This window comes from Nelumbo lutea, chromosome 1 (assembly GCF_056320005.1).
Source record: "Nelumbo lutea isolate HS-2025 chromosome 1, American lotus-T2T, whole genome shotgun sequence".
NCBI classification, from domain to species: Eukaryota; Viridiplantae; Streptophyta; class Magnoliopsida; order Proteales; family Nelumbonaceae; genus Nelumbo; species Nelumbo lutea.
In genome coordinates this window covers 218,113,417-218,178,329 of record NC_142684.1, presented here as the reverse complement: position 1 = coordinate 218,178,329, position 64,913 = coordinate 218,113,417, and the positions used below count along the sequence as shown (strand labels likewise).

Below are 64,913 nucleotides of genomic sequence, written 5' to 3'. Positions count from 1 at the left end.
TATATAATAATATTTTATATATAATTATGTATAATAGTAAACAATTTTTATAATTCTTAATTTTTTATGTCAAATAAAAACTATTTTTATATGTATACTTTTTATTTTTTAGAAAAAAGAACTTGGCTTGTAGTAGAGATCGAGCCAAGCCAAGCTTGAACTTGTAAGCTTTGAACCGAGCTGAGATCGAGCTCGAGCCTAACATAGTTTCAGCGAGCCGAGTTCAAATAGCTAAGTATTCAGCTTGGCTTGGCTCAAATCCACCCCTAGGGTGAGCAAATGGGTAGGTTCTGCTCAAAACCGAATGAAACCGACCTTGAACTAACCCTACCCAATCTGTTATAGGGTAGGGTCTGGTTCCAAATTCTTAGAACCGACCCCCCCCCCTAGGTTGGTTCTAGGGTCTAGGGGTTTACCCTACCCGAACCGACCCAATGAACCGGCCTTGGTTACCCTTGGTGGAACTAATATTGTTGGAACAAAACTTGCCTTGAAATAAACTCCATAATACTTTTAGGGGTTTGAAGATTTGAACCCAAACATTCAAATATTTGAATTTGAATGATCTCACTTGACCATTGAATTACTTAAGTGATTTGATCATTTGTTTTCATTTTAATATTTGAATGTGTACGTGTAAAAGATAATATTTATAAAATTTAAATTTAATTTATAAATTTTTAACCATATAATGATAATCTGCATATTAAGTTATCCAATTTAATCAATAAAGATAATATAAATTTTATACTATATTTTATATTTATTAAAAATAAAGTTTTAAAAAATATGTTTTTTTGTGAAGAGAGAGAATAAAGAAAGTATAGGTTCCATAGGTAGCCCTAAAACCGACCCCAGAACCACCAAGGCCAGAAACAACCCTGAAACCGACATTCACAAGATAGGTTCTGGTTCAAAAAATCAAGAACCGGCCCCTTTAGGGTAGGTTCCAGGTTCTAGTATGGAACTGAACCTAACTGGCCCATGCTCACCTCTATTGTCAAGTAAGCTTATAAAAGCTCTACCAGACATCAACCTGGTGCATCATCGCACACAATTCAATGGCATAAGATATGGAAACTTCAAGTTCCATATCAATATCAACTTTTCTTATGAAAGTCTACTAGGGTGGTTTATTAACAAAAAGTAGGCTTTATTTTTTGTCTGGTGAAGATAAATTGTGTACTTCATGCAATTCAATGACTGAAAGTATGAAGCATTTATTCTTTACATGCCTTTTGCCCCGACTGTATGGTTGGAGCTGCAACTTGGCTTAACCACAGCAAGTGTAAAACATTCGATGATTCATGAGTTAATGGAGATATGGCAACAACAAACACTTTCAGCAATTTCAATGCCCCAGAAGCAAGAATTGATAAAGCTTTCTTAGCAGCCATCGATTCTCATGATGAGCCAATCAGTTATGCACAGGCAGTCAAAGATGAACGATGGATTCGAGCAATGGACAAAGAGATTAAGGCCTTTGAAGAAAATAAAACATGGAAAATTATGAGTTTGCCCCCGGGAAAGAAAGTAGTAGGATGCAAATGGGTCTACAGAATTAAGTACAATTCGGATGGGAGTATTGAACGTTTCAAGGCCAGATTGGTTGTGCAAGGCTTTACTCAAAAATGGGGAGAATATTATACAGAGACTTTCGCTCCAATGACGAAGCATGCATCTATTCGTGTCTTTCTAGCAGTGGTAGTCATAAAAGGATGGGAACTTCATCAAATGGACGTGAATATTGCCTTTCTTCATGGTGACCTCAAGGAAGATATTTACATGAAGCTCCCACCGGGTTTCAGTTCCGAAAAACCAAATGCAATATGCAAGTTGCAAAAAGTCTCTGTACGGCCTAAAACAAGCCTCTAGAAACTGGTTTGCAAATTTGGCAGCATCCTTGCGTGAGTGTGGTTTCAAGCAATCCATTGCTGAGAGTACTCTTTTCATATACAGAAAAGGAAATATCTTCCTTGGTCTCTTAGTGTACGTTGATGATATTATACTAGCTGGGAACAATTCAGAAACTTGTGCAAAATTCAAGGCATATCTCAATAGTTGTTTCAAGATAAAGGACTTGGGAAATTTGAAATATTTCCTTGGAATAGAGGTGGCCAGGTCTACTATCGGACTGTTTTTGAATCAACGCAAGTTTATCCTAGACATTTTGAAAGAAACTGGACTGATTGGATGCAAACTCATAGACACCCCAATTGAGCAAAATCATCATTTGGGACACGCCAATGGCAGTTTTCACTATGATCCAAATCAATACTGAAGATTAGTAGGACGACTGTTATACTTAACAATTACGAGACCCGACATCACTTATGTTGTGAATGTACTTATTCAAATCGTTCAACAACCCCAAATTGAGCATAGGCTGCGATTGTCATCTGATTGATTTGAGAAGCTTGAGAGACGAAACTCCATTTGAAAACCCGCTACCTATATATTGCACAAACAGTACAAAATTACTTAGTAACACACCAACTCGAAAATCAGAGGGTCAACAAATTGTCAATTCCTGACTGTATTTTATTAACATATTTGTATGTGGATGGTTCGTATATGTTGATTATACAAAGAACTGCCAAAAGTTTTGTCATAATGAGAGATGGTTGCATAGAAGCTGGCCATTCAATACAAGTTACACTTAGAAAAAGATATTATACAGGACTGAGGTAAAGCAAACCTGGCTAGCTGGCCTCCAAATGGACGTTTCAAATTAGATTGTCCGGCCCTTGAACACTACTAAAGATGAAAATTAAAGCAAAACTGATCTGTACTCCACACTCTACGGTTCACAAATCAATTCCGGTCTCTCTCGTGGCGTGGGTATGACATCAAGTTCGTTTCTGCAATGGAAAGAGAAAATATAAAATATTTTGGAATATTTTTGTCTTCTTCAGGCTGTTGATGGGTTGGGTTGGGTAGGTTTACTAATGTTTTTCTCGTGGCGTGGGTATGACATCAAGTTCATTTGTTCAATGGAAAGAGAAAATATAAAATATTTTGGAATATTTTTTTCTTCTCATGTTTGATTTAGGCTGTTCATGGGTTGGGTTGGGTCGGTTTACTAATGTTTTTCCAATCGGTCTGACCTGATCGGGTTACCTAAAATTGAAATCGAAATCGATCTGATCGGTTTGAGACGGTTTAGGTCGGTTTTGGCTCTACTTAATGGTGACTTAGTTTCTGTTAGGTTGTAACTAGGATAGAGACAACTTAGTTAAGTAGGAACTAAGTAGGTTGTAACTACTAATTAGGAACTAACTGCTAACTCGGTTCCGTTCGATTCGGTTTCGGTTTTCACACATGAAAATCGAATCGAACCAAATCATCAGTTTATGATTTTCTATAACCCAAAACCGACCGGTGCTGAAGAAAACCCGGCCGATTCGGATTGGGTCGGTCTGAATTGATCGTTTTGATCGGGTTGGGTCTTCTTATTAACAACCCTATTTATGAGATATTATGAGATGGATTGAGGATAAGGTGGGATTATATATTCCATTTCTTGGGATGTGGAATCCCCACCAAGTGGAAACGAAGAGGGAAACTCGTTTAACAAAAAATAAACATCTTCCTTATATTAATAAATAAAAAATAACTTATTAATTTATTAATAAATAAATATTAAAATATAAAAATTATTCATTAAGTCCTAGGTATTAATATAAAATAATGAAAAGTAAAATATTAATTAATGAACTAATGATTAATTGTAAATAGTTAATAATAAGATCATAAAAAGTATTATTGATTAATTAATAAATAATGACAAAATAGTTAACAATCAATTAATTAAGTAACCTGTGAATAAATAAATAATTATTTTCTGATTAATTAGAATTAAATTATTAATAAAATATTAATTAATTCATAATAAATGTTTATAAAATACAATTATGCATTCTACATATTTGTATTTATACGCTTCCCAAACGGAGCCTTTTAAGGGCAATGTGATTTGATCCCGATGTCCTGCAATTAAAAAAACCCTATGGGGTCAATGACAATGGCCTTTATGTTCTTTTTTGTAAGAAAGATCTCCTGAACTTTGGCCATTACACTAAAACCCTTTATAAAATGCATTAGATTACCAAAATGTTCATCCGATATTTCTTTATTTTCTTTTTATTGCCCTTTTCTCTTGACGGAAATAATTCTAAGACTCGGTCTTCTTTTTTCGTTCTTTTTTTATGTAGAACATGAGATCAAATCAGTCCCTTACAGCACATCCCCATCATATATTGTGGGGGGGTTGATTTGAACTCGTAGAACATCATGGCTGGTCCTTCAAATAACCCAACATAGGACACCCAACTCAGAGCTGAGCCAAGTGAACTCTTGTAACAGGAAAATGAAAATCCTTGACGGAATGCTAACGGAAGAGGTCTTTGTCTAACGCCAAAGTCTAAGGACCCCCATAGTGTAGGGGGTCTTTGCTAATTTACCCTCCTAAATTTGTATTTGCAAATGAGGTCATCAGTGATCAGTGTGGTCAAAAACAATATTTTAAAAGGATAAATAGAACGTGTCATGCGCAGAACATTTTATGAGGCTGCTCGTGGCGTGGCGGTGACATTTCCTTGGAAGAAAGCCGAAAGCGCGCATTTCGGAAGATGTTCCGAAATCTCAATTCACGGGGGACGGGCTATGGGCGCGTGTGGGGCACGCTATGTGGGAAGCCCATCGGAATTCCACTTGTCGTCAATCCTCCCCAAAAGACAACACAAGTAGTAACGTACTGACGAGTAACGACTACTGGTTATTTGTTACTCCCGCACGGTCAAAACTCAAAAGCAAGAGACGACAGACGACGAGTGAAAGAAATCTCAAGTGAAACGAGATAAATATAAACCGGAGACCCACGACGTCAACAGTGGGAAACCGGGAAAAGCATCCGAAGAAAAGGACGAAAAAGTTTAATATTCCATTTTGTTTCTCCAAACTCTCTCTCTCTGGGCCGGCGGAGAATTCCATCAAGTCCTTCTCTTCGAAGAGTACTTCTTAAGCCTTAATTTTATCTGAAATTCCAGTTATATTTGTTGGAATTTCGGCCGAATCATTGCAGATGTTGTTGCTGTAAGCCTGTAACATATGGTGCAAATTTGCGGAGATCTCTGTCCATCTACCCTTTCAACTGGAACCCTCTTGGGGTTTCTTTCCACTTGCAGATTTTCATGGAAATTTTTACTTTAGCAGGTTAGTTTCTTTCTCCTTTTGAGCTGGAGCCAGGAAAAACTCTCTTCTATCCCTAAATTTCTGATCTCGTATTCGCCCCAGCTTTACTCGTCTCCTTGTGATTGATGATGACAGAACTAGTACAGACTACTGGAGATTAGTTGTAATCCGAGTCTGCTATCTCTGATATCCCCCGGATTGATCATTCTAATTCATTTCCCGTGAATGTACAGCTTTCTTCTTATCTGTACATCGTTTTCCTTCTTCTTTCTACCATCTGAGCTTCAGCTAGAAGAATTTGAAAGCCGAAATTTCTGGGTTTCTATTTCTGTTCATGATCACTGTAGTGTTTCTCCGAGAATTTGTTGAATCTATCTCTGCAGTATTTCTGAATTTTACGTTCATATCCCATGGTGATATCAATATTTCCTCTTATCCTGTTTCACCCAAATCATGCCATTTCATCCTGATTGCCACTTCTACGTGCAAATTTCTCCAAGAAAGAAATTGAATGTTGGTTCTTCCGTAGCTTTTTTTTCTGGTAGAGAGATAACGACAGATATGATTCTTAATGTTTCACTTGTTCCGGCCTCAGAAATACTTGCTCAGACGGTAGACACCATAGCAGAGACCGCTGAGGCTGCGAAGGATGTGCTTGTCGAGAAGGAGAGTTTTGCTGAACTCTCGTCTTACTTGGAAAAGATTATTCCTGTTCTAAAAGAGTTGACCAAGAAAAACATCAATAACCCTGAGATCCTGAATAATGCTGTGGAAACTCTGAATCGGGAAATTAAAGCTGCCAAGCAGCTAGTTCTTGAGTGCAAAAAGAGGAACAAGGTCTACCTCTTAGTCAATTGCCGGAGTATAGTTAAGCGCTTAGAAAAAAGTACAAGAGAGATCAGTCGGGCATTGGGCCTCATCCCTTTGGCCTCACTAGATCTCTCATCCAGGGTAAATGAAGAGATCAAGAAGCTATGTGACAAGATGCTTACAGCAGAATTTAGGGCAGCTGTGTCCGAGGAGGAAATTATGGAGAAAATTGAATCAGGAATACAAGAAAGGAATGTAGATCGCTCTTATGCAAATAACTTGATGATTCTCATTGCAAAAGCTCTTGGGATCTCAACTGAAACGTCAGCATTGAAGAAGGAATTTGAAGAATTCAAAACAGAAATAGAAGACACACAGGTAAGAAAGGACCAGGCTGAAGCCATACAAATGGATCAAATCATTGCTTTACTTGGAAGGGCTGATGCCACTTCGTCCCCTGGGGAGAAAGAGAGAAAGTACTTCACCAAGAGAAATTCTTTAGGCAATCAACCATTGGAACCTCTCCAGTCATTTTATTGCCCAATTACTCATGACGTAATGGTAGACCCCGTAGAGACCTCCTCTGGACAGACGTTTGAGAGAAGTGCAATAGAGAAATGGTTTGCAGATGGGAACACCCTCTGCCCCTTGAGTAGGATCCCATTAGACACATTAATTTTACGGCCTAATAAAACTCTACGGCAGTCAATTGAAGAATGGAAGGATCGGAATACCATGATCACAATTGCTTCCATGAAACCCAAACTCCAATCAGTTGATGAGCAAGAAGTGCTTCATTCCTTAGATCAGCTGCATGATCTCTGCAAGGAAAGAGACTTGCATCGAGAGTGGGTAACATTAGAGAACTACATTCCGATACTCATTGAACTTCTGCCTGCAAAAAATCGTGAGATAAGGGTTCATGTTCTAGTCATCCTTTGCATCTTAGCAAAGGATAGTGATGATACTAAGGTACCTTCTGTGTTGCCTCTTGCTTGACTAGATTATGTCTGTTTTTATTAATGTGGAAGAAGAGAAGATATAAACCTTCTATTTGTTAGCTTGACCTCTGCAGAATTCTTTATTTATTTATTTTTAATTAACATAAAGACACCAATATTTTGGTCTGTTGATCTTGGATACCCATTATTGTAGAACACAACATCCTTATTTATTTTCCAGAACTTAGGGGCCACTACTTAGTGAAATGGTAAAATCTTGGGCCAACAAGTGTGAGAATGGGGATTCAAGTATGAGAGTCGTCACTTTAGGTTTGCCTGTATCCTGCCAACTCCTCCCAACACTCTAGATAGTTGGGATCAACATTGGGTAGTGGCCCTTATAGGTTCTGGGTTATCATTAAGAAGAAAAATGCCCATTTTTCCTCATCTTTTCTTACAAGTTCTGTCCAAAATATGCATGTTGCAGGAAAGAATTGCTAAAGTTGAAAATGCAATTGAAGCTATTGTTCGATCCCTTGCACGCCATATGGATGAAAGTAAGATAGCAGTTGCATTGCTGTTGGAACTATCAAAAAGTGACATTGTATGCCACTGTATTGGGAAGGTCAAGGGCTGCATACTCCTTCTAGTCACTATGTTGAGCAGTGATGACACTCAAGCTGCCAAATATGCAAAGGAACTTCTGGAGGATCTCTCATTCCTTGACCAAAATGTCATACAAATGGCCAAGGCAAATCATTTCAAACCTTTATTGCAGCGCCTTTCTTCAGGTACTATAACTTATCATTCTGTCCCTTGAAAAATTTAATAAAATTATAGAATATTATCAGTACTCTAGTGTGCTCTGGTGGCCATTGTATGGATCTAGAATCATTTTGAACTTGTTCTGATCTAGATCCTATGACGTTTAGTGCAATTCTTTATGAAAGCAGGCAAGTTATAAATACCTACTTGAAATTTAGGGCTTGTTGATATGATTTTCTTTTCTTTTCTTTTTGCTGTTCTTCCTCTTTCTTGGGGGCAATAACCAACCATCTTCTTTCAGTAGTCGTAGTTTGAGTTTATAACTAGGCCTGTTAATAATAGATAAAGAGAATAACAATTTATGATATATGATGGATATGCTCCCTAAGCACATTTTCATCTCTCTCTCTCACCCCCTTTCACTCCCCCCACCCCCTCCCCCCAAGGTTTTGTTTGTCTGATAGCAGAATGGCCAAAAGCCTTTATCATTGTCCAAGCTGTGATAGGCTCTCTCTCTCTCTTTCTCTCTCTCTCTCTCTCTCTCTCCAGCTCTTGCTCACTCGAGGGAAGCCCAGTGAAGTCCATTTTTATCATCCCTGACCTTTGGAGGAGAGTAGGTAGGGTATAAAAACCCAGTTGTGATAGGCTCTCTCTCTCTCTCTCTCTCTCTCTCTCTCTCTCTCCCTCAGCTCTTGCTCACTCGAGGGAAGCCCAGTGAAGTCCATTCTTATCATCCCTGACCTTTGGAGGAGAGTAGGTAGGGTATAAAAACCCAGTTGTTAACTTGTAATAGAAACCCCCAATGAATGTGCATATAATAAAATGAGAGAAAGTAGACTAAAATAGTTTGGTAATGTGCATTGGAAACCATCAAGCACTTGGAAGAAGTGATTTGTTACAAGTTGAAGGGGCTAGAAGGGCAAGGGGTAGACCTAAAAGGACATGGATAAAAGTAGTAATAAATGATTCAAGCGCCAATAGTTTAAAAGGACATGGCATTAAAAAGAACGGACTGGCGAAACAAGATTCATGTAGGATATAGCCGACCCCATATAGTTGGGATAAGGTTTGGATGATGATGATGATGGTATGGTATAAAGACCCTCCCAAAAAATGCCTTGCCACCTAAGTGTTACCTTGTTTTCAAAGATAGTCTGTATGGTCAATAATGATTAAGGGAAGAAAGAACAAATCTACATAGACAATAGGAACATCACTACATATTTGTTCTTAATTAATACAGTGTTCTCAGAACCAGAACCCTATTGTACTTTTTCTCCAAATTCTGGTCCATGTACACACTCAGCTGATTGATACTAAATTAGCACCATGGTTTAAAAACACTGATGAACCCGTTGATGCAGGACCAGAAAATGTCAAGACAATCATGGCAACCACTTTGGCAGAAATGGAGTTGAGTGACCACAATAAGTTGACTCTGTTTGAGGATGGGGTACTGAAACCACTTCTTCACTTGGTGTCATCTGGTGATGCTGAGATGAAGAAAGTAGCTGTTAAGGCTCTTAAAAACCTCTCAACCTTGCCAAGGAATGGCTTCCAGATGATTCAAGAGGGTGCAGTGTGCCTGCTACTTGACCTGCTTTACTCTCATGGAACACCCCCAAGTTTACGAGAACAAGCAGCATCTACCATTATGAATATTGCAGTATCAACTACGGCACAAGAAGCCAGACAAACAGAAGTGCCACTTCTAGAATCTGACGAGGACATATTCAGGCTCTTGTCCTTGATCACCATGACAGCACCCAATATACAACAAAGTTTACTTAGGACCTTTAAGGCCATGTGCCAAGGCCCTTCTGCAAAGGACATAAGGTCTAAATTAAGACAGGTATGCCCCCTTGTCGGTGCCTCATAGGAAAGGTTATATTCTGCATATTTCTATTATAATCAAAGAAAAACATGAGCATGCATGTTTCTCTGAAAACCATGGGCGTTTTTAGGAACTAAAGCTGAACCTGACATGGATGACCCTTTAAACAGTGTGTGCTTATGCATGTATGCATACTTGTGCATATAATGCACATATATAGAAGTACACTAGACATGAAGATATGTACACATATGTTCTATTCAGCTCAACATCTATAACTATTGCCGATCAGTTGTGCATTCCCACTTTTACTCAAACATCTCCAAAACAGTAGTACTGGACCAATCTGAAAAAATGGAGATCTTGAAGCTGGTAAATTCCAGCAGCCTTGACCTAATACATTTGTTTATAGTGGGTTTAGCTTCGGTTGAAGCACACTTTGGTCAAACTGAACTAGTGAACTTTATGCATTATTCCTAGAAAACAGAAAATTAAGTCATGTACTTCACAATTTTATTTTGGATAGCATTTTATCATCTCTGAGTAATTTGGTGATTCTGATTGTTTTATTTTGTCTGTAACCTAACCCATAAAAAATTTGTCTATAATCTGCAGTGCTCAGCCATTCCGGTATTGGTTCAATTATGTGAGGTTGATAACATTGGTATACGAGCAGATGCTTTAAAGCTATTCTGCTGTTTGACAGAAGATGGAGATGATGGCTCATTGTCAGAGCATGTTGATCAGAGGTGCATTGGGACTTTAATCAGGAGAATCAAAGATTCGCATGACAAGGAAGAAATTACAGCCGCTATGGGAATCATCTCTAATCTCCCCATGGGACCTACCCAAATCACTCAGTGGCTTCTGGACGCTGATGCACTTGTAATCATTTCCAAGCTTCTCAACGTTGGAAATTCTAATAGCACCCATACGAACAATCTAATAGAGAATGCGGTTGGGGCTATGCGCCATTTCACCATTTCAACAAATATGGAATGGCAGAAGAGAGCAGCTGAAGCTGGAATTATCCCAGTGCTGGTACGGTTACTAGGCTCTGGAACTGCTTTGACAAAACAACATGCGGCCTTTTCACTTGCTCAGTTTTCAGAGAGTTCAGTCAGGTTGAGTAGACCAATACATAGACGTGGGGGGTTCCGGTGCTTCTCGCCACCCCCTGAAGCTGGATGCCCAGTGCACATGGGCATATGTACAGTGGAGTCATCGTTTTGCCTTGTGGAGGCTGAAGCTGTACAGCCCCTTGTGACTGTACTTGGAGAATCAAATTTTGGAGCCTCTAACGCTGCCTTGAATGCACTGTTGACATTGATTGATGGTGAAAGGCTGCAGAGTGGTAGTAAGGTGCTTGATGAAGCAAATGCCATTATACCAATCATAAATTTATTAAGCTCTCCGTATACTGAATTGCAGGAGAAGTCTCTTTGTGCTTTGGAAAGGATTTTCCGGTTAATGGAGTTCAAGCAAAAGTACGGAGCACTAGCGCATATGCATTTGGTTGACTTAACTCAGAGGGGTAACAGCACAATGAAATCTTTGGCGGCAAGGATTCTTGCTCATTTGAATGTGCTTCATGAGGCATCTTCTTATTTTTAGAGGAGAATTCAGTTTACTTTGGGCATTATTTTAGATAATGAATTGGTAAAATTTAGAATGAAAAAAAAAAAGCCTCTTAATGTCTCCAACTAGTTTCTAGATTGAACACCAAAATACTTGGTTCGAAATAAAAATGTGTAGGTCACTTCAATAAAAAGATCAAACTATTTTTGGGGGGGGATTAAAAAGTCGGTATCCTGCAAAGTAGTTCCAATTTGACATAGGCAACGCTCTGGTGGATGGCATAGCATCAAGAAAGGATTTCTAGAACTTAAAATGTTATAAGAGATAATCCAACACCTAAATTTCCAAAAGAAATCATTACCTATTTACAGTAATAAGAGAGTTGTTCCAAACTGATAAACTAGAAATCCAAAATCTATATTCAGAAATCTAACCGTTGAACTAGAAAACTGGGCAGTGATCAACAACCACCCCTTTGGCTGTTGGACAAGAAGCCAAGGGGCAACCGTCCGGGTTGGCTCCCCACCAATCAATGCTTATTTCTTTTGAGCCCAAGCATGCAAACAAGAGCACCCCCATGAAGGCAAGCCCTGCATCAAGAGCTCCAGAGAGGACATAGTTGTGGCGCTGCCACAAATCTTGTCGATATCTGTAAACAACGAAACCAGAGAGAAATCCGATGATGATCCAAGTGGTGAAGTTGACAGCGGTGGCTGGAGGCATCATTCCTGTTGCGCTTATCAACACAGGCATGTTGATCAGGCGAATCCATTTCTGGTTAGGGAAGGCCTTATGAGCAACCCAAACAAGGAGAGGAGCAATGGCGCCTCCTAGGAAGAACCAATTGACCGCAGCATAGGAACCCAGATCTCCAAATATTCTACGAGGGCCAATCAGCCCCCAGATGACGGAAGCATCGTAGAATACACGGTCCATCGGACAAGTCCATGGGCTGTTATCAGGCAGCACGGCCGTGTCGCAGAGGTTGGGAATGGTCATCATAAGCCACCATCCAGTTCCCAAGTATACCAATCCAGCTATAACGGTACCTATCATCTGAACATGAGTTTTATCATTAGAGATTCAGGATAAATAGCTAGTATTTCATATCAAATGGTTAGACTTTAGAGAATGGGTTTCATTAATAATGAACAATTCATATCTCAGAAATAATTGCAATCAGAATCGTACGTTCATATACGTTGGAGGAAGAAGACCAACCTGGACCATGAACATTGCTCTAGGAGGAATCTTCATGTAGTGACCAAGCTTGAAATCCTGTATAAAGGTGAGGGCCTGAGTCATACTTATGTAGCCATACACCTTGAAACATATGTTAGCAACTGGACGGCCAGGGTACAGGTAACCCAATATATACTCTGTGATGATGTTCAAACCTGGCGCCTGCATTGCATTTAAATTAATCATCAACAAAGGAGAAGCCCTCTCCGTTCAATTCAACAAACTCAAAAGAAAGAAAGAAAGAAATGGTTTGGTTACCTGGTTGGTGGTAGCAGCTATGACGCCGATGGGGAGAGTGAAGACATAGGCAACGAGGCACGCTAGCAAGACACCCCACCACCTCAACTGAAGTTGGTCGTTGTAATACTCGCAAGCGAAGATGGTGGCTGCCATGACCACCACCAGGATGAACATGAACCACCACTGTGGAACTTGCTTGTATTTCTTCATAAGCCTTGTATGCACGTCCATCCTTTTCTTATCCTTCAACGCTGATCTGCTTAGCTCCAATATTTCACTGCGTATATATAGTAATAATTAATATACTTAATCGGCAATTAATTAATTCATCAGTTGTTTAGACTTGGTACCTTCCATGAAAGAGGAGGACATGAACGATGGTAGCAGTAAGTGCAGCAAAGCCCACACCGTAGGTGAAGGCAAAGAAGGTGCTGAGGTGGAGAGGACCCTTACGCTCATAGCTGTCGAGGTCGATGTGGAACTTGGAGTTGACGATGCTTGAGATGTTGTATTTCTGACCCTTTGATGTAAAGAGTCCGGATGAGAATAAGGGGAAGGTCTTGGCCTTGTACACGTCCAACCAGTAGCTGATAGGGACTATGATATACATGATGATGACAAAGCCCACGGCTACGTTGGCAGTGGCGAACCAAGGACTAGCAAGTGGGCTGCCAAGGTAAGAGGACACGGTGGACCAGTCGAGACCGATGGCCCCAATTCCAAGTCCCTCCAGGCCCGACCCAATTTGTTGGGCCAGAATGGACTTGGGAAATATCCAACAGACCCATGACAGGCTTGTTAACATGGGGAAAATGTAGCCCGGAAGGACGTAGTAGGCGAAGCTGCATGTCAAGGCTATCAGGAAGAATTGGGTACGCGTAACCCCACCACGTGGCCTTTTCTCCTTCTCGTGTAAAGCCCTGTCAAAACAAAGCATGCAACCACTTTGAAACTTTTCTTGTTTGGGGGAACGGGAACAAGCTGACTACTTGTGCCACCAAGACCAACCCGACCGTTAGTTACTCAACTCTAGATCCTTTTAATTTCTGTTTGGCCTCTACGCAATCCACTTGAAAAATTAATTGATTTTTTTTTTTCTTATTGTTTACTAGGACGGTAAGATGGCACATGCGTTACATGTGGCTTTTAATAAAGATTAGGGATCCACTACTTTATAAGGGTTAAGGTTTCTTGCATGCCTTGCCCTCTCACAGATCACAGAGAGAGTTAGGCCGTTTAGGGATAAAACATATATAAAGTGTTTTTACTTTTTAGTGTTTGGGTAAGAGTTGTTTTTTAAAAACACTTTATATTGAACTCACACAAAACGGGGGTTTACGCCAGATTTAAGAGGGGACCTGTGAAAATCGGTGCAAATGGTATGATACTCTATCCTAAAGTTTTTTTTTTTTTTTTTTTACAAAAGAAAAACTATAGTTCAAAGATCCAAATTATATTATCTTATATTTAGTAGTAATTAGTAAATATAAAATCATATCAGTTGTTACAAAACAAGAAAGATAGTTATGTTATATCAAGTTGGGTGATAACTGGCAGTGCCGATGGGATCGGGATCCAGAATCTCGGAAGACTCTGCAATTAACTGGAATTTGTAAAAGACTACTAGAATCCCCTATTTTTATGGGATTCTTTATCCGGCGACGGACGTCGATGAATACTGAATAAGCCTAACAGAAATCGATACACAGCGGCAGCGGCGGGTCAAGGCCTTCTTCCATGGCCAGTCATGCTATTGTCGTGTTTACATTCTGCATGCATTATTATATATATATTCTCGTATTTACAGTGAAAACTGAAAACCGCTCAGTCAACACTCTTTAAAAGAGTTTCTTGCTCACCTGAATAACGAGACCTGAACAAGATTGCTGGGCCACCACATCTCCGCCGGTTCCACTAGATATCTCCGGAACATCCCAGCCCATCCAAAACCTAAAATCTGTAACAACCAACCCATCATCAGAATCGGCCAATCTATCTAATAGAAAAAAAAAAAAAAAAAGAAAGAAATATAGCAGGAAAACAGACCTGGGTTGTTAAAATAATAAGAAGCGCAGGAAAGAAGGTGAGTTTCCTCTTGTAATAGAGTTTAATGGCACTGAGGATGTGGGTGGCGTAAACAGTCCCTGCTCCCGCGTTGGCAAAAATGGTGATCAGAACGTGTTCTTTGACATTAAAGGGACCAGGATTCATAGTAAACTCCCATCGGCTACCCTTGAAGAACACACGTTTCGTGATCGTCGACGCCATTAAATGTCCCAGAGGAACCACAGCTATCTGAGCAGATAGCGCTGTGATTGAAATGGGTTCTGTTCGGTACCAGAAGAACTGGTTCAGGAAGGACAGCAGGACGCAAGACACTATTCCCAGCACCCACATTCTAAACGTCAGAACGGGGATGCTTGAATCATCGGTAGTCGGTACCGTCAGAGCCACCTGCTTGATCGTCGATATTCCAGATTCCGGCGATTCCATCTCCATCTCGGATGATAGGGGATTTCCGGTCATGGATACCACCAAATAGAAAGATCTTCTTTCTTCGGTCGTCGCTCCTACTCTAGTTTCTTTATATATAGAGAGAGAGAGAGAGAGTTGAAGGAAGTATTTGACTAGAACAGAAGCGCATGCAATGAAAAAGGGAAGTTCGGATTCCTAAAGCGGATTGGACTCCTTTTCCCACTCTAGCGCAGATTAGGGTGAGAGACGGTCCAGAGTCCGGAGTCCATAGACAAGCGTGGAGACATGTACCATAAAAACTTTATTTATTTTTTCTCCTTTTTTTCTTCTATAAACATTGAGTCATAAACAACCAGACGGAGAGAACTTCTCCACACTTTTCCGGTATCATAGACTATAGATATTGACTCCCTTTACATTATCTTTAATACCGTAAATGCCTGTTCATTAATCAACAAAAGAGGATTAATTATTCATATGATCCCCTGGAATTTTTGTCAAATTTTAAGACCTTTCATCCGGTTTACCTATAAAGTATAAACGTACTTTCCTTTTGTGATTGAATTACTAATTTTTGCCTCCTTTCAATTATAGTGACAGAAAGTGTTCACATGATATTAAAAAAAAAAAAAATCAAATATTCATTTTACCTTCACACCTTCCTCTACCTAAATAAAAAAAAAGAGCAAATTTTTTAAATTACATTTATGGTTTAGCTAATTGACTAAATCCACCCTTATCGATTATTGTCTAGTTTGTCTTAAAGCATTCTTATTGTTTTTTTGACAATTGATATCGTCAATAAGTACCGATGAAAAAACAAAATGTCAAATTTGTCCTCCACTATTCTTCAAAATTTCAAAATAAAACCCAACTAATAAAAATTTTCAACAAGATAGGAATCTGATTGCCCCTCTGTTTCCGCTTTTTGTCTCCATCTCCATTTCCATTTTCGGTCTTTGTCTCCCCCTCCACTTCCGTCTATGTCTACGTCTGCATCCTTCTTGTGGAGGAAGCACTGCCTTCATGTTTTGCCATCTTCTATTGTGTCTTGAAACATATTTAAAGAAACATTCATGAGTGTAGAGGGTCAGTCCACCTTTGGTCTGCTGGTCGTCCTTAAACTACAGCTATTGTTATTGTTTATATGACATTGCCTCTTGCTGCTTATGAAGCCAGCTAACTTGGTTTTCATCACTGCTCTGTGCTTCAACCCTACTTATTTGTGTAAGGTCATTGGGGTTGACCTCTGAAGATATGTTTAAATCGCCACTCAACCATGGAGATCCTTAGTAGCCAATTCCTGCATTGGAGTAGGCTGGCTCATGTCCAACGGACGAAAGCATTTGTTGGCAAGCGGCTTACACAGAATAGAGAACCCGCCATGTGTGCTTTGTTAAGGAAAAGAAGTTGGATAGAGATCCAACTCCAAGGAATAAGGACTAACCCAAACTAATCTAGAGAAGGCTCTAGGATTTGTATTATCTCAAATTAATGTTTAGTGATTAGGAGTGTGCAATCATTCTCCTAATCGAACTCTAACTCATGTACTATGAATACATGCACTAATGAGAAGCTCGACATCCACAAATCAACTCGTCATTCTCTTCTTTTTATTTCTTCTTGCGCTTTACTATTATCAGTCCTTTTTCATGGTATCAAAGCGGCAGAGCCAATGGCTTCATTGTCCAGCATCAGTTCAGCTCTTCCCTCTCTCGGTTCTACTTCACCTTCGGCATCGAGCCTTGGGGCAATTACAATGCCGAACATCTCTCACTCTCTTCCAATCAAACTGACCGGCGGTGACAACTATTTCTCATGGAATGCACAATTCCTTCCCATATTCAGTCTACATAGGGGACTAAATACTTCTCCAACAGTATAGAAAGCATTAGAGAATGCTTATGCATCTCCTTCCCCAGCTAGAATTCTTCAGTTGAGATTTCAATTAATGACATTAAAGAAAGGTGACTCCTCTGTCATCAAATATATACAAAAGGCAAAGTGTCTATCTGATCAACTTGCTGCAGCATCAGAACCCATAACCACCCATGATCTGTTACTTCACATATTGGGCGGACTAGGTGCGGATTTTGATTCATTCATCACCTCTCTTACCACTCATCTAGGTTTTATCTCTCTCACCGTGGACGATCTGCAAGGTTTTCTTTCCAACCATGAGGTCTGGCTTCAACGAAGACATTTTCCCTCTCCGTCTCAACCCTTGGCTAATCTTGCTAACTCTCAGTCTCGTCCCTCCAACAACAATTACAATAACTTCGGCCAACAAGGTAACACTTCTCAATTCAAGAATCAAAATAATTCCAACTATTCTAATAATTATAGAGGACGAGGAAGAGGCAATGGGGGTCGAGGCAGAGGCAATGACAACTATCAAAATTTCAAACCTCCTAATTCCAATGGTGAATTGAGATGCCGACTGTGTAATAAACCTAATCATCACGTACTCAACTACAACAAACGATTTGATATCTCATACACCGGTGAGCAAAGTCAGCCTTTCTATAATGCATATCAAGTAGGGGGTGTGCCTAGTACCTTCAATCCAGCCTGGTATCCAGATACTTGCGCGGAAAATCATCTCACGCCAGATATGAATAATCTGCAAACTCGTTTAGAGTACAATGGCTCCCCCACAAGCATTCTCATATCCCCTCACAACAACCATTAGATTTAATTTACTCAGATATTTGGGGATCTTCCCCTGAACCTTCTGTAATGGCTATAGATATTATATTTTATTCATGGATGAATACAGTAAGTTCATTTGTCTTTTTCCTATTGTTAATAAGTCTGATGCATTGCCAACATTTATTCAATTTCAGTTACATGTTGAATGATTGTTTTCTTCTAAAATCAAACAATTTCAATTTGACTGGGGTGGTGAGTATCATCCCTCTCATCCTATCTAGCACAACACGGTATAACTCATCATGTTTCTAGCTCCCATTTGCATGCACAAAATGGGGATTCTGAGAGGAAACATCATCACATCATTGAGATTACTCTTGCTCTACTGTCTCATGCTTCTATGCCTCTCTCCTATTGGGATGATGTTGCCTAGATTACTGCTTTCCTTATCAACAGGATGCCTACACTAGTACTTTATAATGTCTCCCCTTACGCCAAATTATTTGGAGGATCCCCTGACTACTCTCATTTAAAAGTTTTTGGGTGTGGTTGTTATCCGTTTTTACTGAAAACCAAAAATGCTTTAACATAAATCAATATGGTAATGAAAGGGTATTATTGTTATTTTTCAAAATATAACAGTCACGTAGTGTTGGCATGTGAGCAGATTGTGACGGAACCCTAACGGCGATAGGGGATTAATTAGTCAAAAAACTTAGGGGTACTTTAAGACAATATATAAACAGTAAAGGTAGTAAAGGTAGAGTTAGTCAATTAAATAAACCAGGTAGTTTAAGAAATTTAATCTCCCTTTGTATTTCTTGTAAGTTGAAAGATTAAAAAGAAAATAAAATAAAATAGTATTCGAGATGTATTATAAAACAGAAGAATTTGAAATGATAAAATACTAAAATTGATCTTAATTTTTGTCAGTAACCCACCACCACCGCCACCAATAGTTTCATCGGTATTAATTGGCTAACCCATAAAATCGTGACCCAATGAGTATTTTGGTTTTATTTCTGATCCAAGCTCTCTCTTCATTTGAGATGTCACGCACTGCCTCTAATATTATCATGAAACTTATTTTCTTTAATTTGGTAAGTCGGGTGAAAGCGAAACTGCCATTATAATTTATACATAAAGGTGGTTACAGAAAGGGCCAAAAAATTACCATAAGTACTTGATGTGAATACATGCATATAATTAAAACTAAGTCATTTATATTATTTATTCTTTTTCCTTTTGGTGGTATTGTGAAGAAGGTAGGTAACGGCATTTCCTCTTGAACCAAATAATACACCGACCCATGACACATTTATAGGAGAAATTTGGCATTGCCAACCCAGAAATAAATAACCAAACTTTGGATGCCACTGTCACCCTCTTTTGCTGACCTTTTACCCTTCTAAAACATCATCAGTTCCATTTGAGAAAATCAAAACCACTGTACAATTTTACAGAAAGAATATTTATTACTATTACGTACTGGTCTCTATATTATTGGCAATCGCTGAAAACCATTACCACCGCACCCAAAAAATTGCTTCCTACAATACTCTCTTCATTCATAAATGTCTTTTTTTGCCGGCCGCTTCATTAAATTCACCGGTACCGACAATAAACAAACCTTTTTTTTTCGAAACCCGGAAGGCAAAATGCATTCAACAAACTGATTTACTGGATTTAGAACGATTCATTTTCTAACTGATCCAAATAGAAAGAAAATAATCTCATTTTGATTTGGAACATTCATTAAGCTTTTGCCACCAAAATTCAAACTGTTTCTTCGGAGAATTTTTAATGAGGCGCTCTGTGTGGGGAAGAAGTTGAAACTTTGTATAATTTATTCTGTGATTGTGAATACGTTAAAGCAGTTTGGTTTGCTTTTTGCCTCTCTACTATTGCTTTTCTCCCTAGCATGTGTTCCAGATTAAAGGATCTACTGTAGTCTTTAATTTTGTGTTTTATGCTTATTAATTAATCTTAATTGAAAAAATTAAATTTTGGTTCAAACTTCAAATTTTCTTAAAATGGTCTGCGCGCTCTTGGCCGTTAATTTATCTGGTATGCTAGAAACAGGAAAACTTTTGAAAATTCATTGATCTCTCTGTTCATTGGATTATCAGTCAGGTTTCCTTGATTATGACTCAAATTAAATGACTAGGCAGTCTCATTCTACTGGGTCTTCTCCCTGTTCACAATCTCTTTCTCGTTCCAACAATCTTTCCCCTTGTGAGATCAGCTGATGTTTATATGTTTTGTGATGGTGGTATTGTTAATTCGATCGAAGAAGCTGAATTGCAGGCAGCGGTTCACCAATCTCGCTCTTTTGATGTCCAAAGATTAAAATTGGTCTAACATTATTCCCTTGGCCATAGTTTCTCCTCTGAGTTCCGCTTCTTGTATATACCTCTAAAGGTTTGTAGTCAGAATAGGAATTGGAATAATCCATTTCCATAGTCTGTTTGATTCAGACAGGAATGAGAATGAAGATGGGAATCAGCAGGAATGGGATTTTATTCCCAAGGGAGAAATAGCCATTCCAGCGGAAACGGAAATAGGATTCTATAGCCCACTCTGATTCCAATTCCAGACCCCTATTTCTACGATCCTAAGGGGGCCTAATTTCTAAACTGCTTGGACCTACAAGTTTTGTGTGTACATATTAATACTCAAGTCACAGAACTCAATTGTTAGCTTTGATACTCCACCTGTTTGGTTGGAGGAATCTTTGTACAGTTATTTATTTTGGTAATCTATTATAATATAATTTTTTTATGCATCCAAAAAAAAGAAATATAGAATTCTAGATTAAAAGTCCTTTTCTTTCAAACAAATTTCAAATTGAGATTTAGGAGAGCCATCAAGGATTTTGAAATAAGGGTAGATTCGAACAGAGTCGAGCCGAATACTTGGTTATTTGAGCTCGGCTCGCTGAAATTGTGTTAGGCTCGAGCTCGATTTGAGCTTGAGCTCAGCTCGGTTCAAAGCCTGCAAGTTCGAGCTCAACTCGGCTCGAGCTAGACTGCAAGCCAAGTTTTTTTCTAAAAAAATAAAATGTATACATATAAAAATATTTTTTTATTTTACGTACAAAAAATTAAGAATTATAAAAATTATTTATTATTATATATATAAAAAATAAAAAATATACATATAAATAATGTTTTTATTTTACATACAAAAAATAAAAATTATTTACCATTATACATAAAAAATAAAAATATTATTATATAATAAAAATTATTTATTATATATATATATATATATATATATAATTATATATGTATGTATGTATGTATATAATAAAAAATTATTTATTTATTATACTAGGCTCGCGAGCCTCACGAGCCGAGCTTCATTGGGCTCGAGCTCGACTCGATTAGAAAATGAGCCTATATATCAGAATCAAGCTCGGCTTGAAGCTCGGTTTAAATCAAGCCAAACTAAACTCGCATAGCTTGTAAGAAACTCGGCTCGTGGCCACCCCTATTTTGAAATAGAAGGTTTGTGTTGCAATAAAGATTTATACCCAGAGTTTACTATATATTACCCATGGGGTAAGGCCGGAGGGGGTTCATCTCAATATATATATCCAGTTAGGGCTGTAACCGGATTCAGCAAAACCCGAATCCAATTTATCCAGTTAGGGCTGTAACAGAATTCAGAAAAACCCAAATCCCATCGGATTTGAAGGATTAGATTCCGATTTAATCTCACTCCACTTTAATCTTTTAAAATATAAAAAAGGTTAATTACTTTTTTATTTTATATATATTAATATAAATATAACATACGGAATTTATTATATATAAATTCATATATAATATAATACATAAATATATTTTTTATAATATTAATATAATTATATAAATTTTATATAAAAAATAAAAAATATTATAATATAATCAATTTCAAATTTTAATCAAATCGAACATAGTCAATTATGGATCTGATCCGATTATTAATCGGATGAAGATTCCAAAATTCGATTCCAATCCAATAACATAAATACACCATCTAAATCATTCGGACCTTGAATTTTTGGGTATAATTGACAAACTCATATCCAACGTCGCTTGTCCTCGCATCAAAGATGTTTCTAACCGGTTCAACATTCCAGGATAAAGAGTCAAAATTAATAGCCATACTCATGCATCCGAAATCATTGGAAAAAGTGCTTTGGCTTTATTTTTTGGATAAATTTTTGAAACCTCTTTTGAATTTTAGTAATTACAATCAACCTTTTTGGACTTTTTGACATAATTATAAGTAGACTCCTTGGTTAGAATTCTTTAATAAGAGGCATAAATATACCACATCTAAATTTTCATAAGGCTTAATTTGAAAAGAATACATGCAAATACATGCAAAACAATATAAAATACAAACTTTTACACTCTACATATTTATATTTGTATCCAAATTGAGCCTAAATAATCCAAACTACGTGCCAATTAGAATAATCTATTAAGCATATAATACTAGACTTGTTCATGGGCCGGGTAGCTCGATGGCCCAGCCCGGCCCAGCTCGTACCTCGGTCGGGCTTGGTCATGTAATTAGGCTCTCGGGCCTGACATCGAGTCTAACACGGTAAATCCGACTATGTTTCGGGCCAGGTTCGGATTTGTCAAAAAAGCCCGGCCCGGCCCGATTCAGCATTATATATTTTATAAAATATATAATATGTATTTTATATATTATATAAAATATATAAATAATATAATATATATTAAAATATATATTTATAATTTAATATATACTTTTTTTATTCTTTTCTTTATAATCTCTCTCTCTATTCAGCTGCTAACAGTATGGGCTAAATTTCAAGCTTGGGCCCAGGCCCAGGCTTCAAGCTTTTTATGAGGGACGGGCTCAAGCCCAAGTTGTAGGCTCGATGGTCAGGCCGGGCTTAGGCTCGGGCCTTAAAAAATTCTGTTAATACAGAGTGAAAGCCCGACCCAACCCATAACAGATGAACGAATCTATATAATACTATGAAGGGTTATACTAGTCTGTAAAAATGATTGGGTATAGGGATACCTCAGCCCTCTCATTTCATCGGATTGGGAGCTAAACAGCGGCATATAAGAAGAGTGGTTTGGGATTTAGGTGGAGGCATAAGTGTAGTTTTAGTTGCAGTTGCAGTGATTTTGTTATCTGATTTGAGATTGTCTTGAAAATTGAATATACCATACCCTTGGAACATTGGACTGGTGGCAGGTTACGGGGCCATCTACAGCTATATTCCTTACTCCATGTTAATCAAGTTTTATATCAGCTTGAAAGAAAAAAAAAAATCAGGTATTAATACAATGTTGGGTGCATATATGTCTACGAGTACAGTGCTACAGTGATCATCGAAGAAAGCGAATTAAGTTTTTAATTTTTATCTATGCCATAAGTCTCTGGTATAATATGGAAATAAAGTATGTTTAAAGAAGATTCAAAGAAAAGAGTAAAAGCTGAAATAAATAGGAAGAATAATTTTTTAGGCTGAATTTGGAAGGGTATAAATGCAAATATGTAGAGTTCAAAACCTTATATTTTGTATGTATTTACGCTGTATATATTTGCATTTGTACTGCTTTCAAACTAAGCCTTACTGAATACTTGAGAAAAAATCAACAAAAAACTTCCTACCTTAATTTGCCCTAGCTACTCTTTATAGAGATTTCTTTACACCCTTATGATTCCTACAATAAAGTTTCCTAATTTATTATAATCATAGTAAATGTTTTTCAAAAAAAAAAAAAAAAGTCCTAATTGAATACAAATTCGAATCATACTATAAGCTAACTTAGTAATTACGAACTTATATAGAAATTGATACTAAATTTGCTAACTTGGTAAACACAAACTAATATAGAAATACAGATAATGTGCTATCTCAATAAATATTTATTAAGTTGGGTTGGTGGCATCATCTCTTCTTTTTACTTGTCTTGTTGTAGTCCTAACATGCATAGAACTTATTAGCTTACTTCTATATTACATCATCCTCCCTCTATATATACAAAGATGGGTCTTCAAAAACAAAATTTGTAAATGTTTACTAAATTGGTTTGAATCTGGTACTACATCAGTCTCTGAGTGTCACAGTGTCAGGTGAAAACGGGACAGCCTTCAACCACGACTCCTTTGGCAGTTGGGCAAGAAGCCAATGGACAGCCATCTAGATCGCTTCCCCACCAACTGAGGGTGATGCCTTCTAAGCCCAAGCACAAGTACAATAGAACAGCCATGAAAGCAAGGCCAGCATCAAGCGCCCCAGACAGTACATAGTTGTGACGCTGCCACCAGTCCTGCCGGTATCTATACAGAAGAAAGCCAGAGAGGAAGCCGACGATGACCCAACTGGTGTAATTGACGGCAGTAGCCGGGGGCATCATTCCTGTTGCGCCTATTAGGATAGGCATGTTAATGAGGCGGATCCAATTCTGCTCTGGGAAGGCCTTGTGGGCAAACCACACTAGCACAGGGGCGACGGCCCCTGCAAGGAAGAACCAATTGATGGCCTCGTAGGTGCCAAGGTCGCCAAAGATTCTGCGTGGCCCAATTAATCCCCAAATCACAGACGCATCATAGAACACATGGTCGCTTGGGCACGTCCATGGGCTGTCGGAGGGTAGCACTGATGTGTCACATATGTTTGGGATGCTTTCCATTAGCCACCACCCTGTCCCCAAGTATACTAGCCCTGCTATAAGTGTCCCCACCACCTGTGCCATAAACATTGTCCTAGGTGGAATTTTCATGTAGTGACCCAGCTTGAAGTCTTGTAGAAAGGTGACGGCCTGTGTCATACTGATATATCCATACACCTTAAAGCATATATTAGCAACGGGACGACCTGGATACAGGTATCCAATTATGTACTCTGTGATGATGTTCAAACCTGGTGTCTGCATATATATAATAATTACTTAAATACATCGATTATCACAATAAATTAAGACGAATGGTGAACAATGAGTCAGTGACCACGCATAAGCAATTTCACCTACCTGGTTGGTAGTAGCAGTGATGATACCGATGGGGAGAGTGAATAAAATAGCGAGGCCACATGCCAGCAACACACCCCACCATGGCAACTGAAGTTGATCATTGTAATACTCACAAGCAAAGATGGTAGCTGCAATGTTAGCCACGAGGATGCACACGAACCACCACTCGGGGACTTGATTGTACCTTCTCATTAGCCTTGTGTGTATATCCATCTTCTTCTCTTTGAAGGCTGACTTGCTCTGCTCCCATATTTCACTGAAGCAACCAAAGAACTAATTAGGATATATGTGTGTGTGTGTTTTGCATTTTTGTTACACTTTTCTTCTCTGAATTGAAATTTAAATATACCTGCCGTGAAAGAGGAGAACATGAACAATAGTCGCCGTCAGAGCTGCAAAGCCAACGCCGTAGGTCATGGCAAAGAAAGTGCTGAGGTAGAGAGGCCCATTCTTGTCGTACGCTTGGATGTCGAGATGGAAATTTGAGTCAATGATGCTGGAGATGTTGTAGGTCTGACCCGAGGATGTGAAGAGATCGTCAGAGAATATGGGGAATGTTTTGGCTTTGTACACATTCAGCCAGTACATGATGGGAGTGAGGATATACATAACGATGAAGAACCCAGCGCCAACATTAGCGGTGGCAAACCATGGGCTTGCAAGTGGGCTTCCAAGGTAGGACGAAATGGTTGACCAATCAACTCCAATGGCACCCAGCCCAAGCCCATATAGACCCGACCCTAGTTGTTGGGCTAGAATGGATTTTGTAAAAATCCAACATACCCAAGATAGGGAGGTTAACATTGGGAAGAGATAACCTGGGAAGATATAATAGGCAAAGCTGCAGATGAAGGCAATCAGGAAGAATTGAGTACGCGTCAGCCCACCTTTGCCTCTCTCTTCCTTTTCATGTAGGGCCCTGTAATTACCAAATAAATAGTTTACAAATCGGATTGCTAAACTAAACCACTCACTATCTAATATAGAGGCTAAATTGCTGAAACCTCGTTCAAGTTTGATAATTGTAAGCACCTCCCCAGAAATTTTTGACATAATCCTCTTAAAAGAGGCACTAAAATGTCCAAAATACCCATACAAACCCTTCAATCTCTCTTCTGAAATTGATTATTTTTCAACTTTGCCCTTCATATCAATTGCTCAAAGGTAAAGCTATATCAATTGCTCAAAGGTAAAGCTACAACATTATATTTTGTAGTTGCATGGGTATTCTGGACATTTTCATGCTTCTTTTTAGAGGATTCTAACAAAGGGGGTCTACTTGCAATGTCAAATTTTAGAGGAGGTTTTAGCAATGATCTAGAACTTCAAGAGAGGTTTCAGCAATTTACCCTAATATATCTATCTATATATATAAAGCAAGTTTGCCCACGTCACCTTGTCTCTTCTTACTCCATTACCCTAACCCTGCATTTTCCTAACTCTCCCTCATCTCCCCTTACCACCACTCCTATTAAGTCAACCCAGCACCCTCTATCCCCATTTCCTAATTATCTCAATAAATTTTACCTAAAATCTCTCTCTCTCTCTCTCTCTCTCTCTCGACAATTCACATTTCTCACTCTCTCTATCCACATAACTACTCTCTTTAATTAGCTAAACTCATCTCTTTCTCTCTCCCCCATAAGAGCATTCATATCCTATTGAGACATCTCCTTACTACAAACAAGATCGGGTTCAGTCAGTGCAAGGCCCATTCAAGCAACCTTTATAGCCTTGCATCAAGAACATCTCTGTACTTCTGTGCTTTATTTCATGGGAGATATTCCCATTGCAAGGCTATAATGGTTGTTCGAACAGACTTTTGCACTAATTGAATCCGATTTACATTCCTAAAATCTCTCTTTATCCCCTCTATCCTAAAACCTCTCCACACTTCTTTTTTATTTTTTACCCATTTACTTTGAATGGTATATTACCTATTGTTTATAATTAATAATTTCATTTTATTTTATTATAAATCATATCAAAATAAATTAATTATTTTTTTGATTAATTAAAAATTCCCAAACAATATTACTATTTTTAATAATTAATAATTTTTTATTTTTATTAATATTTTTAGGATTAATTACTAATTTTTTTGACAATTTACTATTAGTTTACTAAAATTCACTTAAAACTTATTATTTTTATCCATGATTTATTAAAAATTGCCAAAATTTAATGCCAAAATATATTTCAATTTTTAGTAATTAATATTAGTGATATATTAATAAATCATGATTAATTAATTAGTGATATAGTACCAACAATGAATTAATTCCAAATGATAATTAATTATTTTATTAATATTAAAATTTAAAAATTAATAATTATTTCATGAATAATTAAATTAAATATTACTAGTTATTACTACTAATAATAGTAATATTTTTATAAATTAAGAATTATAAAATTTATTAATTCATAATTATGAATTATAACTATAATTATAAATTTATTAATAATTTTTTAAATATTAATTATAAAATTTAAAAATATTTATTAACTATTTTTGTGAATAATTAAAAAATACCATTAAATATTAATATATTTAGTAATTAATATTACTATTAATAAATGTAAATTAAAATTAGTGCTATTAATTACTAGCGAGGACCCTACGATGCACAAGTTTTGTTAAAAGAATTTGAGGCAAAAGGAGCTAGGGGTGTACCTTGGGTAGGGTGGGCCTAACTCAAGCCCGACCCTAGTTCAACCCAAGCTTTTGCACAATTTGGGCTTGACTTTTTGAACTTCAAGCTGGGTTTAGGCCAAAAAAACTTAAAGCTAACCTAAACTCGGGCCACAGGTAGTTTGAGCTCGACCAAACCCAATTTGAGCCCATGCCAATATTTTATGATATGTATATATCTACATATTATCTATAATTCAATATGTTCTACCTAGAAATTGGGCTATAAAATATGCCCAAGCCCAAGTCCAACCCAAAATGTTAGGTTAAACTCGGATTGCGCCTGAGTTGGTAAACTTAGGCTTAACCTTGGGTTGGTAAACTCGGGCCTAGGTTAGTAAATTATTAGTGATTATTGTCATTCTATTTTTTGTTATATATTAGAAAATTATCAGTAATTATTGAAAATTACCAATAATTTTTCTCTTACCAACCTAGCCCTAACATGAGCTTTAACCTAACATCTTGGGTTGGGCTTGGGATTGGACGTTTTTAGCTTTGTAGCCAATTTCTAGGTAAAATATATTGATAATATGTAGACATACAAAATGTTGAGCGAGCTCAAATTGGTTGAATCGGGCTTAGACTACCCAAGACCTCAACCCAAGCTCAACCTAAATTTAAGTTAGACTTGAGTTTTTTTACTTAAACCCAACTTAAAATTTGAAAACTCAAGCCCATCTATAAAAAATCTTTGTTTGAGTTGGATTGGGCTTGGATTAGGCCTATTCAACCCATGCATAACACGGTCCCAGTAATATATATATATATATAGATAGATAGATAGATAGATAGATAGATAGATAGATAGATAGATAGATAGATAGATAGAGAGAGAGAAAGAGAGAGAGAGAGAGAGAGGGAAATTCCCGATCAGTATCCTGTACTTTGGCTCGAGCGGCAATTTGGTCCCCGAACTTTAAAATGCGACAATCTAGTATCCAAACTTTCAAAATGTTTGGATGGTTAATAATGAGAATTAGATGACATTCTTAAGACATTTTTTTTTAAATATCACTTAACGGATGATTAACGGACTGATTAATGGCAAATACTGGATTGTCACTTTTAAATTGTAGCATTTTAAAGTTTTGGAACCAAATTGTAACCGAGCCAAATTACAGAATAATAATCAGGAATTATATATATATATATATATATATATATATATATATATTTAGAAGCGGGTCAAGCGTTCCTCAACCCCACATAGTAATACTTGGACTCTTGGACCGGTAGATAGAACGTGGCAATTAGCTCGGTTGGTAAGGTCTTTGGCTAGTTGAGGAGCCTTTGGATCGAATCCTAATCTCACCGAGATGGGGTTTGCAGGGTTTATGGCCTTATGGGTGTTTCTATTGTAAGTTGTAACTAACAAATAACAATAAATGATAAAAACAAAAATGCCAGTCTACTTGTTATGTATTCTACTATTTAATTTATTGTTTTTTATAATGCAATCCAGGCCCCAGAGCCACAACTGCACAACACAGAGTCCGAATCCAAACCAACCACCCATCAGCCATCTCCATCAACCTTGCCGGACTTCATGGAGAGTCGTCGGCAAACTGAGGCACCGATCAACCAAAAAACTGAGGTACAAACAGATGCATACCTGAATAATGACACCTGAACGAGATTGGCAGGCCACCACATTGCTGCCGGTTCCACCAGGTACCGCCTGAAGATCCCAGCCCAACCAAACCCCAGCACCTACCATTCCATTCAAACTTTTCAAACACAATTAAAAATCTTTAATACCAAACCCCCCAAAATAAGCATTCATATAAGAAATACCTAGTCAGTAGCTACCTGGGTTGTTATAACAACGATAAGGGAGACAAAGAAGGTAATGTTCTTCTTGTAGAAGATCTTAACAGCGGTGACAATGTGTATGGCGTAAACCGTCCCGGCTCCGGAGTTGGCAAAGATGGTGATCAACACGTGCTCTTTGACATTAAAGGGCCCAGGATTCAGTGTGAATTCCCACCGGGAACCCTTGAAAAAGACACGATTGGTAATCATCGACGCCATTAGACGCCCAAGAGGGACCACAGCGATCTGAGCTGATATTGCAGTGATGGTTAGAGGCTCTGTCCGGTACCAGAAGAACTGGTTGAGGAAGGAGAGAAGAATGCATGAAACTGTTCCTAGAACCCACATCCGGAAGGTCAACACGGGGAGGGTGTGGTCGTCGGTTGTGGGTACCGTCAGAGCCACCTGTTTAATCGGAGAGATTTCGGATTCCGAAAAGTCATGAGCAGAAGATTGAGAACTCGATGCCAAAACCTGTGACAACGAATATGAAGTTGAGGGGCGGCTATGGTCTTCGGCGTCATCTCTGGTCTTCGAAACTGCATATAAGAAAATAAAAGAAATAAAATTAAAAAAAAATAGAGATTTTAGGAAGATCAAAAAGAGATATACAGAAATGGAATTATTAGGAGGAGGTGGGCAGACTCACTAAGCGGAATTGTGGAGAGGTCTTGAGATTCCATACCTCTCTCTCTCTCTCTCTCTCTCTCTCTCTCTCATTTCGAATTTTGTTTCTGAACCTCGATGTAGCTACGAATTGAAAGTGGAGAAATTTAGGTTGCCTTATGCTCTTATGGCTTAAAGAAAAAAAAAAAGAAAAAGGAAAGAAAATGGAATTTGTGTTTTGCTACTTAATTTTGTATTTTGTTAGTGATTTAGGCGAGTTGTTACAGCTGCGATCCCACGTATTCCATCCCACCACCACCTATATAAAGATAATGCATAATTTAACCTCGTTTTCACTTTTAGTAAGCTCTCAAAATCAGAGGAAACTAGTAAGCGGAAACGCAGGTGGCAACCTGCAAGAAAACAGGGTTATTGTCTTTTAATAATCATTTCACACGTGGCAAAGAAGCGGCATCACGATGTTTGATTTGAGCTCGTGAGCTCAGCAGCGTTGTTTCTCTCAATGTTTAGTTTTGGTAAATGCAGTTAATTACCCTTTTTTTCCCGCATTCTGTTACCTAACATATCTCCTGAATCCTGACCAACCGGTCTTAAATTCCGGGTATCCGTGGAATCTAAAACATGGCCTTTATTTTGCTATTTTACTGGGGAACTCAAAAATAGTCGGATTCCGAATTCTGAAATATAATTGGCGGGTAGGAATGACGAGTGACGACAAAGTAGCTATTAGGGATTAAGAAATTAGAGTTGCTCTTCTCAAAAAAAAAAATGTTGCAATTGGAGGGTTTTTTATTTATTTTAACAACTAATTAAATTATTTATAATGCATGAAAGCCGCAAGCGCAAGTTGCAATTATAGCTGTAATTCAACAATAACTTTAATGTCGTACGGCGGGTGGTTGGGTTCTTGATTTAATCTTTTATGGTTTTTTGCGATGTTTTTGGAATGGCTGTTGATGGCAACCGTTCCGTTTCACCCTTAACCCATTCTACATTCAAAACTAGTTAATTTTGTAGGAGTTCACATCTGATATTTATGGGATGTTTGGAATCATGGCCAGTTTGTTAGATCCATATAGGCATTTCAACAAATGTCCATATATGAATGTTTGGTTCAGGCATTTATTGAAAAACCGGGCATGTCTTGTAAATCAGGACCCGTCGATGCATGAAACGTTAAATTTGGTGTTTCATGCATCGGTGAACCGTTGCCCCCAATGGTTGACTGATGTGTATCCTATGTGGTGTTTACCTGTCAACATATACATGAAAAACGGTGATGAAAATCACCTTACCAAATAGCATAGTATTGCTCTTTGTGAAAAACGGGTCTTGGAAGCATGGACGTTTTTTCTTGAAAATCGGTCCCAATAAGCGCTCACACTTCCAAACACCTACTATGTTTCTATTGTTGCCATAGTAGCAGTAGCCATCGTTGTCACCATTGCCATCATAATCACCGTAAAGGTCGGATCCTCCTCTTCCTTCTTCCCTCCTCCTTTTTCCCTCCTTCCTTTCTTTTTTTCCTTTCTCTCCTTCCTTTCCTTTTTTCCTTTTCCTTTCATTCTTTCCTTCTTTTCTTCTTTCTTTCTTTCTCAACCCACAACCACATCCTCTTTCTCATAAAAAACTAAAAGTCTAGACTACTACCAATAGCTTCCCTAATAATGTAAACCATCCAAACCATTCGATCCGGATGATCAAACCGCTGACCCAAAAACTAGTGGTTACAGTGGTTTCGTTTCCGAGTTGATTTTTAAAAACTTTATTTTTTATTTTATTTTTTGCGAATTCAGACTAGCTAAATGCTATGGTTTTATAGTTGGAATTGGAATCTAACCAAAGTGCATCTCACAAGCACATCTCACCATGAATTGGAAACATCTCCTATAAATAATATCACTAAGTACGAAGATGTTGGATGTACATGTGAGGTTGGTATGGAGCATATCCAAACTTATATAGTTGGTGCATAACTAATGATAATGTACCACATTAGTGATAAAATGCATGAGATACAGGCCTATGGTGAGAGATTGAAAGGTTATGTGCCCTATGAATTTTCATGAGTTAAGCTCGACCCCAATGAAGTTGGATTAATGAGGTCTGCAAGCCTAATACATACATGCATGCATACTATGTATATAACAAATAACTTTTATTCTATATATGTTAATATTTTATATATAATATTTTTATATTTTATATATAATAAATAAATTTTATAATTCTTATTTTTGTATATAAAATAAAAAATATATTTTTATATGTATAATTTTTATTTTTTATAGAAAGCTTGGCTCACAATGTCAAGCTCAAATGTACAAACTTTTGACCCAAGTCAATTTGAGCTCCAGCCTTTGACTTAAGCTTGAGCCTAATATTTTTTGGCGAGCCAAGCTCGAATAGCCAGATATTCAGCTCAAGAAGGCTCAAATCCAACCCTAATTGTCAATGGTTGAGCTTCCATTCTATCTCTTCTTTCCCCTTTTTAGGCTATGTTTGGTGAATAAGAGGTTTGGAAAAAATTTTTAGAAGTACTTCTTTTAATAGGGCTTGAATGTTGTTTGGTAACCCAATTGCCAATCACTTATTGTGTTTTTTAAGCACTTATTAGGGTGGGGATGTTTGGTGACCTACTTTCCCCACAAGTGCTTATACTAGCTTAAATGATACTTTTAGCCTTCACTCCACACATACTTATAAACAATGCTTTCCATATCATTATAATATATACTTCAATGAAAAATTGTCACATCACTATATAATGACACATGAAAGCCCATGTGGGTCCACATATAGAGTGACACATGGATAATAATAATAATAATAATAATAATAATAATAATAATAAATACTTTCAAAAAACATTTTCAATGATCAATTTTCATCAAAGTACTTCTAGAAAGCACTTTCAAGGCACGATTTTCACAAAATACTTTCAAAAAGTTATTTTATGGTGCAGTTTTCACAAATTACTTTCAGAAAGCACTTTTAATGACCAATTTTCACAAAATACTTTCAGAAAGTATTTTTAGGGAGTAGTTTTCACAAATTTCTTCTAAAAAGTACTTTTAAGGACTAATTTTCACAAAATACTTCCAAAAAGTACTTTTAGGGAGTAATTTTCACAAATTATTTTCAAAAAACACTTTTAAGGACTAGTTTTCACAAATTCCTTCTAGAAAGCACTTTTAAGGCACAATTTTCACAAAATACTTCCAAAAAGTGCTTTTGATGACCAATTTTTTCATGATTTCTAACAAAAGAATGCCCAAAAGAATTTCAGATTTCTCATACGAACACATCAAAAAAACCGAATCAGAGAAATAATCATCCAAAAAACCAAAAAAAAAAAAACAAACATGGAGGGGAGGAGTTTTGGTAAACTCACCTTCTAGTAGTTGGAGGCTAGACGGTGGGATATTGTCATTGAATTCACCCAAACACAAATCTGCGACCATAGAGAAAATGGGAGTATCAGACTTCAGAAAAACACAAAAAAATAGCCTCAAATTGATGGAATACTATAGAAAAACAAAGATAAGAGCAAAACGATAGGTCCACCGGTCGTTTTTTGCTCACCGTCAAACATCGTCGATGGACCTGCAACTAACGCCATTGCTGCCTGGTATGTTGTAGGGTTTCAAGTGGAGGAGGAGGATGATAACCTCGCGTGGGGGTATTTTTATCATTAAAAAACCAGGGACAAGTTCATCCCATTCGAATGAAAAAGCACTTCTTCAAAAAGTGCTGAAGAAAAGCCACATCTAGGTCACTTTTTTAAGAAGTGCTTCTTTTAATAAGAAGTACTTCTCATACTTTTTTACCAAACACTTATAAGTACTTAAACATCACTTAATGTGTGGTCCCATGTCTTAAAAAAAATACTTTTTAAAAGTGAAATCAGACTGTGCCTTATTCTTTTTTAATTACTAGTAGGACCTATGCAATGCACAAGCTTTGTTAAGTGAAATTGAAACAATAGAAATACATAATAGTAAACATATTTTTTATATTTTTCATCACAACACTATAAACTAATACCATCATAGGCAAGGGTTATAATGTTTAAATTATATGATTTATAATCTATATGAAAAAAACAATTTATTTTAATTTATGTTCATTTTTACTAATAAATGACAATATTTTGTAATTGTCTACTATTTTTATTAGTTTCTCATAATTTTTTTTTTATTTTTTGAAGATTATTAATAATTAGTACAGATTTTCACAAAGTACCTTTAGTTTCACAAATAATTTCAGTAATTTATTGTTAATTTTTATTATTAATTTATTATAAAATAAGTATAAGAAATGGTAGCAATAATTTGAAATCTAATGGTAATTTATCAAATTTATTGGAAATAATGTTAATTCATTTTTGGTAAATTTTGGATTATTTTTGGTAACTATGACAATTTTTGTTAATTATTGGCAATTTTTTATTTTTCTACTAATTTATAGACATTATCATATTTTCTAAAATAATTGGTAATTTATTTTTGGTTATTTTCTTGATTAATTTCTGCTAGTCTATGATAGTTTTTGGTAATTATTTGCAATCCTTTGCTATTTAAGTATTTATAGCTTAAATTATATTTAAATATGTAATTAAATTACAATTTAAATATAATATAATTTTATATTTAAATATAATTTAAATACTTAAATCATACTATTAATTAAAGCATTGGATTCGAATCGGTTCTTGGTTATTTGGAAATTGCAGTTTAAACTATTAATTGATTATATTTGAATTAATTTAAAATATAATTACTATGAATTACAATTAAATATAATTTAATTTTATATTAAATATAATATAAATACTTAAATCATACTATTAATGAAAGTATTGGATTCGCATCGGACCTTGATGGGATATGGAAAACCCGATCCATATATCTCATCTTCTTATCCTGGGTCATACTACAGTGGTTGCTCAATACAGCGATCACATAGTGAAATAAGCTCTGTTTTTCACTTTATTCAGGCGTCTAAACCGAAGCAAAGACGTTGACGACCAGTCTTTGCATCAAAACCGGCAAAAAAAAGGCAGATTCGGTCAATAAACTCTTTATGAACTCTCCTGTTTCGTTGTAGACAAAAACTATGTTCCTAAATCGATCAAAAAACCAAACAGATGGTCGAAAAGGAGAAGGTTTAGATGGATTCTAATCATGAAATAGTGAGAAAGAAGAATTGGGATTGAAAAGAAAGTAAAGCAACCTGATTTCCTATTGAACACAATTTAGGAGAGGCCATTGAACGTGATATAGTTGGTTTCCTACAATCGTGATGCAGCAGGCTCTAGGAGACGACATCGGACGTGGCCATCAATAGATAAATTTGATTTGTAGAAAGAGATTGCAGTACTCAGAACGTGCGTTTAAATTAGTAATAAATATCTGAAACACAGATTTATCAGAAATAGTATTTGTTTATGGTTTTTTGGGTTTTCTTATTGTTTGGTTTATGATTGAGCTGGCCTTGGGTGCCACTTGTCACTTTTGTGGCCACTTTATCACTTCGTCCATGTTGGCATTATGTCATCGGATAAGCATGACTAAGACAGGAGAGCACCGTACGGATAAGGAGGACAAATCTGTTGGGGATCAGGTCTTATCTTGAAGACTTTAGCGGACAACCTCATCCCGATAACTTCAGAAGCCTCATCCGACCGAAACACGAATCTTCAGCTATAAAAAGGTAACTCCAGCTCAAGGTAAGGGACTTTTGAATTCCCGCATCCATACTGTTACTCTACTCGGACCGCCACTGCTCTCCCAACTGCTTGGCCTGACCACCCACACTAACTTGAGCATCGGAATACTTGATTACTCTTTATTTTGATGCCTTAGTTTAGACCTTAGACTGACTAATCTGTACCCTTTTCTAGTTAAATTCAATGTTGTGACCTCTAAGGGTCCCTATGCAAATTATGGGTAAAAACTATGACATTTATAGAGTTTTCTGTAAATTTCGGGAAGCTGGTGAGAATTCCAGCTGAGATGGGTGTTTCTGTGAAAAAATTAACACAGGAGGGCCCCTCCTATCTGCTAAACCCAGAAAGGAGTCTCTCCTACTGTATTAGCATACTCCCCTCTCCTTAGCAAACCCTAGAGCGCCTCCCCACTCATTCTTTTCACCTCTAACAAACCCTAGCTGCCCCTAACTGCTAAATCTTCACCTTCCACTCCTCCCTAACATCTAATCTCAACCATCCAAGCCTTAGCAACCTCTCATACCCTTAGATCTTCACCTTGCAATCTCCACCCTCCATTCCAGGGTGCCATCCCTTTAGCATTCTAACCCTAGGGCGCCACCTAACCCCTAATCTCCACCATTCAATCCTAGGAGCTTAAATCCCAACCCTCCATACTTATAGGCGCCCTCTCCTTTTCACTCTAGCCGTAGGATCCCTCTAATTTAATCCTAACCCTCCATTCCTAAACCCTAGGGGCGCCCATTTTCTACATAAACCCACTAGCCGCCCCTCTCTTTCTCTCTAATCCTAGTTTTGTTCACCCTTCTCTATAAAAAGGACCCCAAGGGCCTTGGAGAAGGAGTTGGTCAATTCACCCAGTTCACAAAACTAAGGTTTCTTGAAGAGTTCAAGGGTTGTAGAAGGGAAGAACGCCTAAATCTTGTCAGGAGGGGTTCCTGCAAGTAGTCCAGCCAATTTGCAACTACCACCACTGGATTTGATCAGCCATCCCTTTCGTTATCTTTATTTTCTTTAATTTTATTTTGGCAATCATTTAGATTTAATTTCTATTTGTTTATGTGTTTTGTAGATCTAAATTCTTCTGGTTCAAGGTTAAGGTGTCCCGAGGGGTTCGAGGGCTGAACAGAAGGAGAAAGCGTGTATTTCATCTTCCTAGACAGCTACCGCCACTGGATCCAAATTTTGGATCATTTTTATTTATTTATTTTGTTGATTTCAATGTTCTTTGACTTCTGAATTTTAATTATTGCCTTGTTCAATTCAGAACATTTAATTTCAGCATTAATAAATTTTATATTCTTATTTTCTACAAATCCCAAATCTATTTTCCTTTTATTTGTTCAGAGCGAAAATAATAATTTTTATTCTTGCTTCCCTATGGGTTCGATCCCTTCCTCACCACGTACTAAGTTGTTTAAGGTTACGTGAGGATTGGAAAAATTTACAAATCCCTAAACTGGTGCCACGAGTCTTTGACGATGCATTTCGGGTGCACCAAGTTTTTAGCGCCGTTGCCGGGGAAGCAACGGATTGAAAATTTGTATTTCTTTGTTTCGGATCCATTTACATTATTTTTTTATTTTGTTAGTTTTCTGATCTTTGAAAATAAAACTCTCAAAATTCTTCTTTGTTTTCGCAAGACGTAGCAACCAAAGGCAGGGTGTCGGAACACTTCCAAACTATGCAAAAAAAAAAAGAAAAATATTGGATAGCGATTTAGGTGTAGTCGTCCCAACTTATTTCTGATTTTTCTTTTTATTTTCAAATTTATCTTGGTAGATTAGTGTTTTCGAATCTTTGGCTATTTATTTTTATTTTCATTTCTTAATAGATTTGGTTATATTTTCTTTTCTTTTCTTTTGTCTTTAGATCTAGTTAGTTATCTGTTTATTTTTGTATTCACATAACTTTTTTTTTTTCTTTTGTTTCAAAATTAATTATTCCTGTATTTTTTGTATCTTTAGTTTTTCTTGCTTGGTGCGATTTTGGTTTTAAGAATAGTGATTTCTATTGTCTTTTATTTCTGATTTCAGCAGGTGCGATCTCATTTTTAGGATTAATAGCTATGTTTTTCCGTTAATCCATTTAAGGGCAATCTAATTTAAATAAGATATGGTGGGGATTTCATCACCCTTCCTTGGCCCAAAAACCACCACCCTTTCATGTGCGGTTCAATTTAACCTTAATTTAAAATTTGAATAGCAAGATCCTTTAGGAGGCCCTACACATTTGGTTTAAAAGTGTGCTGAATTTTAGGGAAGCTTGTAATTACTTTCCATAACCGACGGTTGGTGTCTAAGGAAAGAGGTTAACTGGCTAAGCCTAAGCGAGTTTTGTGGTTACTTAATTAGGTCATTGCGAGAGCAAGGGGAGCCTCCCACATTTCCACCTCTTATCTGGCTAACCAAAGGAAGTGGTGTAATTCTAAGTGAACCTAAGAGGATTCACATTGGTTGAACCACTAGTTTAGGAAACCTAGGTCAGCCCCTAGGCCGTGTGTGAAATGCTTACATTTTTTTAAATTTAAAAATTCAAATTTGAATTTGAATTTAAATTTCAAAATCTAAATTTGAATTTAAATTTCAACTTTCAAAAAAAAAGAAGAAAAAGGGATTTTTGAGTTGTATGTTGGGAAGGAGATCTCTAAAGAGAGAAATAGTAGAATCCATACCTAAGATAGAGAGATACCTCCATCACCAGCAATGCAACCAAATGGTCGGGATCAATGATGCGCAACCCAAAAAGTTGAAGGAGTATTTCACTCTGACCCAGTATAATCCTTCATCCTGCATACAGTTGCCGGATACCCAAGCCTTGCAGTATGAGATTAAATCAATCACAATCTAGATACTCCCCTCTTTCTATGGAAACCCGAGTGAGGACCCATACAAACATATAGATGAGTTTCTAGAAATCTGTTCCACTATAAGGATCCAAAACTTTAATGATGGTGCCCTTATATTAACTCTTTTCCCCTTCTCCTTGAAAGACAAGGCCAATCACTGGTTGGGAACTATAAGGAGACTTATTCGAACTTGGGTAGAAATGCAACATGAATTCCTTAAAAAGTTCTACCCTATAGGACGTGAAGGGATGGGAGATCCATCATATGGATGACCGAACCCTGTAGGAAGGTTGGGGGGAATTTCAAAAGTTTCTTTGCTCTCATCCAGGAATCGTATTCCCAATTTAAAAAGCTACATTTTCAAGGTTCGTTCTTGTAACCAAATCGGACCAAATATGAAATCAAGATTTGGGAGGGATATACCTAATACGGAATCCACGCAAAAAGCTCCTCCCAATGCAAGTGTTCACACCCAAAGAGTGTATCAAATCCTTTCTCCACTGAAGATGACACAACTTAGGATGAAGCAAGATCAACAGGTAGTTCTTCACCAAGAACCTTTGATTCTTCAGTGAGAACCAAATGGGGTAGTGAGCACAGCTTTAGAATTGTTTCTTCTACCAAGAAACAATTTCAAGATCAAATCTTGATCAGTTCCAAGAAATGGAGATCGAATAAGGTAGGGCAACAAGAATAAGGAGAAAAAGAATTGAAGGTAGAAACAGGATAGTCTTAAAGAGACAACCTCCTAATCTGATTAGGAGTCTCCTGATCCAAATCTTTATTTGGATATGGACTCTTTAAGTAATAAGGATAATCCCTTATCTTATCTACAAATAAAGATAAACTATACCTAATCAAATTAGGAGTTCCTTGATCTAAATCTCTATTTGGATTTGGACTCTTTAAGTGGATAAGAGTTAACTTCTTATTCTTATCTATTGATCCATACCCATATTCACCCCTATTTAATTAGTCCAATTAACCCATTTCGAAATGGGCTTTAGGCCCATTAAGCTTTCAGGCTCACTTCCTTTTAATGTTGGCTACCTTGGCTCTCTTTGTGTGGGGTGGGACCATATCATTGATCTACACATCAGCCACATGGGTTTAGCCTAGCCTCTATTACAAGGCTTGATCGAATTCACTGTTGAATACAATGAACTCCTGAGTCCATCACTATGGGCTCTTAATGGTCCCAACATTTACACTAAATGGTCCTTGGGTCCAGCCATCTTATGAAGGCCCAAGGAATGTAGGCAGATGCAATATTAGCCCATCAGGTATAACCTCTCCCTCGGCTGCAAGGTACAGTGCTGCACTCTCTACTCACATGGATCTTAGGAATTAAAACTTTTTGCAAACAATTTGAAACCATAATATATATATATATATATATATATATATATATATATATATATATATATATATATATTTATCTCTATATAAATATATTTTGCAAAACCAAATTTCAAACACATTTGAAATCCACTACCGACAATTTAGGTTTCCATCAGAGAGAGTGCATTTGCCCGATCATTCACTTTGTCCGACAAAGGGGCTGATCCTGTCACTATGATCACCCACTCAGGTAAATTCTCGGGCTGTCCCAATATACCCAGGTTTTGACTCCCTCTAAGGATCTCACTAATTGACACATCAAAGATAGCCCAATGGAATGTGTAACATTCCAGTTTTGCCCGTCTGTCTCCAAAGTACAAAGTAATACTGGAATTTGGTCCGATTCAGGGTTTCAAGGAAACCCACATTGCATGTACCTCAGGTCTCACCCTAGCAGTTGAGACAAGCCATCCCAATCAACTTGGCGGTACATCAGTGTCAGCCTTGGTAGGATAAATCTCCCCAGAAATATCCAACGACTGTGAAGGTTCTAAACTAACACAAGTCTCATATGTGTCGAGTTTAAGGGTATTACATAGAAACACACCACAATAACATGAATCAAATGTGTACTTTATTCATTTACAATAAATGTCATAATGTACATCATGCTGATTGGAGCTAAGGGCATACACTGTCTAAGAGCTCCCACTTGCATTTAGGTCCAATCAGGTACAAGTCGGAGTCTCATACTTTCCATGTGTTTCTTAAACACTCATTGGCCTCCTTCAGCCCCTCCTGTGTGTCCTTGAGGTCGATGATGCGGCTCTTCAGTTTGCGGACGATGTTAGTCCACTCCTCAATGTCATGCTTTAGCTTAGCATTCTTGGCCTCAAGCTCATCCAATCGAGCCCACACAGCTTCAAACTCAGCCAATCAAGCCCTCGATCGTTCGACCTCGGCCTGCTTGGTCTCATAGAGATGTCGTACCATCCAAAGACATTTGATCACAACTATCACCGAGCAAGCATTCTGCAAAGAAAAAAATTAAGTATAAGCACACCAGGAGTAACCGACCAAAGTGAGAATAACAAAAGCGAGTAAGAAGACTTACTGACGTGGCTTGGAGCACAAGTGTGCTCTCTAGGGCGCCACTTGAGGACTCAATAAGTTCACGCCAGATGATCGATGCCAACAGACCAAGGAGAAGTTGTTCGGCCACACCTTCTATCTCCAGCCCGTCCTTGGGCTAAACATTCCACCGCGACATGTAGACTGCGGGGTCACTGCCCTCCGGTACATTATCTCACGGAGGAGGAGAGTGGACGGCAGGGGCACCCTCCTCCGGGTCAACTACCACAACTTCTTCGTATGACGGCAGGGGCACCCTCCTCAAATCGGGACTGGATCCCTTGGGCTCCTTTGGACCATGCTCTGTCCACCGCAGCCCTCATATGATGGGAGATCTCCTCATGACTAGCCATTTCAGCACTTGCACGAGACAAGAAGCAAGTCAGTACCAAGCCAAACAACTCAAAAAAGAAAAGAAATCAGTAAAAGTCATTGCAACAAACAGACTGGTCGCCTCACTCAAACTAACACGGACCAATATCAAGAAGGACGTGTAACGCATCACGCCAATGTCCTCGATTGCTCTTATCAACACCCTCTCTTCCTCGGTAAATGATAACTTTGCATTTCGATGCCTTAAGGGCATCAATTCAGGGGTATTTTCGGCCTTAGAAAAGTCAAATTGTGTCCTATTCCCAGTTAATTTCAATATTGTGGCCTTGAGGGTCTCTATGCAAATTTTGGGGAAATATGGAAAGTTTTCATGGCTGAAATGCAGATTTTAGGAAGCTGGTGTGAAGTCCAACTAAGAGAGGGGGTGTTTTTATGAAAAACTAAAAGCAGGAGGGTGCCTCCTAGCTGCTAAACCAAGTTTGGCGCCCATTCTATAGTATTAGCATGCTCCACATGCCTTAGCAAACCTATCTGCTTGTTTATGGATTTTGTTGTCTTTGCCTCACGACATTTGCTTTTTGGTTCAGAAAATACTACTTGCTGTCAAACCCTAGCTTCTCATTCCCTTTCAGAAAATACATTTTTTATTTTTTTTCTCAGCTCTCTCAACTCTCTATTTGTTCTGCCATTGAAGCATGTTTGTTCTCTGATACCACTTGCTGTCAATCTCTAGTAAGATTCTCTCTCTCTCTCTCTCTCTCTCTCTCTCTCTCTCTCTCTCCAGCCATGTGCCAATGCATCTGGCATGTTAAATGCCCTATAATAGAATTTCTAGCAAGACCAAAAGTATTGCTAGACTTGTTTATATCTCTTTTTCTTGTTTCCCTGTTTTCTTCATGCCCTGTTATCATTTTTCCTTCATAGCAGCCCTCTGCTAAATTGCTTGAATAAATGTCTCTATGGCTTTTACCATGCCTTTTAATGTTTTCTGTGGATATTAATGTTTTTTCCCTCTTTTGAGATGGGGAAAATATATGTGGTCTTTGTTGGTTGAGTGCCTGGCTTTTACACAAATTGGGAATGCTGCAAAACTGAAGTTAACGGATTTTCGAATATTGTATATCGTAAGTTTGATGACATACATGAGGCTTTGGCTGCTCATTCAAAATTTAATGAAGACAAAAAATGGTGTTCTGAAGTAATAAATTCTTCCTAATGAATCTATTTTCTTATGATGTGTTTGATGAACTTAGTGGTCATGTAACATTTGTCTTTCCTTTCCAGAATCATGTGTATGTTTGCCCCTCTTGTCAATGGTGTATTGAGTTTCAAATTTCCAATTCATGAGAAACCATTGGAAGCCATTTTTATAAATGTAAAACTGCAGTAAGTGCAATCACTTTTACATTTTTCTAATCATTTTGTTTTGAATTATCTTTTTTTTTTTGGCACTACTAGTATTTGGTCTATTGTACCGTGAGTTCAAGGGCTGTAGTCATTTCGCATGGGTGGCAGATGTGAGAATTGGAAGGGTAAGGCTTCTTTCTTTTTCCCTTCTTTCTCTTGTATTTGAAACACTAGTGGGTAAGGCTTTGCTGTAATGTTCAATTGCCAATGAAATACTAACATCATAGTAAGAAGAAAAATAAACTAACCTCCAAATAGCTAGTGAAATACTAAATGATTGGTACTCAGCTTTGTTATAATTACCATTGAAATACTTCATATGACTTTTCTATTTTAACTACTAACATATTACAATCTGTCTTCTTGACACAGAGTCACAGACAAAACCTCTAGTGTTAAATTAGTAAATATCTAACAACCTCCAACTCCAAAAACAACTAATTTCTTGTTGACACATTCTTGTTTTTATATCCATCTAAAATGGATATTTGTAGAAAAAGAGAGCTCTAATGAAGGTATATGACCTGTGCAGGGTTTAAATTTCGAGTGGTTTGGCATATTTAATTCATACATTCTTAAGTTTCAGTAATCAGTAGTATATATTGTAGGGCTAGCAAACTAACAATATGATGGATTGAACTTTTTTTCATTTAGATGGGTTCTAACAATGCTTATTGTGCTGTAGAGTTATACCATTAGGGTTAGTGGGGTAGAGTTTGCAGGACACTACTTAACCCGACTTTGTTATTTCCTTCTGTATAAGGACTCTTTTGGGTTTTTTCCCTCTCTTTTGTATTCTCACCACCTCTGTTCTTTATGGTTCAGGGGTTGTACTTACAATATTTTCTCTTTAATACAAGTTATTAAAATTTTTAATTGCTATGAATGGATCTATTAGTCAGTCATGTCATAAATAATTTCTTCTCTTTAATTCTTTTTTGGAAGCTTTTTCTACTTTCTGTTCTATTATCATTTAGTTGATACACGTGATAAAGCTTGTATAAGCTTTTTATATGAAACAAAGTTAAGGTTGTTGAGAGCTTGGAATGATATGGGTGTTGGACTTGAATAATTTCCTTTCTCCTATAGAGATTTGGAACCTTTGTTTATATTTCTTTTTTTTCCAACACAGACATAATTTATGTGAAAGAAAATTTATGATGAAATCAAATATGTCAATCAATCCCTTACTTTGAACAGGGAGCACTTTCTACATTTGATGTTATTGATTGATTAATTGCCTCAACCTTCCATATAACACATAGTTTTTTAGTGTTAAAATATCTCTTTGCCCAGGGGAACAAATAGTTTTTTAGTTTCATATTCTAAGTTAGATGGCTTCAATTGCATGTGATGCTTGTTATGGTGCTCGAGAGCATCGATGTTTGGATGCAACAGTAGGTGGAGTCATTCTCGACGAGTCAGTTCTGCTAATTGACAATTCCGGAACCACCTCTTTCCGTCCACCAGCTCTCTCTCTCCTCCGTAAGCTCCGCCATTCCATGCTTCACTTGGTACTGACTTTCCCCTTTCTCAAACAATTCCTTTCTTCCTTTTTTTTAATATCATATAAAATGTTTAACCAATAATAATCTCTCTTTCACTAATGCATTTCACCTCCAAGGAATTTCCTATGCATCGGCTCTTTCTGACGATAAGATTATTGGTTCACTTCTTTTTAGTTTATGTTTGCTTTTAATGAGTTTTTGCTGCTAGTTAATTATGTGTATTTATGTACAGGTGAGCTTGCTTAGGAATACAACAATTCAATGCTCCTTTGATTGCTTTATCTTGGATGGATCATCTACTGATAATGCTTCGAAGGAGATAAATTTAGCTTGGGATGATATTAGGGGAACCATTTTGTATGTTGTATCTAACGACAAGTAGAAAATTTTTAACCAACTAAGCAATTTGGGTTGGATCATTGTTGTTGTGGGTGAGTGCTCTTTTGACTCATCAAGTTCTATCTCTTAGCATGATAGCCGAGTTTAGTTTTTATCTGCTTGTTTATGGATTTTGTTTTATCTTTGCCTACTGACATTTGCTTTTTGGTTCAGAAAATACTACTTTTATAGGTTTTTGGGGTTTTGATAATTGGCTTCTCATTTCCTTTCAAATACTGAAGGCACTGCTGCATAAGGACTTTTTTGGGCTTTTTTCCCTCTCTTTTGTATTCTCACCACCTCTGTTCTTTATGGTTCAAGGGTTGTACTTACAATATTTTCTCTTTAATACAAGTTATTAAAAATTTTAATTGTTCTGAATGGATCTATTAGTCAGTCATGTCATAAATAATTTCTTCTTTTTAACTCTTTTTTTGGATCTTTTTCTACTTTCTGCTCTATTATCATTTAGTCGATACATGTGATAAAGCTTGTATAAGCTTTTTATATGAAACAAAGTTAAGGTTGTTGAGAGCTTGGAATGATATGGGTGTTGGACTTGAATAATTTCCTTTCTCCTGTAGAGATTTGGAACCTTTGTTTATATTTCTTGCTTTTTCCAACAAAAACATAATTTATGTGAAAGAAAATTTTATGATGAAATAAAATATGTCAATCGTTTAGTGCTTTTTTTTTTTCCTTACTCTATGAACCAAGGGCAGACGACTATCCAAAGACTAGTGGATTAGTTTGAATGTGTTTTATGGTCAGAAATATTCTTAGATTTCATATGCAGGGATGCATTGATAATTGATATGTTGTGTAAATTTGTGTAGTTGACAAAGACCAAATCTGTGACAAACTTATTTTATTTGTGGTTTTCATTTTTTCAAGTATTTTGTAGTAATTTTCCATTGATGAACTTGTAATAGATTCTTTCTTGATGCAATTTTCTCTTTGTTTTTAGATTGCAAGTTACTGTAAAAAGAGAGAATTGTGTTAATGTGGGAAGAATGGCCAAATTGAGATAAACACCTTGCATTAGCTAAATAAATGGATCAAATCTTCATAGTTCCTGTACATGATGTATTGATTAGCTAACTGAAATCCTCTTGATTTTAGATGAATAAGGATCAAAATACTATTCATTGATAATAACCACATAAAAGCTTAACTATAGGAAGTATAGGATTTCCCCAAACTTTTTTCAAATCAAATTGCTTAAATTGATTGTTGGTTGCTGGTTCTTGTATACTCTTGTATACTTTCTTCTTATTTATTTTAATATAATACTTATCTTCTTCAAAAGAATACAAAAAAAATGTTTTACTTGCACTTCATACAAAGACCTAACAGTAAATTTGTTAACCAAACACTCTTTCAGCATCTAGACCCTACATTCAACTTTATGTGAATTAATCTTCAACTCTGCCTACCTATAAAATAGATAAATGCATTCTTAAAACTTATTTTCCGGCCTTTAAAACCTGAACGCTAAACCACCTAGGAACCTTATCCCAAAGCATTGACTGACAGTTAAGTTGGAGTGATTTATCTCAATCTACCATTCCCAACCAGAAATTTAGTACAATAAGCAATGAAGGAAACTGTGTGAAAATTTTATAATTCCTTTATAGATCCAAACATATAAGAGGAATGCACAATGCACCTCTCTAGAATTTCATTCCGTACCTAACTCATACTTACTATCTCTTTTATCCAAAGGGAATCTCTCTCAAAAGCAAGGCTCGAAAACCATTTTCCTATTAATTCTTTATTCTTGTCACATCTGCCTAAAGCCCAAGTTCATTTTTGTTGACATTTATTGAGGAATTTGTCATTGCATTTTTTCAGGTCATTATTCTTGATGAGCCTACTAGTAGAATGGATCCATATTCAATGCCTTCAACATGGCAATTGATCAAGAAGATCAAAAAGGGGAAGATAATTTTATTGACAATACACTCTATGGATGAGGCTGATGTGCTAGGAGATCGGATTGCTATAATGGCCAATGGCTCTTTAAGATGTTGTGAAAGGTTCTTTCCATTTTAACTTTTCTCTTAATTAATAAAAAAAGCATATACTTAAACTTAACTCCATTCTTAGTCAAATATATTAGCATGCTATAAGTTTTACATGTGAATTATTTCACCTTACTCAAGAAAAAGAAGGAAGAAATAAAATAAAGAAAAACAATGTAACGAAACCAAAGCATGCTCCATATATTTATGTGTATGAGAGACATCTCTTGCTCTTATTTAAATAAGTACCAATGCCCTGTGATGCCAAATGTTTCCCTTTTTTCACTTTTATTCAATTCTCTTACAATTTTCCTACTCCTATCCTATCTATATGAAAATCTTCATAATGCTACAGGATAATAAAACTATTCAACAACAAATTTTCTAAATTCATTACTTTTGAAAAAAAAAGGGTGGAATAGCATTAAGAGTTTACATTGGTTAAAAAATAAAGAGCGATATGAGCAAAATTAGGATCTAATTATACTTGTGCAATCATTTAGAATATTTTTTTGGTAATCAAGTCATTCAGAATATTTTGGAAGATGAAAATGGTGATAGAACCATATACAAATGATGTTGTGTCACAATTTCATAACCAAATTTGATTACTTGTCTCCCGAAGTTGCTCTTGGAAAACTATGTATTAAGTGTTGACATATAGGAATTTGCTTGGTTACAATTTGCTTATTTCTAACTAGATTTTCCACTAATAGGATGTTCTAATTGTTTTTCTTTTGGATTTATTAAATCCATGGCATCTATTTCTCATTTATCATTTTCCTGTTGGCGCAGTTCTCTTTTCCTGAAACATCAGTATGGTGTTGGTTATACTCTTACATTAGTCAATGTTTGATCATGTTTTGATATCTTTCACCATGAAATTCCTTGATTAGGTTTTATTATAATATTTAACTAATGATGACTGATATGCCTTTGCCTGAATTCTTCAGACATTAGCTTGTGCTTCTGTAGTTGCTGGCGTTGTTTATCATCATGTTCAGATGCAACACGCTTGAATGATGTATTCATCTTTCATTATGTTTTCATTAGTTTCTTTTGTCAGTTTTAATATTTATCTAGTTAATTATTTTTTCTCTATCAGGTGCTTGCATACTTTTCTCTTTATAATGTGAGAATGTTTAAAATCTTGAAATAAACCATTTGATAATGGATGCTGAAAATGATGAAGGTTTTTATAGTTGGTCTTGTAGGGTTTTCTCTAAACATGTACTTTGAACAGATGAAGTGGCAAAAAAGCCTAATATCTAATAAGGAGCTTCTTCTTTTCAGCATTCATGAATTGCTGGCTTGCTGCCATTTATATCAGCTGCATATTATCTTCTGGATGGCATATTTCCTTCTGAATAATATGGAAAGAAGAAGTTGAGTGTAAATTTCCACATTTTGTAGTTGAATTGGTGGATGCATGAGCATCATTTTTTCTTCAACCTAACTTTTTTCTTAATTAATAAAAGAAGCATATACTTAAACTTAACTCCATTCTTAGTCAAATATGTTAGCATCATGCATACTATAAGTTTTACATGTGAATTATTCCACCCTACTCAAGAAAAAGAATGAAGAAATAAAATAAAGAAAAACAATATAATTATTTTTTCTCTATCAAGTGCTTGCATATTTTGCTCTTTATAATGTGAGAATGTTTAAAATCTTGAAGTAAACCATTGGATAATGGATGTTGAAAGGGATGAAGGTTTTTGTAGTTGGTCTTGTAGGGTTTTTTCTAAACATGTACATTGAATAGATGAAGTGGCAAAAAAGCCTAATATCTAATAAAAAGCTTCTTGATTTTTAGCATTCATAAATTGTTGGCTTGTTACCATTTATATCAGCTGCATATTATCTTCTGGATGGCATATGTCCTTTTGAATAATATGGAAAGAAGAAGCTGAGTGTAAATTTTTGAAGTGGTGGATGCATGAGCATCCTTTTTACTTCAACCTAACTTTTCTCTTAATTAATAAAAGAAGCATATACTTAAACTTAACTCCATTCTTAGTTAAATATGTTAGCATCATGCATGCTATAAGTTTTACATGTGAATTATTCCACCCTACTCAAGAAAAAAAATGAAGAAATAAATAAAAAAAAAACATTGTAACAAAACCAAAGCATGCTCCATATATATGTGTATGGGAGATCTCCTATTCTTATTTACATAAGTACCAATGCCTTGGGATGCCAAATCTTTCCCTTTTTTCACATTTCTTCAATTCTCTTACAACTTTCCTACACCCATCCTATCTATATGAAAATCTTCACAATGCTACAGGATAATAAAACTATTCAACAACAAACTTTCTAAATTCATTTTTTTTAAGAAAAAATGGTGGAATAGCATTAAGAATTTACATTGGTGAAAAAATAAAGAGTGATATGAGCATAATTAGGATCTACTTATACTTGTGCAATCATTTAGAATATTTTTTTGGTAATCAAGTCATTTAGAATATTTTGGAAGAGGAAAATGGTGATAGAACCATATACAAATGAAGTTGTGTCACAATTTCATGACCAAATTTGATTACTTGTCTCCTGAAATTGCTCTTGGAAAACCATGTACTAAGTGGTGACATATAGGAATTTGCTTGGACTTTTTTTTTTGTTTATTAAAGCAAACCTTATTGTTAACATAAGTTGATTAGATAATGACATGAAGTTGGAGCATTCTAAGAAGGCCATGATGGGATCATACACCGAGTCTACACTGGTACCATTTTGTTCATTACGAGTGAGGCATAGTTGTAGAAGGAGTTTATGCTTATGAAGTGGATTTATTTTAACAGAAATTAAGAGGAACTTGTGAGCCATTAATGTAATATATTGTAATTATTGTCAAAGATTTTTTTGGGTTCAGGCAGGATCATTTTCCGAAGGAGTGGGATTGCATCATCTTTTTGTTCTTCCTTTACTGTCTAAATGGGTCAGTCCATGATGTCAAAATTAAATTAGGCACATCTCTAATATTTTATATTCGTCACATTAAACAAAAATAAGTGTGATAAAATAAGATGTCATAATCAAATGATACATTTTCTATTCAGGTGGTGAGTCAATAGTTCAATCCATTTTGGTCAAATGGGTAAGGTAACTGATGGTTCAACCCATTTGGGTACATCTCTAATATTATGTATTCATCATATCAAACAACAGTAAGTGCGATAAATGAGAACTATTTTTCTTAATGATCAAAATGGAATAAAAGTTACAACTTGGAAACAAACTGTTTCCATCTAAGTGGTTGGTCACGGTCCAATTGTTTGGGTAAAATGGGTCAATAAATGGCGTCATACTTAAATAATAAAAACTCAAAAATAGAAAGAAATAAAGTATAAAAATACAAAAAGTTGTGCACATCTCTAATACGAAATATCTATCATATTAAAAAATAATAAATATGATAAATTAGAAGTATTTTTATTAACAATGGAAATGGAATAAAGAATTTAGATCCATATCACATCATGCTTTGATTACTTATTTTAGTCTCATGGATTATTGATAAGGGTACTGAAATTCTTTTTGTTTTCTAAAATTATCACATGCAAATGCACATGCGCATTTACTAGAATAAAACAATATGTGTTTTATCTTCTTTCGAACAAAAAAGAAGCAGAATACAATATTCTAGAGGATCCAAAAATATGGGATTTTTCAAACTGGTATGGGGATTTTACAAAAAATTGCCTGACAATTTCTTTGACTGATGCTCTTGTTTTTCTTCTTTGTTCTTTGCTTTCAATCCCTCATGGTTCTAGTGGACTGATGTACATACTATTGTGTGAGATTGCATTGTCCATAAATTACTTGCAAAGAAAAAGAAAGATAAAGATAGCAGACTAGAAAAAAATTTCATGACCCCTGAAGGCTAGGGTTGGATTGCTTCCAAGGAATTGACATTTGGAAAAACAGTAACAAATTGGATTGCTCTTTGTTCTTCATTTTGCTTCCTGTAATACTTTGGACAAAAAGGAGGTTATTTTTGTGTTTTTGAGTGTTACAATTTACTTACTTTTAACTAGCTTTTCCACTAATAGGATGTTCTAATTGTTTTTCTTTTGGATTTATTAAATCCATGGCATCTATTTCTCAGTTATCATTTTCCTGTTGGCACAACTCTCTTTTCCTGAAGCATTAGTATGGTGTTGGTTATACTCTTACTTTGGTCAAGGTTTGCTCGTGTTTTGATATTTTTCACCATTAAATTCCTTAATTAAGTTTTATTATAATATTCAACTAATGATGACTGATATGCCTTTGCTTGAATTCTTAAGACATTAGCTTGTGCTTCTGTAGCTGTTGACATTGTTTATCGCCATGTTCCAGATGCAACACGCTTGAGTGATGTATTCATCTTTCATTATGTTCTCATTAGTTTCTTTTTTCAGTTTTAATGTTTATTTAGTTAATTATTTTTTCTCTATCAGGTGCTTGCATATTTTAATTTTTATAATGTGAGAATGTTTAAAATCTTGAAATAAACCATTGGATAATGGATGTTGAATGGGATGAAGGTTTTTGTAGTTGGTCTTGTAGGGTTTCTCTAAACATGTACTTTGAATAGATGAAGTGGAAAAAAAGCCTAATATGTAATAAAGAGCTTCTTGATTTTCAGCATTCATAAATTTATGAGTGTAAATTTCCACATTTTGTAGTTGAAGTGGTGGATGCATGAGCATTCTTTTTACTTCAACCTAACTTTTCTCTTAATTAATAAAAGAAGCATATACTTAAACTTAAACTCCATTCCTAGTCAAATATGTTAGCATCATGCCTGCTATAAATAAGAAACTCCTAATGGAATTAGGAGAACCTCTCTTTAAGGCTATAAATAGGAGAGCAAGGTGAACCCTCAACAAGCAACAGAAAAGAAATCAGCTAGATTGCTAAATCCAGAGAGAGACAACACAGTTTGACTGCACTATCTCCTTCTCCTTGTTCTTGCCGCCATACTAGTTCGATCTCCACCTGTGGGAGCGATCAAGAAGAGTTTTTAATATTACCTTTTGGCAGAAAAGGTAATCTGAAGTCGTGCTCACTAGCCCTCCATCAGATTCTTGTTGAAGAATTCGGTTCTTGCTGAAGAACCACATTGTTGATTCTGTTTCATCCTGCACTGTGTCATCTTCGGTGTAAGCAGTCTTTGGATCTTTCCTTGGGTGTGAACACCTTCATTGGAGGTTATTACTACTTCGTATCAGGTATAATCCTCCACTCCCTTTTGGTTTCAGATCTAGTCTGGTTTAGGTTCAAGATTGATCATTGAAAATGCAATTTTCTAAAATAGGGAATGTGATTATTACATGGGAAAGAGGAATTTTTGAAATTTTGCCCAACCTTCCTATAGGGTTCGGCCATCCATATAATGGATCTCTCATCCCCACAGATCCATACTCTCAGACAAAAGATGTAGAATTGATGGGTACAACAGAGCAAATTAGTAGGGCAAAATAGTTAATCAAGGATATAATTGCAGAGGTGTACTTGCACTTAAAAATTTGTTATCAATACATTTAATTTTGTAATCCCAAATCACAAGGTTTTAGTCCTTCACAACTCATGTTTTCTTTATTGGATGCAACAAACAGTTGCATGGGGTTTTGGTCCTTCTGCAATACATGGATTAAGTTCTATGCAGGTTTACATAATATACTTCTACTTTTAATTTATCATGAAAGTTCCAAACAAGGTAATACTAGAAGATCTATCTTTATGGTTGGATAATATTTTCAGGTTTACATAATATACTTCTACTTTTGTTTCTAGGTTGCTCTAATCATTGGTAAGGGATGCAAGATCATTAGGAATATGCAAAGTAGGTTTGGAGCATGAATTCAGGTCATGTTGACATGATGCCAGTTGATCCTTTGCCAGCATGAGAGATAGCAATGCTTTTCATTACTAAGGCTCCATTTGGTTCATAGGAATATGGGTTTGGAATCAGAATCAGAATGGGCTATTCTGATTCCAACTGTTTGGTTGGGCAGAATTGGAATTCCATTCCCATTCCCATTGGAATGACATTCTCTGTCCCTCTTAGGAATAAAATCCCAATCCTGCTGATCCAATTCTCATTTCCATTCCTGTCTGAACCAAACAGATTATTAGGAGCAGGCCATTCGAATTCCGATTATGACTGTAAACGAAACAGGCCCTAAATATATACTTCATTTCTGATGCAGATTGAAGACATTGTGTACAAGATCAGCATCAAGAAAGCAAGATTTGATCATTTTAGAAACTCCAAGTCTAAACAGAAAGTGATGATACTGAATGGGGTTTCAGGGTCAGTGTCCCCAAGTGAGATGTTAGCCTTGCTAGGCACCTCTGGTAGTGGCAAGACAACCCTCTTGACAGCATTGGGAGGCCGACTTGGTGGGAAGATTGGTGGAAGTATAACATACAATGGAAAGCCATTCTCCGTCTTGGTGAAGCGAATGACTAAGTTTGTGACCCAAGATGTTGTGCTCTATCCTCAACTAACAGCTTACAGATGCATTAACTATGCAAGGGGCCAGTGGGTTTCTATTGGGGGAGGGGTGAGAGGGTGGGGGTTCATCCCCCATGAAAGTAATATGTAAGTTGAATGTATGAAATTGGGGTTAGGTTGCTAGGTGTACCCTATTGTGTTCTCTTTGCATTGGGGTTGGAATCCATATGGGACCTCCCTCCTATAAAGAAAGAAAGAATAGGGGATGGATCACCCAGCCAACCCACTTAATTTTTTGGTTGACTCAAGCAGGGGGTTCTACACTACATGACCACATAAACATGCATGAAAGAAGAGTTGATTAGTTAACATTTTTAGATGTATGTTTCTCTTCGATGCCTAGACAGGCTCATAATGGGTTCTAAGCTTCCATGCCTTGTGAATTTTCTCTTAATCACATTATGTAGTCTATTCTTTTCCTATTCTCTTTGTAGTGTTTTTGTCTTGTTGTTGGAATCCCTCCTATAAATATTCTTTTCCCATTCTCTTAATCACATTAAATATGAAAAGGGATTCCAACAACAAGACAAAAACACTACAAAGATAATAGGAAAAGAATAGACTACATAATGTGATTAAGAGAAAATTCACAAGGCATGGAAGCTTAGAACCCATTATGAGCTTGTCTAGGCATCAAAGAGAAAGATACATCTAAAAAAGTTAACTAATCAACTCTTCTTTCATGCATGTTTATGTGGTCATGTAGTGTAGGACCCCCTGCTTGAGTCAACCAAAAAATTAAGTGGGTTGACTGGGTGATCCATCCCCTATTCTTCCTTTCTTTATAGGAGGGAGGTCCCATATGGATTCCAACCCAAATAAAAAGATAACACAATAGGGTACACCTAGCAACCTAACTCCAATTTCATACATTCAACTTACATATTACTTTCATGGGGGATGAACCCCACCCTCTCACCCCTCCCCCAATAGAAACCCGCTGACCCCTTGCATAGTTAATGCATCTGTAAGCTGTTAATTGAGGATAGAGCACAACATCTTGGGTCACAAACTTAGTGATTTCGTCCACAGAGCTGCTTTTTTCTTTAAATATTCCTTGATTTCTTTATATAAAGTAGACTCGTGGTTGAACTCTAAGTTTTCTTCATGTACCAGGATTATGCTGTGGGTTTACTTTTTGCACTGCTTCTCGTTCTATGTGGTACTTCTGGTGTTCTTCAAGGAGTAATATCCGTGACTAAGTCATGAGTAAAGAACCTGCAAATTCCCTTCCCCTTTTTAGTGGTTCCTGTTCCTTTTACTTTTGATGAAATTATTAACTAGTATTGCAGATGGATAGAAATTCATTTCTATGTATGAAGTGATTTGGGAATAAAATGTATTGAAAAGAAAAACAAAAAAAATGGAGGAATGGCCTTTACTTGATTCTTAATTTTTTTTTTCAAATAAAAATTGGTAATAGATCAAGCAGGTTTAGTACTTCAAAAGTTAAGAGAAAGAATGTATAATACAATGTGAGAGAAAAAGTAGAAAAGCAAAGGGCATCATCCCTATTCTGTTTCACACAGTGTTTCCATACATACCTTTAGAGAATCATTTCCTTAATTTTGCAATGGTGCAAATTTATTTGCATTGCAACCAAACAAAACCTTATGCTCAGTTTGGAAAGAGTACATATGCAAATTTGTACAGTGCAAATGCATGCAAAATAATGCAAAATACAAAGTTTTGCACTCAACATATTTATATTGGTACTCTTTCCAAACTGAACCTTAGGTTGTGTTCGGTTGCAATGCGAATTTATTTGCACTAATGCAAAACCATGGCAGCTCAAATGATTTTTCAAATTATGATTTATTTTTATTTCAAAATTTACTTTATTTTTATTGGTTGCAGTAGAAATAAAGTAAAATAAGACTTGAAGCAAAATAAAGTAAAATCCAAAACAAAATTAAACCATAATTTGCATTCTTTTCATTTGCACTCCCATACATTTGAACTAATGCAAACAAAATTGCACTGCAATCAAACATAAGCCTTAATAACAAATTCCATTAAAGATCAAAACTTAATTCTAGAAGCACGATCAAAGAACACAAAGCTCCAAAATAGAGTGAAAAGGAAACAAATGGTAATCTTCAAAAATCAAAACTGAGACGATTCTCCTCTAAATAGAATGGAGATGGAAAGAAAAATGAGTAAGAAAAAAACTTTTGATACTAAACTCTTTCACATTTCGTGTTCTCAAAACTCCCCATGATACGCTTCTCTTACTCATCACATCTCTCTCACTTGTGCTCATAATGATCTTAACCCTTCTATCACCAAACAAAAATCCTAAAGATGGCACTGCAAGATGCAATGGAATGAGCTCTTCATGCAGAGAGAGTCACAACTAAGGGGTTAGCTAAAAAATGAAGACACAAGAGAGAGATAGAGCTGCGTGGGTTGATAGTTTGAAGATCTACTAGGGCACCATTTTACAGCTCAACCATTCTCTCAACCCAACTAGCAATTGAATAGTGTGCTCATCAGTGATGGCATGTAGAAAAACATATTCGTCACCAATAGAAGTATTTTGCAAGGAGTCTATATGTACCACCTTCAATTGCAACCAATGTGTTTGAACCACTCTTGACCCTAACAGTCGGACCATTCTTCCTAGAAACCATCCAAACAACCGATTTCATTTCACCCCTAACTCGCTCCAGGGTAAAAAATCGTTGACTTCGTCAAAAAATTGCTGACCCGAATGGTCGAATTGTCGACTCGTTTGACCTGGACAGTGATAACCCTGCATTTTGATGCCTTAAGGGCATCAATTCAGGGGTGTTTTTGGCCTTAGAAAAGTCAAATTATGTCTTTTTCTCAATTAATTTCAATATTGTGGCATTTGAGGGTCTCTATGCAAATTCTGGGGAAAACTGGAAAGTTTTCATGACTAAAATGCAGATTTTGGGAAGTTGGTGTGAAGTCCAACTAAACCTAGTTTGATGCCCATTATACTGTATTAGCATGCTCCCCGTGCTAAATCCTCACATTCCATCCCTTATAATCTCCACCGTCCATTCTAGGGCACTCTCTTTTTAGCATTTTAACCCTCGGAGCCACTTCTAATCTTCACCATTTAGCCTTTAGTCATTAAATCTTAGCCTTACATAATATTGGGTGCCTTCTCCTTTTCTTCTCAGCCTTAGGATCACCCTAGAACCATCCTAACCCTTCATTCTAAACCCTAGGGCACCCATATTTTTGTTAAAACCCAATTGCCGCCCTCATCTTTCTCTCTAATTTCAATTATATCCACCATTCTCTATAAAAAAGACCCCAGGGGCCTCGGAGAAGGGGTTGGTCAATTCACCTAGGTAAGAAGGAAGGCTGATTTTACAAAGTTCAAGGGTAGAAGAAGAGGAGGACGCTTGGGCAAGAGGAGGGGTTCCTACTTGTAGTTTGCCAACACCACTATGCCACCTCTGGAATCGAATCCCAACCAGTCTCTTTAGTTTTAGTTTTAATTTATGTTCTTGCATTTCCAGTTCCATTTGTTTCTTTCTGCAATTTATTTTTATTCCATTTGATCTTCATTTTATTTTCTATAGATCTGTAATTCGGTCAAGTAAGATGGAAGGCCTAGCTCGAGAAGTTCGAGGGTCAAAGAAGAGATCCAGAGGCTGCTACCTCTAATTGGATTACATATTTTTATTTCATTTCTTTTGCAAAATTATTTATGTTTCTACACTTTTAATTTTCAATATTGTTCGAATTCTCTATTTTCTCAGTTTAATTAATTATTTCTTTTGCAGCTCCCACTTGTGTTTTCTTCTCCTGAATTTAAGTACATAAGTATTTTTCCCTTGCTTCCTTGTGAATATGACCCATTCTCATCACTTTACTGCATTAGTAGTTTTTTGAGAATCGAAATAAAATTATAAATGTTTAAACTAGTGTTACAAAGTGTTTAATGACACGCTTCCAGACATACACCAAATAGTATAAAGTTATAGGAGAGAAATAACTGAACTCAGATTTGAGTTCATGTCTCAGATCTGAGTTCGTGTCTTAGATCTGAGGAAGAAGAAGAAGATGATGATGATATGAGAAGTCAGATATGTCTGTTGCCACCACCTTGCCATAGCCATTGCCATTATCGTCGCCGGTCAGTGTTGAACCACCCTCCTCTTCCTTCTTCTTCTCTCCTCCCTTCCCTTTTCTCTTTTCTTTTTTTCTTTTTTCCTTTCTTTCTTTTCTTCTTTCTTTTTTTTTTCTTTCTCAACCGACAACATCTCTTCTCTCCTTTCTCAAATCTCATAACTCATATAAAATATTTGCCTTAATATGCAAACCGTCCAAACTGTTCAACTTGGACGATTGAACCGCTGACCCGAAAATTGGTAGCTAGAACGGTTCCGTTTTGGGGTTGGTTTTTAAAACCTTGATTGCAACTATATAACTATTGATGAGAGAGCTCAGTGACTTTCTCTAATAATTGTTTGATTACTTTTCTTCATGGATTTCTAGATAAATGGTGGAAAAAAAGGGATCGGATCTAGTAAGCACGTTAAATGAGCACTTGATAAATATTTTACAACTATTAAAAGTGGGTATTAACCTTTTTCAAGGGTAGGTCGGGGGTATTTTAAGGGACAAGTGTCAAAAAAAATTCTAAGTGCTCATTTAACGTGCTTACAACATTGTGCCTACCTGATCCGAACTGGGAAAATAAACACATCTTTCAATGAAAACCAATTCTACGTTTGCTCTCATTTTCCTAAGTCTTCAGTCCCCTATATCAACTTCACATTCTCTTCGGCCCATTCCTCTCCGTTGAAACCACAACCTTCCCTTCTTCAGTTCATATCTTACTATGTCTTCCCAACTTCTTTTATACTTAGATAAAGAGGGAGAGAGGTGAAGGTTTTAGTAAAATGAGTATTTGATGTTCAATAGTATCTCTTCAAACAAGTTTTAGAAGAAATTGGAAACATTTTTCCATAAAATTTTTGAAAATTTTATCAGTCTTTCTTGCTAGTTTTCATAGAAGTTTAATCATAACAACTTTTATATTGGACAACTTGGATGGAGGGGTGCTTAACACCTTCCCTCTCCCAATCAATTCGAATTCAAGATCTTTTGGTTGAATGTCCTTCTCATAGAGAAATGGAATCACTATCTTGAAAATAAAATCAATTTGTTGAAGTCAAATGCGAGCCCATTCCTCTAAAAAATGTGTGGCAACTTCTTTTTCTTGAGCTGGTCATGAGCTTCCCTAAGCTCACACTAGTGGAATGGCACTCCCCTATTTGAGGGCATTGCAATTCCCTCGCCCTCCCTTTGGAATGAAACCCCCACTTTAGCTGATTCCATTTTTTTTTTTATTTTGATTCCCATATGAACCAAACAGGATACAAGAATAGATAATTCAAATTCTGGTTTCAGGGGTTGTGATAGATTCTGAACTATAAATATTTACATTATATAAGTTTTTTTTTGCTCCAAGGGGCTACAAAAACAGGGGTAGTCCACCCCCACAACCTAGGTGTAGGTGGGAATTGATCCCAAGTCTCTACTATAACCAGCCACCTTGCCAACTAGCCACTTGGCACATTGCAAATATTTACATTATTTAATTATTAATAGTAAATTAATAACCAATTATTAAATATCCCAAGTAAATTTACAAAAAATTAGTAACCATTATTTTTATGTTAATAATAAAGATTTACAATAAAATTATATTTAATTTCAACAAGTTACCAATTAACCAATATTTAATTTTATAAAGCTAATTAAAAATTAATTTTATAAAAATTATTAGTTTACATCAAAGTTTCGTAAAAGCAAATTTCCAATGTTTAGAAAACCAAATCAGATCGACTAGTTGGACCAGTCAAACCATAACTCAAGCCCTTGGTCGGTTTGGTTATACCCCTAAAATTGCATTGGACAAAAAGTTGGCCAAAACCGACGACTGGTTAGACCATTCCAACTAAAAAACTGGTGACCCAGTCCCGATTTTAGAAAATCGGTTGATTTTTGACATTTTTATACATAAATGAAATTTTCTAAAGGCCATAACTTTGTGCTTGGATATCTAATTGGGGTGATATTTTTTATATTTTATATTTTGGGTAACTTTTCAAGATCTATGTATTCCCAAGCCTTACCCCACTATTTTTGCTAAAAACACTTTTTTTTTTTTGCTTTAAATATTAGTTTTTAATATACAAGTTGAAACTAAAATAAAAAGTTATATATATAGTTCAACACCAGTTGAACCTCTCCCTTTTTTGGGTCAACACCACTAGAACATTGGCAATTTTGGTTACTTTTGGTAAACTAATAATGTAATGTTTTTCATTCTTTTAGTCCCTCCTATTTTCATACCGATAGGGATGCAAACAGATTGGATTCAAATCAAGGTATATTTGAATCCGATCTAATACTATTCATGGCGGATCTGATCGGATCTGATAGGTCTTTATCTGAATTTGAATCCTATTAGTAAGTTGGATCTTCGAATTTGATCCGATTCGACTTATTTTCTTTAAAAATTAATAAATTATTTAAAGAAAATAAAATATACCAATTTAATTAAAGAAAAAATAAAAAATACTAGTATTTTTTAATTATTTTTGTCATATATATGCATGCTTTTTATAAAAAATAAATAATATAACAAATTTATAAAAATACAATATAAATAATATATTTATAAATAAATAATACATACATATATATATGTGTATTATATATTTATATAAATAAATATAACATATATCAGATCGGATAAGGGGGTTGATCCGAATCTGATATGATTTTTTATTGGATCCTATTATTCGATCCAAAGATCCGAAAAAAGTCATCCAAATTCGACCAAGGATCGGGTCTGAGATCAGATGATCCTATCCATTTGCACCCTACATACTAGATAAGTGGATATCAGGTATTCCGTGCGAGAAAGCTACTTTTATGTTTTGTAGTTTTGAATTTTATTATTTTATTTATGAGATCATGATTCGTCGGATTTACCTTTCGGTCGGACTATTTGACCCGCAACCCGACAGGGTTTCCGGTTTGTATCCGGTCCGAGTCTTACAACATTGTTTTCAGCTTTTCCCTCTTCTTCCTTCCCGGTTTCCCCTTCGTTCGAGACAGCCAACCTCCGAGGCTCCGACTTCTGAACCAAAAACCCTAGCATCGTGGTGTCGTGGAGAGCGGAGACAGTCTCCCTCTTAAGGTTTTGCCGTCCTTGTCATAGCTCGTCGCGTAGTACGCCACTGCCCGCTGCAACTCCCCTCCCTAATCTTTTCTCGTCACTATTCTTTAACTGGCGGTGGGTAGGTAAAAGTCACCTACCAAGTCTCGTCTGGGCATGGAGCAAAGGGAGCGAGCGGCGGAGAAGCCTCTATTCAATCTTCCCCAAATATAAATAAAAGGCTACGTAGAGAGTATGTTAACCAACTCAAAGTAGTCGTGAGCTGCTAGTAAGATGAGCTTGTTATGAACAAACTGAAGCAAGTTCACGCCCACGCCCTCAGGAATGGTATAGACAACACCAAATTCCTCATCGTTAAACTTCTCGAAATCCCCAATATCTCCTATGCTCAGGCCCTGTTCGACCTTATTCCCCATCCAACCGCGTTTCTCTTCAACAAGCTCATTCAAGCCTACTCCTCTCATGGCCCTCACCATCGGTGCCTCTCCCTCTACTCTCAAATGCGCCTCCAACGCTGCCCACCGAACCAATACTCCTTCACGTTCCTGTTTGCCGCATGTGCTGTCATCCCCAGCCTCCAGCATGGGCGAAAGCTCCATACCCAGTTCCTCAAGTTTGGTTTGGATTTTGACCCATTTGCCTTGACGGCTTTACTGGATATGTATGCGAAATCAGGCTTGCTGGCCTCTGCGCGCCAAGTGTTTGATGGGATGATTGAGAGAGACATACCCTCATGGAACTCGATGATAGCGGGTTACGCTAGGTGCGGGAAGTTTGCAGAAGCAAGAGAGTTGTTTGAATTAATGCCTTTAAGGAATGTAGCTACTTGGACGGCTTTGATTTCTGGGTATTCCCAGAATGAACGGTACGAAGAGGCTCTTGAGGTGTTCATGGAGATGAAGAATATGGAGGAGGCGAAGCCAAATGTGCAGACCTTAGCTAGTGTCCTCCCAGCATGTGCAAATCTCGGGGCGTTGGAGATGGGTAAGAAGATCGAAGCATATGCTAGAGAGAACGGGTTCTTGAGAAATGTGTTTGTCAGCAATGCTTTGTTGGAGATGTACGCAAAGTGTGGGAAGATTGATACAGCAAGAAGGGTGTTTGATGAAATTGGTAGTGAGAGGAATTTGTGTTCATGGAATTCGATGGTCAAAGGATTGGCTGTCCATGGGAGGTGGAAAGAGGGACTAGCACTTTTCCATGAAATGCTGGTAAATATTTTCTTCTCTAGGTGATTTTGTCCACTTACCGTGTTTTCTATCCGATTCTATGCATAGCTTGCCTTAACGTTACTCTCTTATATTCTTTCATCTTAACACGCATGTCTGTGATTGTTAAACTAGATAGGAGGGGTTGTACCAGATGACATCACATTCGTAGGTGTTCTTCAGGCATGCAGTCACGGTGGCCTGGTTTCTGAAGGCTGGCGACTCTTTGAATTGATGCAGAAAGACTTCTCCATCGCTCCAAAACTAGAGCATTATGGATGTATGATTGATCTCCTGAGCCGAGCCGGAGAGCTGAGTGAAGCCTATTCTCTCATAAAGATCATGCCCATGAAGCCTGACTCGGTGGCATGGGGAGCTCTTTTAGGGGCTTGCAGTTTCTACGGTGATGTAGAACTGGCTGAGAAAGCAGCCAACTCCCTCTTTGAGCTCGAGCCGTGGAATCCCGGGAACTACGTGATTCTCTCCAACGTATATGCATTAGCAGGCCAATGGGACGGTGTTGCAAAGGTGCGGAAGCTTATGAAAAGCAATCAAGTTACAAAGTCGGCAGGATATAGCCTCATTGAGGTAGGGGGCCACATGCACAAGTTTATTGTGGAGGATAGATCTCACCCAAGATCTACTGAGATCTATGTGCTTTTGGATGAAATTTCGTCAAAGATGAGGCTGCATGGAAGTGTTGCCGAATTGGATGCTGAGATCGAGAATCATGTTTGATTGATGGGTTGGTCCAGCGAGAACGATGACAGATAGATAGGGGGGAATTATGTTTGAGTAACCCTGATTTATAACAAAGCCAAATCAGGATTCACCTTATAAGTTATAACTTGACGATGCATTAGATGGACTCACATTTTTTTGAGAGAAAGCAAAGTATAATATCATTGGAATAATAAAAAAGCATGTACAACTAGCTGCTGTACACAGGGATTTTACAAACACTGCCATGCTGTCCAATTCTACCGAGTGACCCCCACCCTGAATCTATTGATTCTTACTTATTTATTTTTATTTTTTATTTTTTATATGTAAAAATGAGGATGCAACAAATAGAATGGTGGAAGACCCTGATTTCTTTGTCCAATATAACCCCTGCTAAATAGTGAGCTTTTCTTTTTTTATTGGGTGAGTACTTTTTGTGTAAAAACCGTAGAAAAAGCAAATAGCAGAAGATTGTTTCAACATCAACATTTTCCATAGATGGGACTCTTGAATGTTTTGTTTCTTAAATGTCAATGACAATTAGAGTTTTTGTGGTAATGAATATTGAACTGGAATGCATGTTGGAATCCTTCTCAGCAATGTTGTGTTTTTCCCTATCCGAGAGGTTTCTAGTTTCTGATAATTGATTAGTTTTTAACTAGCAGTTCCATAGGTTTTAACATTATTTTTTTTTAATTTTTCTTATTATTTTCTATTAGCTCCAGTGGCTCAGCTGATAGTGGTTTTTCAGCATTTCGAGTTTTTTAGTGTAGACATGCCAACAATTTAGTTCATTCTAGCATACTACATTGTAAAGGATATGTAAGCATTATATTTGTTTTATTACGAATCTGAAAAATGGACCTTTAGATGCATATACCTCTCTCAGGGATGTATGTTCTAATATTGTGTTGTTTAACAAGTTATTTCCCACCTTTAGTTTTGTTCTTGTTACTGGTTCCGATCGTTGTGATTTTTGCCTTTACTTCTGTAGAGATTAGAGAGAAGCAGTGGACGCACTTATTCAGGAGTTTCTCAAGTTTAGACCAAATGCCGTTTCAATTACATGTAGCGAATGTCCCATCTTCCTTGAAGAGTTCCATGTTGGAAATGAGATAAATAATTCCGTTTCCACTGTTTTTTATCAAAATGACCAAACATCTATGCCAGGAAGATTTGATTATCTTGTTTCTTTTTTATTTGAGAATGCCATACTGCCATAACCATTCAAACAAATCCATTTCATTTTTATGTTGCTCCTTTGCTGTGAGCTTTGCCCATGGTACACCTTTTCTCTTTCTTTCTTTCTTTTCTTTTTGTTTTTTTTTTTTTACCTGGCCCATGTAATAGATGCCATTTTTTTGTAAATTGCAGAAGCAATAAAAATCATGACATGAAGAGTTTTCTAGCCAAGTTTTCTATGTACTTGACTATTTCCCATAATCTAATTCATATGGAAAGCCAACATATTTTGTGCTTTCTACCTTAAGGATGTTTTTCCTTTTGGGTTTTGTCCAAGAGGAACTGTGGTGGTCCAAAACCTAAGTCCTGATAAATTATGAAAATGTGTCATTTGTATGGTTGAAAGGGACATTTTTGATACTATAACACTTCATTTTTATTAGATTCTGCCCTTTCTATTTTAGGATATGTTAAGATTGTTAAGTTGCAAATGCTCATTAGAAGTTTTTCAGGTTCATGGATTCCCTTGTGTTTACAATTTTCATGTAGAGTGCATTGATGACTGGATTCTGCTAAATGTGAAGTACCTACATTGTTGCTCAACTTAATTTTAATTCTAATTTTATTTTTTCTATGAAAATAAAGGATGTTCCAGAACACATGGGCATTAAGGCCATTAGCTTATTAAGGTTTGCTTGAGACACTACTTGACAAGTTCATAGTGCAATTTACTCATGTTGCTAGCAGATTCTTTCCCTAGGTGCAAATTTGAACATCTCATTCAAATGGGTTTCAAGGAGTGCCAATGTCTTAGCAAATTCTTTGGCAAGAGTGGAGGTTGGGAGAAGATAGCCATAAATGGAGTTGCATTGGGCCGGGATGTAATGTGTAACTGATCTTTTTCTCTTATTTCTATTCTTCCTTCTTATTGTTCCAACTGTCCACTTGTGTCAGCATCATAGTTGTCAAGTTGACGCCTAGGCGACAAGGCGGCCTTGGAGGCTCGCCTTGCCCTATCGCCAAGCAGTTTTGTATAGTCATAAAATACTTTTATATTGTTACTTTTTTGAGATTATAATTATAAAATAGGCATTATTAAACAAAAATATTCATTTTTGTGTTTATAAATTAATTTCTTTTTATTATTTTCTTATTTGTCAGGGTTTAATCAACACAAACGTCGCTAACTGCTGTATTGAACCCTCAAAGACTTAAGAATCTAAACCAAATAAGTAAGGGAAAAACGTAAATTTTGTCTAAACAACACATTTCTTCCTCCACTTCTTCCTATAACAAAAATAGGGGTTCAATCTACGGGTGCTCACAGTTCGGTTAGTTGAACCGTGGGCCTTTTTTTGTAACCAAACACTACCGTTTTTTGGAAAACTGGTAACCGAAACCAATCGGTTAACCATCGGTTTTTCGGTTTGTAATTTTTACAATATATATTATAATAAAAAATATAAATATATATAAAATATTATATTTAAAATAATAAATAATATATCATATATTATAAATATATATT

General features: G+C 36.6%; 4 protein-coding genes across 5 annotated transcripts; 2 read left to right on the top strand and 2 right to left on the bottom strand.

Annotated features, from left to right (window-relative positions):
* The first annotated feature begins 4,830 nt into the window (after positions 1–4,830).
* On the top strand, positions 4,831–11,246 carry LOC148881060 (U-box domain-containing protein 24-like). 2 transcript variants are annotated; one of them, XM_088963306.1, is made up of 5 exons: positions 4,831–5,214; positions 5,789–6,975; positions 7,432–7,735; positions 9,074–9,561; positions 10,159–11,246. In XM_088963306.1, exons 1-5 carry the CDS (start codon positions 5,193–5,195, stop codon positions 11,155–11,157), a joined length of 3,000 nt encoding a protein of 999 aa, XP_088819432.1. In that variant the 5' UTR covers positions 4,831–5,192; the 3' UTR covers positions 11,158–11,246. The 2 variants fall into 2 exon arrangements, with proteins under 2 accessions (XP_088819432.1, XP_088819431.1); XM_088963305.1 differs by lacking the exon at positions 4,831–5,214 and having other exon boundaries at positions 5,499–6,975.
* A 150-nt stretch (positions 11,247–11,396) lies between these two features.
* LOC148881059 (oligopeptide transporter 7-like) lies at positions 11,397–15,357 on the bottom strand. The gene is made up of 6 exons (XM_088963307.1): positions 14,650–15,357; positions 14,463–14,560; positions 12,954–13,523; positions 12,622–12,880; positions 12,343–12,525; positions 11,397–12,177 (listed from the first exon to the last, which is right to left on the bottom strand). Exons 1-6 carry the CDS (start codon positions 15,127–15,129, stop codon positions 11,563–11,565), a joined length of 2,205 nt encoding a protein of 734 aa, XP_088819433.1. The 5' UTR covers positions 15,130–15,357; the 3' UTR covers positions 11,397–11,562.
* An 8,251-nt stretch (positions 15,358–23,608) lies between these two features.
* On the bottom strand, positions 23,609–30,157 carry LOC148881058 (oligopeptide transporter 7-like). The gene is made up of 6 exons (XM_088963301.1): positions 29,903–30,157; positions 29,251–29,792; positions 29,054–29,151; positions 25,093–25,662; positions 24,744–24,999; positions 23,609–24,641 (listed from the first exon to the last, which is right to left on the bottom strand). The coding sequence occupies exons 1-6, from the start codon at positions 29,934–29,936 to the stop codon at positions 23,841–23,843; spliced, it is 2,301 nt and encodes a 766-aa protein (XP_088819427.1). The 5' UTR covers positions 29,937–30,157; the 3' UTR covers positions 23,609–23,840.
* Positions 30,158–60,159: 30,002 nt separating this feature from the next.
* On the top strand, positions 60,160–62,689 carry LOC148881057 (Pentatricopeptide repeat (PPR) superfamily protein). Its single transcript, XM_088963304.1, has 2 exons — positions 60,160–61,483; positions 61,616–62,689. Exons 1-2 carry the CDS (start codon positions 60,557–60,559, stop codon positions 62,216–62,218), a joined length of 1,530 nt encoding a protein of 509 aa, XP_088819430.1. The 5' UTR covers positions 60,160–60,556; the 3' UTR covers positions 62,219–62,689.
* Positions 62,690–64,913: the final 2,224 nt, after the last annotated feature.

What these genes read in the sequence shown, in the direction of transcription:
- LOC148881060 (XM_088963305.1), top strand. Translation starts at nt 5,647, where the DNA reads ATGCCATTTCATCCTGATTGCCACTTCTACGTGCAAATTTCTCCAAGA. An exon ending in AGGATAGTGATGATACTAAG is followed by an intron (nt 6,976 to 7,431) that starts GTACCTTCTGTG and finishes TGCATGTTGCAG; the next exon opens with GAAAGAATTGCTAAAGTTGA. An exon ending in ATTGCAGCGCCTTTCTTCAG is followed by an intron (nt 7,736 to 9,073) that starts GTACTATAACTT and finishes CCGTTGATGCAG; the next exon opens with GACCAGAAAATGTCAAGACA.
- LOC148881059 (XM_088963307.1), bottom strand. Translation starts at nt 15,129, where the DNA reads ATGACCGGAAATCCCCTATCATCCGAGATGGAGATGGAATCGCCGGAA. An exon ending in GTTCAGGTCTCGTTATTCAG is followed by an intron (nt 13,524 to 14,462) that starts GTGAGCAAGAAA and finishes TTGTTTTGACAG; the next exon opens with GGCTTTACACGAGAAGGAGA. An exon ending in GTCCTCCTCTTTCATGGAAG is followed by an intron (nt 12,881 to 12,953) that starts GTACCAAGTCTA and finishes ATATATACGCAG; the next exon opens with TGAAATATTGGAGCTAAGCA.
- LOC148881058 (XM_088963301.1), bottom strand. Translation starts at nt 29,936, where the DNA reads ATGGAATCTCAAGACCTCTCCACAATTCCGCTTA. An exon ending in TCGTTGTTATAACAACCCAG is followed by an intron (nt 29,152 to 29,250) that starts GTAGCTACTGAC and finishes ATGGAATGGTAG; the next exon opens with GTGCTGGGGTTTGGTTGGGC. An exon ending in GTTCTCCTCTTTCACGGCAG is followed by an intron (nt 25,000 to 25,092) that starts GTATATTTAAAT and finishes TGGTTGCTTCAG; the next exon opens with TGAAATATGGGAGCAGAGCA.
- LOC148881057 (XM_088963304.1), top strand. Translation starts at nt 60,557, where the DNA reads ATGAACAAACTGAAGCAAGTTCACGCCCACGCCCTCAGGAATGGTATA. An exon ending in CACTTTTCCATGAAATGCTG is followed by an intron (nt 61,484 to 61,615) that starts GTAAATATTTTC and finishes TTGTTAAACTAG; the next exon opens with ATAGGAGGGGTTGTACCAGA.